Source organism: Lagenorhynchus albirostris, chromosome 1 (genome assembly GCF_949774975.1).
Source record: "Lagenorhynchus albirostris chromosome 1, mLagAlb1.1, whole genome shotgun sequence".
NCBI lineage: Eukaryota > Metazoa > Chordata > Mammalia > Artiodactyla > Delphinidae > Lagenorhynchus > Lagenorhynchus albirostris.
This window is the reverse complement of record NC_083095.1, coordinates 84,109,228-84,178,751: the sequence shown is the minus strand read 5'-3', so window position 1 is coordinate 84,178,751 and position 69,524 is coordinate 84,109,228. Positions and strand designations below refer to the sequence as shown.

At 51.5% G+C, this 69,524-nt stretch overlaps 3 protein-coding genes across 3 annotated transcripts; all 3 read right to left on the bottom strand.

The window, feature by feature from the left end:
- Positions 1-16,676: 16,676 nt before the first annotated feature.
- Positions 16,677-29,130, bottom strand: IVD (isovaleryl-CoA dehydrogenase). Its single transcript, XM_060147280.1, has 12 exons — positions 28,942-29,130; positions 27,125-27,214; positions 26,836-26,887; positions 25,106-25,275; positions 24,071-24,164; positions 23,730-23,866; positions 21,914-22,010; positions 20,500-20,593; positions 19,927-20,008; positions 18,767-18,871; positions 18,583-18,655; positions 16,677-17,586 (listed from the first exon to the last, which is right to left on the bottom strand). Exons 1-12 carry the CDS (start codon positions 29,092-29,094, stop codon positions 17,453-17,455), a joined length of 1,281 nt encoding a protein of 426 aa, XP_060003263.1. The 5' UTR covers positions 29,095-29,130; the 3' UTR covers positions 16,677-17,452.
- A 7,722-nt stretch (positions 29,131-36,852) lies between these two features.
- KNSTRN (kinetochore localized astrin (SPAG5) binding protein) lies at positions 36,853-47,851 on the bottom strand. The gene is given in 10 exon segments (XM_060168751.1): positions 36,853-37,597; positions 38,531-38,605; positions 39,356-39,411; positions 40,440-40,533; positions 40,697-40,802; positions 43,320-43,367; positions 44,241-44,370; positions 47,386-47,480; positions 47,644-47,776; positions 47,779-47,851. Coding segments are annotated over 10 exon segments (942 nt in total). The 3' UTR covers positions 36,853-37,465.
- A 7,360-nt stretch (positions 47,852-55,211) lies between these two features.
- On the bottom strand, positions 55,212-67,694 carry DISP2 (dispatched RND transporter family member 2). Its single transcript, XM_060168739.1, has 8 exons — positions 67,569-67,694; positions 62,203-62,532; positions 61,877-61,906; positions 61,604-61,727; positions 61,215-61,330; positions 60,974-61,101; positions 60,509-60,606; positions 55,212-59,253 (listed from the first exon to the last, which is right to left on the bottom strand). The coding sequence occupies exons 1-8, from the start codon at positions 67,679-67,681 to the stop codon at positions 55,987-55,989; spliced, it is 4,206 nt and encodes a 1,401-aa protein (XP_060024722.1). The 5' UTR covers positions 67,682-67,694; the 3' UTR covers positions 55,212-55,986.
- Positions 67,695-69,524: the final 1,830 nt, after the last annotated feature.

Below are 69,524 nucleotides of genomic sequence, written 5' to 3'. Positions count from 1 at the left end.
CCACCTGTCTGTCCCGTGAGCTGATGTCCCCCACCCCTCATCAAGAGACTGGTGGTAGAGGGTAACAGCAGAGGTGGCTGCTGGTGCTGAGCCATGCCGTCTGGCAGACTAGAGCCAAGGCAGAAGAGGGGAAGGGGCCCCTGTCAGCAGCCCAGCCTATGGTGACCTTGGCTTCATGCCCACTAATGGGCAGGGATTGAGGCCAAGAGGGTCAAAAAAGAAATGTACCTAGTCACAGGAAAAGGAGACCCAAAGGGCAGGAAGCCCGTGCTCGGCCTAGGAAGTGGTTGCAGGGTGAGGTTGGAGGACTGGACTTCTCCCCAACATCCAGGAGTGAAGATCCAATGGCCCTAGGCTGGGGGAGTGGGGAAAGAGTTGTCTTTATTTGGGGCCCTGGTGGGAGGAAAAAAAGGGAACATTGATTGGCGAGGAGGCAGAGTGGTCATGAGAGCTCATTCCAGCCTGCCCAGCAGCTGGAGGAATTCTACTCTCAGAGCATCCCCCATGTGGGTGGCTGTCTCCTTTGCCCCAAGAAGCTCTCACTATGGTTTGGAGAAGAGGCTGGCTGAAGGCACTTGATGTTCCTCCTATTCCAGCCCACTGATCTACCTCTGTTCCCCATCCATTTTGTTAGTGCCGGTCAATGAGCCAACAAAGAGACCAGAGGCTGCACACCCTGCCTGTTCCCCAAGGGACCTTTTGGTCTCTCTTCTTCACCCCACTTCCAGGGACCTCTTCACCTGGGCTTCCTTCCTTTCCAGTCCAGAGCCGATTCCAGGTGTGGAAGGGCTCCACCTCTTCCTCTAAACCTTTCCTGAATGAATGCTGCCCCCACCCCACTCCACCAAGGCAGCTGTGCCAACGCCTGGGGCCCTCACCTTTCCTCGCCCTGGCACACCCAGTAGCCCAGAGGTCCCCCACTGAAAAGGATCTGCTGCTTCATCTGGAGAGAGGAATGGATTCATCAGGTCTCCAGAGCCACCCCTTCTCTGCCTCCAGGCAGGGGACTCTCTCTACCCAGTCGCCACCAGACCCATCAGGAAGGGTTAACTGCCTCAGAACGGGAGAGCAGAGAGAGAGAGAGAGAGATGCGGCTGAGAGAAAACACGCTGCACACCCCTCCCCCACCACGTACGACCAGACTGACAGCCGGGACAGACTGGCTGCTCCGTCATCTCCAGTCCAGCCGCCAGGCACCTCCCCCACTGCCCGCCGCAGTCCCTGCAGACCGCCTGCCCTCGGGTCCAGCCACCTGGCACAGGGCAGGGCACCACAGCGGGGAAGCGCAGTCCTTGCGGTGGTGGCGGTAACCACTTTCCCCTTCCTCCATTCCACGCCCTGGTCCTGTCCTTCCTGGGAGTGGGGCAGCTGTTCTCTTGCCCCCCCCCCAAGAGTGCGTGAACTCTAGGTGTCAAGATCACTGACTGAGCTACCTGGTCCCTCATCCCCACTGGACAAACTGGAGGTCACGGTGCCTTGGGGCAGGGATACCAGGACACCAATTAAATGCGGCCGCAGCACTTGCCCCCCTCCCCCGTCGCAGGAAGGGGGGTGTTGGGGAATAAAGAAAGCTGGACTTTTATAGTCCTTTTATCTGACCCACTCCCTCTTAAAGGGATCGAAACCCCCTGCTTAAAGGGATCTCCAGAAATTATTTGCCCCCAGGCAAATCCAAGTGCAGCCGTCTGTTTGGTCTTTACCTGCTGGGGCCCCTTTCCCTAGGGATGGGGGAAGCAGAAGTGCTCTCCCTGTGACTCTGAGCTGGAGGGGCAAAGCCCCCTCCTGCCGCCAAGGAGCCAGCTGTTGAGCGCCCAGCACGGAACAGGACCTCTCTTTCCTCTGATGGCACCCACTGCCACAGGATGAGGGGGAGGTCAAGTTGAGGCAGGAGCCTGTGTGGGCCCAGTCTCTGCATAAGAGGGAACAAGGGGGGCTACGTGTACTCAGACCTTGGGGAACACATGTCCATGGCGCGGTGTCCAAAACCCCCATCTGTCCAGTGCTAGCCTCCAGATTGCTGGCCAGGGGAAGTCTTTGCAGGCTGCCTGCCTCCCCCCGACCCCCGAAAAAGCTGTTTCTGTGTTCTCCTTCCTTCTCACAACTCCCAACTCCCACCCTTCTTAGGGCCTCAGGCCTTCCCCTTGGGGTGCCCTCTCTGCCCCTTACCCAAGTTGCCTCCACCGAGGCCCCAACAACTGCAGACTAAACCCCATTTCAGGCTCTTTCCTGTCCTTGTCGTTGAGTCCCCGGAGTTCGTCTCACCCTCGTGGGCCCTCCAACCCCCCTCCCAGCCAAGAGGGTGGGGGATGGGCACACCTCGGCTCCCGGGAGCCCGGCGGAGCTGCATCCTCGCCCTCCTGCTAACGCGGCACCTCAGTCCTACCCGGCCCTTGCGGCCGCAGGGTTCGAGGAGGGTGGGTGTGAAGGGGGGAGGTGGTTACGAGGGCACTCCAGACCGAGAAGGAGAGTCGGAAGCAGGCTTCCAATGAAGCCACCCCTTCTGCCCCTCCTCCCTTCGCCCGTGGAGGGTCGAGGCTGCCGCCGGAGGGCTTCCCGGGCGCTTGGGAACCCGCCAAGGCCCCCACCCGTGCCACTCCCTGGAGGAGAGGCTCCCCCAAGGACCGGAGCTACGAGCCCTCCCCCCGCACCTCCCGCAGCTGCTGCAGCCTCCGGCTGAGGTCAGGCTCCACCTCCTTTCTCCGGAGGGAGAGCGCGAGGGTTGTTTGTTGTTGGGGTGTGAGAGGGAGAAGGTTCGAGATCACCTGGCCCAGTGGGCACCGGCCCCGGGAGCGGGAGCGGGGCCGGGTGGGCTGGGTTCGGCGGGAGCCGGCTGCAGAAGGTCGAGGACTCACCTCACCCACCCCCACCCGCTCCGGTTCTGCAAAAGCGGCCCCATCCGCCTCTCTAGTTCTTCCATCCAGCCGCCCACTCGCCCTTGCCCCCGCCCAGCTGTCCATCCTCGGAAGGATTCTGGAGGGGTCAGAATGCCCCCGGCCAAAGGGCCAGCCCTTGGGTTACCACGAGGAACCAGACTGGGGTTTTTTTGTTGTGGGTTTTTTGTTTTGTTTTTTTTTTTTTTTGCTCTCAAGAAGCTTCCAGTCGGGGGCTGGGATGTGTTCGGGGTAGAAGGACAAGTAGACAGAAAACAGCTTGACAAACATAACTTCTTGACAGGAACACGCAGTGGCTGCTGAGGAAGCCAAAGGAGGGGTGCCAAGGTCTGCCTCTGGTGTGGAGCTGGGGTGAGGTGCGAGAACGTTCGAGAAAGGGCTAAGCAGTGAGCAAAGTCTTTATGAAGGCGCAGGCATTCTCCACGCAGACCTGCCATCGGTAGGGGCAAAGTTAAGGACGCCCCGGGCAGGGGTCTTCGCTTGAGTAAAGGCGCAGAGCTGTGAAGTAGGCGGTGAGTCGGGAGTTGAGGCTGGAGCGGGACTGGAGCCACCCGGGTTTGTAAGCCCTGCCATGGGGCTTCATCCCAAGGTATCGCTCACGGAAGGCTCTTAAGGGGAAGGAAGGTCCTGGTCAGATCTGGGCGTGACAGAGATCTGGGGAGGCGAGTTGGGGGAGCAGAGGGGTATAGCTCATTCAGGGGGCCTGTTGCCCCTTGGTTTCCACCCAACGCTGGCTTCTCGGAGGGACAGTTTACCTCCGGTCTCCGCCCTTCCTTCCAGGTGGGTTGGGCAAAAAGGGTCTATCCTTGGGGAAGAGTCCCCTCTCAGCGCGGCTCCCACCGCCAAGTACGGGTTCTACCTTTTCTCTCCCCGGGGAAGGGATGGGGAGGGTCCAATTCCTCCGTCTCCTCCCTCGCCCCTTCTAAGCCGTCCTGCCATTTCCTGGAGCAGTGGCAAGAAAGAAGTCGGCAAGCAGGGGGACCAGCTTTGCCCTCCAGGTGCTCTTTCTCTGCTCCACTTGGGACTGGAATTCTCAGGCAGTGAACATTGATGATTAAAAACCATATAGAGCTGGTTTTGTCTTCATCCCAATCCCAGGAGGCAGGCATGATCACTGTTGCCATTTCACAGGTTAGGAAACTGAGGCTTAGAACGGTTAATGCCTGTCCCAAGTCACACAGGTGAGACTTATACCCCAGCTTGCCTGACTCTCAGGTCAGGGTTGGATCCCCTGGACCCAGCCCACAGCCCTGATTTCTATGAGCCTGGACAGCCATGCCCCACTGTCAGCCCCTTTGGACCATGACCACTGTTGGTATTGCCAGGTCGAGTAGGACAGGGTGGGAACGTATCAGTGAAGCCTCATACGATCGCCCTGCACTTTCTAGCCTTTTCCCAGACACCGGGAAGCAAACTTTCCAGGGCTTTTCTTTGGGGTCTCCAGCACAGGTCATACCCATTCCTGTTTGTTCCTGGAGCTCCCTGGGCTCTCTGTCTCCGGAATCCTCATCCTCAGAGACTCAAGGCTGACTTCCTGGGAAGGTCTTCTGAAGCTCAGGTGAAGGTCTCCCAAAGCTTAGGTCCACCTCACTCCCTGATGTTCTGGACTCCCAGGGGTCCCACACTGCCTCCTGCTATGCCTTCCTGACCATCTCCTGCTTTGCCTGGGTCTCTGTGATGAGTCTATAAACCCTGGAAGACAGGACTGTGGCTTCAACTTCCTCTTTATGGTTTCCTGTGTGTCTCGCATATCCTTGGATCCAAGGAAGGATGGCATTATAGGTCCCTCAGAACCTAGCTCCAGGATAGCCCTCTACCTCTCCCCTTGAACAGATCCACTCAGGGGTCCCAATTTGGCAACCTCTGAGCAGAATTCAGCAGGCAGACAAGTTCTGTTTGACAAGCTTTTTTTCTCACAGCGCTTTCAAAAAAGATTAAAATTAGGAGTCAATGCTGAAATGTTTGGAAATTTAAAAGAAAAATCCAGATTTACAGTTTCTCTTGAAAAATCAGAAGATCTGGCTACCTTTGGCCCATGTTTCCACGTGCAACAGTTAGGCTGGTGCCAAGTAGCAAATTCCATCTTTACATGGCAGGCATGCTCCAGTGTGCCGTGGTTCCACCTTGCCCTCTTCCACCATTTATGTGTGTCTGACCCCTGAAGGTCTTCAGGTTTGTGATCCTTGCACTCTGGCCTCAGAGACACAGATGGGTGTCATGGTCCAGGCCTTTGGAGTGTCTGCCTCCCTGGGCCTTACTTGGAGATCCTCATTACATTCTCATAGCCTAGTTCTCATAATACCTTTATTATTGTTTACTGAGCATGCTCCAAGATTCACGGGCCCAGGCTGCAGATGAAAAGGGAAATGAAATGTGGTCCAGAGTGTGTGGGCTCTTCTGGGTGACATGGTGTAATGCTTGGCAAATAGTAGGTGCCTAATAATGTTTGATGAGCTGAATAGTAAATGGTAAATGGCAACTGAATAAATAAATTAATGGAGTGGGGAGGATGGTTCCAAGAAACGCAAAACGTCTGTGATGATCTGGGTGTGGGTCGCTTGGGACCTCAGCTTCCTTGGGGTCACTGCTATCAAGACACTTGTCCACTCAGATATCAAAATAGGAGTATGTTAAGGGGATCCCTCCTTTGAGGAACCCAGGGGGCTATGGACTGGAAATCCAGGAGTGTACCCACTGTGATTCCTTGAACCCAGACCCGCAGACTCCTGGGACCATGAGGAAACCCAGATCTGGAATGGGCCATGTCTTCCAAAGCCAGGGGTCTTACAGAAGGCCTGGGCAGGCACTCAACACGCATTTCTTTCTTTAATCTTCAACAGCCCTTTTAGGTTAATATTATTCTTAAATTTACAAATGAATAAGGACACTGAGACCTGAAGAGTCTAAGTAACTGCTCAAGATCACACAGGCTTGGAGTGGTTCCTACCTTTGCTTTTTAAAATATGGCACTTAGGGCTTCCCTGGTGGCACCGTGATTAAGAATCGGCCTGCCAATGCAGGGGACACGGGTTCAAAGCCCTGGTCTGGGACGATCCCACATGCCAGGAACAACTAAGCCCGTGTGCCACGCGCTCTTGAGCCCGCGTGCCACAACTACTGAAGCCCGTGCGCCTAGAGCCGGTGCTCCGCAACAAGAGAAGCCGCTGCAATGAGAAGCCCACGCACCACAATGAGGAGTAGCCCCCACTCACCGCAACTAGAGAAAGCCCGCGTGCAGCAACGAAGACCCAACGCAGCCAATAAATAAATAAATAAAATGTAAAAACATAAATATGGCACTTAGCGTAAAGGGTTAACAGAGGTCTCACCCTTTGTAGGTCTAAAACCTTTGCTCTTTTCACATGTCATGTAGTGTAGTGGTTAAAGAATACAAGCTTTAGCCAGACTCCCCGAGTTGGAGTCCTGGCTCTATAGCTTCTTAAAACATGCAAAGTACTTAGAACAGTGTCTGACCCACAGCAAATGCCCTCAGAGCATTAGCAGTTATGAGTCTACTTCATCATGCCCCCATTCTGCCATGCCTGCAGTCTGCCCTGTTTCTGTATTGGTATTGGAATCCAGTCCTGCAAGCCCTGTTTGCACCCCTGTCTCACACTGGAAGCCCCTACTACGTGGTGCCCGTGGCTGTATTCTGTCCACCCAGCTGCAGTGTGTCCCCCTCTGGCCTCAGTCAGGCTGGATGCCTCTCTTTGCTACGTCTGGGGGAGGAGCCAGCCTCTCTCCCCATGGCTTTCCCACTTCACCCTCCCAACACCGGGGCAGTCTCCATGACCCCAGCCATCTTCGTCTGCATTTGGAAAGATTTTCGGTGGCATCGCTAATCACATTCCCCAAGCCTCCATCTCCTACAGGCTTCTAGCCATAGCCACTGACCTCCCCAGTCTTCTGAAACCAAGAGCAGAGGCAGAGAGTCACTGGTGGCTCTTTGGCCGTCTTCCTTCAACCTCAATGAATGCACAGGAGCCCAAGATCAGCTTTTCCCAGCAGAGACACCCCCTGGAGAGGCCCCCAAACTAAAGTCTGGGCCACAAGTGCCATGCTAACCAACCACAGCGCCACTGACACCTGGCACTGTTCAGGCACCAGTGGACCTGAAAGGTGATGCTGATTACATTGCGTCTGACCTGGACAGCCACCCCTCCACCCATCAGAGGAGAGCCCCTCTGAAACTCAAGAACCCCCAGCCAAGAGTATATGACCCAGGCAAGACTGAGTCAGAGAATAAATAGCTGGTCAGGTGACACCAGGAGTCAGGCATGAGGTCTGACAAATCATTTCCCCTGATTTGGGAATATTATCCTAATTTTTAAAAATCTTACAAGGGGATTTGCAAAAATCATGATTGGTTATATGGGCAATGCTTCTTCTTTACTGAAATGCATATGGGGAAGTCAGCAATTTTGTTTTTCATTTGTTTCTCTCTGTCAGAGTGTGTTCTGTGGTGATAGATAACATTCCCGGAGAGATTCCATGAGCTCAGAACTGGGTTTATACACTTATACAAGAGTCCTTTATACACTCTCTTCTAGTCTTCAACCAGTCTTATGAAACAGGTAGCTATTATTCCCATTTTACTGATGAAGAAACTGAGGCAGAGAAGGGTTCGATCGCTTACCCAGAGTCACACAGCTAATAAGTAGAGGAGCCAGGATTCAGATCCCAGCCTTGTCACTTTTTTTTAACATAAATTTATTTATTTATTGGTTGAGTTTGGTCTTTGTTGCTGCGTGTGGGCTTTCTCTAGTTGCGGGGAGTGGGGGCTACTCTTCCTTGCGGTGCATGGGCTTCTCATTGTGGTGGCTTCTCTTGTTGCAGAGCACGGGCTCTAGGCACGCGGGCTTCAGTAGTTGTGGCTCACGGGCTCTAGAGCGCAGGCTTAGTAGTTGTGGCGCACGGGCTTAGTTGCTCTGCAGCATGTGGGATCTTCCCGGACCAGGGCTCGAACCCGTGTCCCCTGCGTTGGCAGGCAGATTCTCAACCACTGCCACCGGGGAAGCCCTCAGCCTTGTCACTTTTAGTCGTTCCTTCATCTCTTGCTCCTAAATGAGCTTCCCCAAACCTCCATTTCTGTGTTTTCCAAATGTCTGTTAGCAAGTAGTTTGGATTTTACACATGAAGTTGCTGTGAGCAACATTCATCTCACTATTAGATAGGGAAGCAAAATGTTTTGACTGTATTTTCATATTTCTTTATAAAAAGAATATTCCTTTTGCAAATCCTCATCAAAAGTACCCTTTGCTTACCCTCTGCACTCATGTTGACACTGAAATAATGTGGTCTTTCAGGGACATCACATACACTTCAACCAACTTCCAACTACAGGCAAACCCAGCGCTCTCCCAGTGTTTCGATTTGGGGGTAAAGGCACCAGCCCTCACCCACTTTCCAAAGCCAGGAAACTGCGAGTCATCCTTGGCACCTCGCTCTCCCTCCTCAGCCACCACCCATATCTAATCCATCACCACAGCCTGACTGTTATTTACCTCCACTCCTCACACCTCCTCCCAACCCCAGCACAGCAGCCCCAGCACCTGCATCCGCCCTGTCCCACCCCATCCCCTCATCCCCACTCTGCAGCCTGTTCTCCATGCAGCAGCCAGAGGGATCTTCCCAAAACCGATCACATTGCAGCCTTCTCCTGCTTAAACCCTTCTATGGCTCCTGCTGGCTGTCAGGATAAAAATCTGAATATGGGACAGACAAGTGAGGCTGCCCTAGCTGGGAGGCTCCCTGATCCCTACCCAGCGCCACTGCCCCCGCCCCCACCACCAATTGCACTCCTGAACCGGCAATACTCCCTCCCTCCCAAGCCAAGCCAGGCCAGCAAGGGTAAGGCCTGACACCCCACGCTGGGGTGAAGACCCATGCCTGCACTGGGTCCTGCCGTTTCCCCACAGCTTGGCAGGGCGCCTGCACACGGTAGTTCTCAGTAGCAATTACTGAATGATGAATGAATAAATGAATGACTGGCAAAGAAAGCAAGCCTTTGCCTGTGCTGCAGCGGCTCTGCAGTCTGCCTGCTTTGCCAGGTGGGCACAGCACTGGACCTTCCATATCCGCTTAGAAAACTACCTCCTGCTGCCACGCTGCCTACCAGGCCCTGCTGCTATTTTTACTATAAAATTTTCTGACTTTAATTCAGTGACTAGATTACAACAGTTGTGGGTTCGACAGGGCAGACTTTAAAATCTGAAGACATAAAAGTTACGGTGCTGGCTTTGACAGTCCAGATGGCTTCTCCAAGAAGCTAGAATCTGTGGCCCCAGAACCCTGCTCTTTTAGCTGCGACTAAAAAGATCGGAGAATTTAGTTCAAGGAGAAGCCTTGGGATTCCCCCTGTCCTCTTATACCCCTCCCCCTGCAAGTCCGCCCTGGATGTTTTAGTTAAATGTGATTTCATTTAAATAAGCTTGGTGAAGGGTGACAGGAGGACAGGTGGTCCCCTCTTGTAGCCCCCCAGGGAAGGCATTCATTATGCAAGTATTTAATGGTGGGTACCTCCATTAAGCCAGGCTTAATGCTGGGGATTCAGCAGCAAACCAGACAGAGAATGTTTGGATGAGCGGTGCTCATGCTGGGTCTTAAAGAATGGATAACATTAGAACTGACTGGCGTGATTAAATGTCTATCAGTGTTTCACATCTATTTCCCCAACTAAACTGTAAGCTCCTTTGGCCCCATAACTGTTCCTTGCCTTTGAATCCTGGCGCCCCTCAATGCCGGTCATTCTTCACCAAGCTGGGGATTGGGGGCGGGGTGGAGAGGTGGGTCACTCAAGTGGGCTGTGTCTGGGGTACTCTAGCTGAGGGGCAGGAGGCTGGATAAGCAGGTCCATCCATGGACTGGCGGTGTGACTGGGTGGTGGACCCCAGGAAACCCTTGCATACTCTCTAGGTGCAGACTGATGAAGTTTCTGTGAGGCTGCAGGGAAATGAGTTGGGTGGCTTTTTCCTGGAGAGTGGGGTAGGCTGGGGCGGCATGGAGTGGAGGGAAGGGACAGCTCAGAGAACCTTGTGGGGAAGAAAGAAGTCTGAGCCCACAGGAGTGGCCACGTGGGGTTCCCATCCTCAAGGCAGAGGGGAATGTGGAAGTTTAAGGAATGCAGAATATGGGATAGGGAAGTAGGGAAGGGTACACTAGTGAGGGAGATACCTCAGAGCTAACACCGGGGAGCCTGTGTTTCTCTGACCCTTCTTTGGGGAAGGCTCACAGCCTTGCTTACAGATTGTCCTGTTGCCTATTGACAGAAGGCTCCACGTACTCTGAGGCACCTCCGGGGCCTCTCCCAGGCTGAGGAGTCCAGGACATGAGTCTCTAGGCCACTTGGAAGTTTGGGTGATCAGGTGGGGAGAGCAGAAAAACTGCAGCATGAAACTTCGAAAGGCCCCTCGGGGGTCGGTGAATGGGCTTATGGGTGTGTGGGGCAGGGTTCCGGGCATCCTGCACAGGAGAAGACAAGGCAGGGCCCCACTTGCTTTCCAGTGTGGACTTCACCTTCCTTCACTCTGGAGCCAGGCAGCCTCCCAGGAAAGGAGGGGTACCCGGGACAGATGAAGATCCCAAAGGCCAACCTTCCCATCTGCCCTCTTCTCAGCCTTGCAGGACCTACCGCAAGGTGTACTCTGTCCAGAGGCACCCAGGAGGCGGGGGCAGGGAGAGAGGTAGTGAGAGGGGCCGGGTCTGCATATCTGGGTGGTGATTCTTTTTTTATTTTATTTTGAAATTTTTTCAATTTTTAACTTTTTATTATAAGAATTTTCGAACACAGAGGAGAATAATGCAATACACATCCATGTGCCCATTACAGAACTTCATCAATTGTCATCATTTTGCTAATCTTGCAGAAACAAGTTTTAATTATAATCAGAGATAAAACAGGATTCAAACTTCGTGGAAAAGAGTAAAATAGACTTTGTTTAGGTGGTGATTCTTTAGCTTGAACTGTTGCCAGCTCTGGACTTTGGAAGTAGTCTCAACATTGGAGAGCAGCTCCCTGCTCTCCCAGGTAACTGAAGTCATACAAAATTCCCATCCCTCCAGTCTTAATGAACAACTTTGCAATGGCCGCAACCCCACCCTTGCACTCTGGGCCAACAGCAGGAGTCTGGAAAGAAAGAAAGGGCTGGGTAGGCTGCAGACCAGTTATGAAGGACATCGGGTCTCACCTCCCCAGCCTCTTCTCACTTCAGATTCCTCCTCCGATTTTAGATCTTAATTCATCTCATAATAAATTTAAGTAAATAATTTTATTTCAGCAAGTAAAGGGACCTACTGTATACCCAACCTTGCCCAACCTGGCAGCATCAGGCAAGGTACTCAGGTATGGACTGAGACTCTGCTACTCCGTTCCCATAAATAGAACAAGCATTTGGGCTGGGCCCTGCGTTGCCCTGAAAATACTCAGCTTTGCAGAGGCTGCCTCTTGGAGCCCAGGCGGATGCGCCGGGGGGGACTCTCAAGGTGGGCCAGGCAGGCGGCCCCCAGTGCTGGGCTTATCTCCCTCTGGCAGCTGCGAGCTCACGCTCCTTGCCTCCGCTCCTGCGGCATGTCTAACAACCTGTCTCTTGGTGCGTGCAGCCGTGTACGTGTCTGTATGTGTGCACCCGTGTTTGCCCAGTGGGCACAGGGCACAGGTGTGTTTGGATGGAGATGTGCCTATCTCTGTGGTTCCCTGCGTAGCCCTAGTTTTCTCTTCTTTCTTCCCTCCGTCTATTGCTGGCAAAAGCAGCCCTCTGTACTTCTTCCACTGATCCCCTGTCCTCTGTGGGAGGATACTGCCTGTGCTGAGATATCCCTGGGCTCGGAATATCGTTCCTCTCTCCAAGAAAACTCCCACTTACCTGTCTAGCCCGTACTCTTCCATGTCTTCCAGGGCAAAGCTGTGTTGGGCTGCCTGGAAGAGTAAGTGGAAACAAAACTGTCCTTCTCTGAGGCTGGTCTATACTAACTCAATGCTGGCCCAGCGCATGGTTCTCAGCTTGTCCATAAATGTTTGTTGACTGTGGCTTATAGGCCTGGGCAGGGAAGCAGTGATGCACACTCTTTTTTTTTTTTTTTTTTTGCGGTACGTGGGCCTCTCCCATTGCGGAGCAGAGGCTCCGGACGCACAGGCTCAGCGGCCATGGCTCACGGGCCCAGCCGCTCCGCGGCATATGGGATCTTCCCGGACCGGGACACGAACCCGCGTCCCCTGCAACGACAGGCGGACTCTCGACCACTGCGCCACCAGGGAAGCCCCAATGCACACTCTTTTGTTGTCTGATTTTTCCCCCTTGCTGAAAAGAAGCTCATGGGGCTGGCCCTGGGGCTGGCGTGCCACATCTGCCCTGGGTCACTTCTGGTGGCATCATTCTAAAAAATATAGGCCACGCAACAACTTTGGAAAACAGTTTGGAATTACCTACTAAACTTGATCATGTATACCCTACAACACAGAAATCCCATTTCTGGGAGTGTACCTGGAGACTTGCACACATAAACTGGGAGACACATATGGAATGTTTTAGAGTAGCCCCAAACTGGAACCAACCCAAATGTCCATCAACATGAAAATGGATATTTAAATTGTAGTATTTTCACAGAATGGAATACTATACAAGAAAAAAAGTAGGCAATTAAAGCTCCACTCATTAACGTGAATGAATCTTTAAAAACTATGCAAAGGTGAGCCAGAGAAGCAAGACACAGAAGAATATATTTAGTATGAGTACCATTGCACAAAGCTTAAACAGGTGATCGAAATAATAGTGTTTAGGGAGACGCACAGAGGTAGGAAACTATAAAGAAATGCGGGGAGAGGATTATCACTAAATTCAGGGTCACGGTTCCTCTGGGGGGAACGTGTCAGTGAGGGGCACACAGGCTTCTAAGGTACTTGGAATGTTCTCTTCATTGGCCTGGGTGCTGGGTACACAGGAGTTTGTGTTATTGCTTTTCACACTGCATACATGCATGTTATATACTTTTCTAAATATACTCTACGTTTTATACAAGAAAAAAAAGGATGGTGTGTGCCCCGACTCTGCCCTCTTTTTGTATCCAATCCCTGCACTTGTCCTCAGCTGGCAGAGAGGGGGCCAGGGTCCCTCATCACAGTTCCTTTCTGTTTCTGAGGGGGGCCAGAGGACTATGGGAGGTGAGGGCCTCCCCTCTGCAGCTGGGCCCCGCTACTCCAGAGTGGGAAGGCCTGGGGGAAGCAGGGCCAGGCGAGGCCGGCTGGCTCTGCTGTCTCTGCCAACTCTGAGGATTAGGCCAGGGCTCTGGCCCACCTGTTGTTTCACTCATTCAGCATGAACTTAGGCACTGAGCACTTACTGTGAGCACTGGGTGCTGTTGGGAGTGTTCAGATAAGTGAGAAATGGTCTTTGACCTCAAAGATCTGTACGGTATACAGAGGTAATCACGTATACAAATAACTATGGTACCTGGAAAATGTGAGCTAAATATCACATGACCTCCCATCTGCACTTTCAATAAACATTTGTTGAACACCTATTATGTGCCAGAAACTGTGCTGGATGGTGAGCATATAAAGGCAGTTCAGTCACAATCCTGACCCTTATGTTCTTAGCCTGGTGCATGGGAAACAGACACAGATGAAATAAAAACGACAGCGGGGAGCTTCCCTGGTGGTGCAGTGGTTGAGAGTCCGCCTGCTGATGCAGGGGACACGGGTTCGTGCCCTGGTCCGGGATGATCCCACATGCCGCGGAGGGGCTGGGCCCGTGAGCCATGGCCGCTGAGCCTGCATGTCCGGAGCCTGTGCTCCGCAACGGGAGAGGCCACAACAGTGAGAGGCCCGCGTACCGCAAAAAAAAAAAAAAAAAAAAAACCGACAGCGGGGAAAGCCCACTGATGCAAATATGCCCAGGGAGAAGCAAGAAGGGGCTCCACTCAGGATGGGTGAGATGGGGACAGACGAGTGGGAAAGGTTGGAGAAGGGAGGCCTTCCTGAAGGAAGCAGCCCCTGAACTGAGGCTTTAGGGATGAGGAAGCAAGAACAAGGTGAAGGGCTAAGACATCCTCCACAGAGGGATCAGCTGGGGCAAAGGCGCAGGGTAAGAAACAATGTCACGAGGACTGTTTGCAACCAGAACACAAGTACTCAGGAGGGATGCGGAGAGGAGCAGCCGGAGGGGAAGGCCAACGCAGATCAGGGTCATATTTGCCTTGCAAAACCTTAGCTCTTATAGGTGTTGGGAGCCACCAAAATATTTAGGGGCTTGATAGTTCACTCTGGCTCAATATAGAGGAAGGGTTGAGGTGCGTGGATTGGAAGGAGGCAGGCAAGTTGTCAGGTTGTTGTGGATCCGAGAACTATTTTGACAGGCTAGCTGTGTCTGAGAGTCGGTGGGTGGGTGGGTGTAGGAGAGGCCAGCTTCACAAACAGCTCCCTGCCCAGTGACCAGGTGTGTCCCACAGGGTGCTGGAACTAATGTGGCCCTGGGTTCTGGGTATGAGGAGTGTGGGCAAAGGCAGCAACAGCCAGGAATGTGGATGGGGCTCTGAACTCTCTGATTCCAGGCCCCCCAGATGCTGGCCTGTGGAAATGAGGCATGTAGTGGGCTTCTTATAAATTAAATGTGTGCACTTGAAAGATCCATCTGCAGTTAAATCAATAAGTCGGCATATCACTTAAAGGCATGAAGTGAATTACCAAACGAAATCTCTTAAAGATTCAAAAGGAGTTTCATCCTGGAACTGGGCGTAGGGGAGGGTTTGCAGTTTTTTTTGTTGTTGTTGTTGATTTTAAATAAGCCTTTAAACTATACTAGTTTAAAACCCATGCACATAAAACAAACACACACCCCCATCAGCAAAAAAAAATCCTGGCCTTTGTTCTGAATTTCTGTCCTTTCTACTTTTTAAATTGCTAAAAGTGGCCTTTCTTGTATGAAACGATACAGATGGAGAGTAGCCGGCTCTTCCCCCCGTTAATGTCCTCATTTGGCAGAAGAAAACGTCGCTGAGCCCTGTGCATCCTGAAATACGAGACACTGCGAGCCTCCGGTCCAGAGCACCCTGCCTTTGCGGCGGGCGGCCGGCAGGGGTCAGGCGAGCTCCACGCAGGACCCACGGAACCGCGCCCGAGCCCGAGCTGGGGTCCGCCGCGAGTGCGGCGCCTCGGGGGAGGGGGACAGAGGGAGGACCCTGGACCCTGGACCTGTCCTAGGCTGGGGGTCGCGGCTAACGGTCCTGGGTTAGCCGAGCGGGGCGTGGACTGGGCGTCCGCCCCCAAATAAAAAAGAGGCGCCCTTTCTCAGCCCCAACGCCTAGCTGACGCCAGGGCTGGCTCCACGTCTGGGCGTGGCCGGTTCACCTAGCGTTTTTTCGGGTACCGTGGGCAACTCACCGGTCTTCAGGAAGCGGGCCCTGCGCAACCTTGTCTCCTGCACCGGGTTGTCGGGATAAAGGAGCTAATATGTCAGTATGAGACTCGAGAGGTCTATATAGGTGAGCGATTGTCATTACCAGGTTATATGGGTTTAGAATTAGGACTCAGGCCTCTGGAGGTGTGTCCTCTAGGCCCCAGATCAGCTGTTCTAAAAGGTTGCCTGTGCTTTATAATTACCCCTGGGGATGTGATTAGGTCTGGGGCCCATCCAGGAATCTGGGTTTTTTACAGGTTGCTAAATTCTGATGAAGGGTGTGCCCAGACCACACTTGGAAAACCATTCTCTTAGCTTCTGTTGCCATCCGACGGGGCAAACAGTAGGAGAACAAAGAATGGCATGGTAGTCAACAGGGGAGCTGGGCTGATGATGACCTGCCTAAAACTGGAGTGGAATGAGGCAGCCCCAGGAAGGAGTGGTGCTGGGAGCTGGTACTGCAGAGTTGCGCAATGCACATAACAACCCCAAATACCAAGAACCAGTGCCCCCTGCTCTCCCATCATTCATGACTCAGGCTACACTTTTTTGGCTTTATTTTATAACATTTCTGTTTCACATATAGCATTGGGAGAATAATCATCCTCCCCAAGTTGGTGGCAGAGCTCTGTTACCCACACTGACTGGATGAAGCATCCCATTCCGAACATCTTCGGGCTGTTCGTTCCAGCTACACTTTATAACCAGCAAGACCACCATTTTAGCCACATTCATCTCCAACGTAGTAGGGAGCAGGGTGGGGAAGTGAAGGGACAGGGCCACAAGCCCCTCAGGATAGGACTGGGCTGGGGCTGGTAAGGAGCTAGCTCCACCTGTCACAAGCATCAGGCTGGGAACAGCTCTTGGCTATAGGCCAGGACCGAAAGTCAGAACAGGCGCTGCTGGGCTGAGGGCCAAGAAAACCAGTTCTCTTTTAGGGAATTAGATGGGGTGGGACAACCCAAAACTGTCCCACTCTCACTGTGCTCCATCCAGGCGGCCATGTAGTAGGGCCCCAGCCTGGCATTCCCAGAACCCCTGTTTCTGCTGATCTGGATTCTAGCTCCAGTTCTGACCTTGGGAAAATCAAATTGTCTTGATCTTAAACATGGGGATGGTTTCCAAAAACTTACGAGCTTCCTTCTAGCTCCAAGACTCTTACCGCTCCCTCCTTTCTTTAAAAAATCACTGGGAGATCTGGAAAAGGGAGGTTGAGAACTCCTCTATCCTAAGGGCTGATTCCACCCCTGTGTCCCCTATCACCAATGAGCAGGCTGAAGGGCCAGAAGCAGGACCCGGACCAGCCACTCTCCAAGGACATAGGGCTGAAGCCAGACAGAAGGCAGTAGCAAGTAGACTGCTTCTCCCCCAAAACACCAGTTTAGAAGCAGATGGGTTTGCTTCACGAAATGTTTAATACAAAATGGCAGCAGCCACTGTGCAGTTGTAACAAAATTAGCCATAGGGTGTCCAGAGAAATGTATGCAGGCAGCCTTGGCTGGAGTTAAGCCAGCCAACCCAGGCCTGCTGCCCAGTCAGCTGTGGGCTGTCACATGGCCAGGACTGGACGGTGGCGGTGGCAGCGTTGTGCTGGAGGCATTGAGCCCCGTCCTTCACGAGCACGCTGACCTCTGCCCCACCGTGGACTCTGGGTGGCACAGGTGTTCTGAGATGCCTATTTCCAGACCTCTACCCCAGTGGTAGGATTTCAGCTTAAAGAATGAGGGATGGAGGGGTTGCTGCAGAGGGGGTGCCTACTCACAAGCTGCTGAGAGCTGATGCCTCTAGAAATTGGCAGAAAAAGAGGCTAGGTTTGGGGGGTATTTTTCCCCAGAAAGAAAAGACGCTACCAAGTTCAAATGAAGGAGAGGGGCAACGCTTCTTGTGTACTTGAGCAGAGTTCCCTGGCAGAGGCTCACCAGGAAAAAAGGTGCCCACCCTGGGAGCGGGGGTGGGGCATCAGGCTTGAAGTTAGAGAGCAAGGGCACAGAGTCACCAAAGCCCTCCCACTGAGCCCCAGAAAAGCCAGCATGCTTCCTGAGGAGTCCATGTTAAGCTGCTGCACACTTTCCCTGGGCCGGTGGGCAGGGCCTGCCTGGAGAAGAGCTGCCGCGTCTCTCCTTCCAGAGAAAGGCCTCTAGGTGCTGGGAAAGGGGATGAAGGGTCTTGGAGTTAGTGGAATTCTGCGTTGAAGGCTCTGCCGATGACTAGCCGCCTCACCTCACTGGTCCCAGCCCCGATCTCATACAGCTTGGCATCTCTCAGAAAGCGGCCCATGGGGAAGTCATTGATGTAGCCATTGCCACCTGCAGCCATGGTTTGGGCACAGAAGAAAGGACAACAGGAAAAGTGATGGGCAGTGGGCAAAGCGAGGAAAGCAAACAGAAGATCAAATACATAGAAATGGGCTAGGAGGAGAGACTGATTGAAGAGAAGCAGCAAAAGGTGATGAGAGGTTTCCCTGGTGGCGCAGTGGTTAAGAATCCGCCTGCCAATGCAGGGGACACGGGTTCGAGCCCTGGTCTGGGAAGATCCACATGCCACAGAGCAGCTAAGCCCATGCGCCACAACTACTGAGCCTGCGCTCTAGAGCCTGCAAGCCACAACTACTGAGCCCGTGTGCTGCAACTAGTGAAGCCCATGCGCCTAGAGCCCGTGTTCTGCAACAAGAGAAGCCACCGCAATGAGAAGCCTGCGCACTGCAACGAAGAGTAGCCCCCGCTCACCGCAACTAGAAAAAGCCCGCGCACAGCAACGAAGACCCAACACAGCCAAAAATAAATTAAAAAAAAAAAAAGGTGGTGAGAGGGATGGGGTGGGGATTACCTAATTGTGGGGAGGGTGGACAGGAGGCCGGAAGTCCACTCAGAGTGCTGAGGATGCCAGGCAAAGGTAGGGGAGAACCACTGGCAAACATGGAGAAGGGGGACAAGAAACTACTGCATAGCACTTACTGGGGGCCAGGCCCAGAGAGGTGAAGTAATTTGCACAAGTCACAAAGCTGGTCAGTGGTAGAGCCAGGATTTGAACCTAGGCCGTCTGGCTCAAGCCTGTGCTCTCAACCACTATGCGGCATTGAAGTGAGGCTGTTCCACCTCTGAGGCGTCTCCTCTTCCCCACTCCCCAGTGCCCATAGGACGAGGCTGGGAGGGTAAGAGGGGGGCACTACTGGAGACAGTAGCAACCTGTGGCCTCTGGCAGTTTTCTTCTTTGCTTTTCCATGTCCTCCCAGTAACTGGGGCAGGAGGAACCTAAAGGTGCAGCTCAGCTGAAGCACAGGGTGAGGAGTGGGGGCCGCTCACCCAAACACTGGATGCCGTCCAGGGCTACCTGTGTGGCGCACTCGGCTGAGTAAAGAATCACCCCAGCGCAGTCCTGTGGGAGGAGGTTCCGTGTCAGCAGGGCCCCCGCCAGGGCCACACGGAGGGGAGGGGGCCCAGCAACCACCCCTGCCCCGGCGCGCTCTCCTCTGGGCCCAGCCCTTACCTTGGCAGTGCAGTAGCCCTCATCACAGGCCTTGGCGACATTGTAGACGTACTGCCGACAGGCCATGAGGCGGGTGTACATGTCTGCCATCTTCCCCTGCATCAACTGCACACAAAGGGAGCCCACAGGTCAGCGTGGTGGAGACGCGCTCCTCTCAGAATCATTCCCTAGTTACCAAAAGTAGGTCAGCAGTAGCAACCTGACAGCCAGGAATGGGGACCCGGGGCACAGAGAGGAGGTGGTGGGACTTGCTTAGGATGACAGACATGGTAGCAGGTCTGGAGTTAAGGCCAGAGAGCAGCTGCTGCATTGTGGACCTGGCCCTCCACTCACACGACCCTCATTACCGACCGTCCCGCAGCCCAGAAAGTGTGACTCAAAATGCTACTCCCTCCCCACAATCTGCTCCCTTCACCCTCCAACCCTACAATGCCTCATTCATTCATCTCAAACAGGAAGGGGGGTGACATGAGATGAACTGCCTGACAGCTTTCAAAGCCAGGTAGCATGCTGAGGAAGCCTGCGCCCCAAGCATTCGCTCATTTTTTTTGTTTTTTTGGCCATGCCACGAGGCTTGAGGCTTGCGGGATCTTAGTTCCCCAACGAGGGATCAAGCCTGGGCCCCCTGCAGTGGAAGCACGGAGTCCCAACCACTGGACCGCCAGGGCATTCCCTCAAACTCATTTTTTTAAAAAATTTATTTATTATTTATCTTTGGCTGTGTCGGGTCTTCGTTGCTGCACATGGGCTTTCTCTAGTTGGGGCGAGCGGGTGCTACTCTACATTGTGGTGTGCGGGCTCCTCATTGCTGTGGCTTCTCTCATTGCAGAGCATGGGCTCTAGGCACTGGGGTTTCAGTAGTTGTGGCACGCGGGCTTCAGCAGCTGTGGCTCATTGGCCCTAGAGCACAGGCTCAGCAGTTGTGGCGCACGGGCTTAGTTGCTCCGCGGCATGTGGGATCTTCCCAGACCAGGGCTTGAACCCATGTCCCCTGCACTGGCAGGAGGATTCCCAACCACTGTGCCACCAGGGAAGTCCCTCAAACTCATTTTTTTGACGAAGGATAGTAAATGCCCACAGCAAGTGCCCTATTTGTTCATTTGTTAAAGAAAACCTGAACCCAACGAAAGAGTACATCTTAACAAAACCATTCCATTCACCTGGAAGTGGCCGATCTTCTGGCCAAAGGCTTCCCTCACGTGTAGGTAGGGAATAGCGTGGTCGAGGATGGCCTGCATGATCCTGCGGGAAGGAGAGAACACTGGCGAGGGGCCTCGCTATTACCCCATTGCTGGTTGGGGGGCAAATGCTAGTGTGGAAAGGCCTGGGGGGCAGCCCAGCAAGACAAGGAGCTGGCATCCCAGGGAGGAGAAAAGGAGCGTGAGGACCCTTGTCAGCCCTGCTCAGTCACCGCGCTGACTGCCTGGCAGTCAGTGCCCCTTCCCCTGAGACCAGGTGGAGTGGCGGGACTCTTCGTAGATGGTTAGAGCTCAGGCGTCTTGCTTCACATCTGAGTAACTAAGCAGGGTGGCTCCTCAGGCCTTGTGTCTGTCACCCAGTGATACTTGCCTTCAGTGCAAAGAAAGTAAAACGTGAGAGGAAAGGTAATTTTTTGTCTCCAGGAGATAAGGTACAGGCTCCCATCGGCCCCGAGGGGAGGGCTGCGGCACCACCTGCTGAGGAGGCTACAAGAGCCCAGCTCCCCCCCCCCCCGCCCCGAGCCTCACACTCACCCGAGGGGCCCACCGGCCAGCACGAGCCGCTCCAGGTCCAGCCCACTCATCAGCACGTAGACGCCCTTACTTCGATGGCCCAGGATGTTGGCAGCTGCAGGGAAAAGTGCTGGTCAGGGGCAAGGGGGCTGTCCACAGCCTCCTCGCTTTTAGAAAAGTTGCTGGGTTTAGTAACGTGGCTCTCTCACGAGGCATTAAAATATGTTACCTGACCTTCAACTAGGGCTCCAGGTGAGGAAAAGGATGGAGTTTACCACTTCCAGTCAGAAGTGGAGTTTGCTAGTGGGGACATGCTCCCCTCACCCTGCCCCCAACACACACACCATCCCCAAGACCAGACACACAGGCCCAATCCTTAGATCCTCCCCTTCTCTCCTTGAGCTGCCTTGGATGGGAAAGAAGAAAAGCTAGTTTGGTCTAGAAGTCATCCAACCTCTCCCAATTTTTCTTTTTAACACACTTGTGCCCATAAAGGAACCAGAGAATTACTCTTTCCCCCAGGTTGAGTCTGCTCTGGTTAATACTACCCTCCACCCTCCCCTGGGTGGTCCATGGAAGAGCCTGTCCAGGAGATGGGCCATTGGGTGCTGGTGACAGAAACTGCTGAACACCTCCCCACCCAGGAAGCAAGGACACTGGATGGCCTGGGGAGGTGTGGGCAGGAAGCTGAGTGCAAAGAGTTGACACCACTGACCTGTCTTTAATGCTAGTGGAGTTTTTTCCTTGCCGACAAAGAAGGCTCTGCACTGATCGTCCCTCCCTAGATGCTCCTTATGACTAGAGCACACTTTTCTCAGGTGGCGGATCGTGGGGCAGAGGGATGGTTTACGGCTGAGACACAGAACCATCCTAACTGGTGATCAAATCTGTGCCCTCCGTCTCATCAGCGCGTGACAGGCGTGCTGGTTCTCTCATGATGTGGCACACTTGCACTTACACTTCAGGGGAGAAATACCTATAAACTGAACTGCCTTCCCTTCACCGAGTCCAGCTTCCATCAGTTTATTTAGATGTTTTTTTTTAGCATTGTTAATGAATACCTCACACAGGCTGTACAGGCAAATGTACATACAAGGACGTCTGAAGGACGTGAGTGGGTAAGGGCAGATCTTACCTTTCTACTCCAGATACTGGAATACCAGCCCCGGGCACAGTGTGTGGTCCACATAGGGAACACCACCCTTCCCTGAAGCCACAGTAGGGCATACAGCTGCAGGAGCTCTGGCCGGGAAGGACAGCTGTCCAGATTGAGACCAACACCTATGGGCCAGTGGGCAAGGGCACAGCGGCAGGCCCACTGTCTGGCCACGTACCATGGGTGAGCTAACGATGGTGAGGCTCTCCAAGCCAGAGATGGGCTTTCTCAGCGTGTGATGGGGTCAGGACAGGGGCTCCCTCGTTCTCAGAGACTCACCAGGAACCTCGCAGTCCTCAAAGATTAGCTCGCAGGTGTTAGAGCCCCTCATCCCCAGCTTGTCCAGCTTCTTGGAGGTGCTGAAGCCTGGCATACCCTTTATGGGAATAAAAGGTGGCCCTGATTACAGAGCAGTCCCCAAGGGGGCCAAGAAAAGGGAAACCCCTGGGAAGTAACCATCTTTCCATCAAGTCCCTGTATTTGCCTGATACACCAGCGTCTACTCACTCTGTATGCAACCACCCCATTTCTGGAGGCGCTGCCCTGACACTCCACCCCAGCCTCCCCTGCTGCTGGCTGCATTCTCCCCAGTTCTCGGGAGACCGGTTCTTTCCCAGTGAAATGCCAGATCCCTGGCGCCCTTCTGACCCTTCCTGGCTTTGGTTCCCTTCCTTGGGGGAAATCACTTCTTTTTTTTTTTTTTTAAAGATTTTTTTAAATTTTAATTTATTTTTATTGGCTGCGTTGGGTCTTTGTTGCTGCGCACAGGCTTTCTCTAGTTGCGGCGAGGGGGGCTACTCTTCGTTGCGGTGCGTGGGCTTCTCATTGCTGTGGCTTCTCTTGTTGCAGAACACGGGCTTTAGGCGCGTGGGCTTCGGTAATTGCAGCACGCGGGCTCAGTAGTTGTGGCTCGCGGGCTCTAGAGCGCAGGCTCAGTAGCTGTGGCGCATGGGCTTAGTTGCTCTGCGGCATGTGGGATCTTCCCGGACCAGGGCTCAAGCCCGTGTCCCCTGCGTCGGCAGGCGGATTCTCAACCACTGTGCCACGAGGGAAGCCCCAGGAAATCACTTCTAAGACACTCTCCCCAGCCCACTCAATTCCTTTGCCCCCTTGTTCCTCTGCCACCTGTACCTAATGGAGTCCCACCCAGGGTTCAACTCAACCACCTATGTGCTCTGACCTGGACTAATCAGATGCAGAACGCGTTGGCATATGCCCATCAGAGCACTGCCAGGTGTTGCTTCCCTCTCCTCTAGGAGATGAGAGCAGCGTGACTCAACCTGGAGAGTTCCCATCTCAGCCACGCCCTTTGGGCTACTCACTTTTCTTGTCCTCCAGTCCCATTCCGAAACACTCTCTCCCTCTCCTTATGGAGGGTACTGCAAATCTTTAAAACACTCATTCACGAAACTCTCTACCCACTCCCCTAGCCCCATGGTCCCCCCGCCCTCCCAGGGGCCCTGGCCTCCTACTTCATGACCATTAGGCAGATGGTTCCTCCACCATCACCATCACCATCCCCCACCCGTGCCTCTTCTCCCTCAACTCACCATTGTGCTTTGCTCACTCTCTCTCATGCATCTCACTTTCTCCTTCTCCTATTTTCTTTTCTCTTTACCAAAAAATTTGCTCAGTTCTCTCCCATTCCTAAAAGCAAACTGAAACTCCCAACTTTTCATTCTAACTCCTGCTGTCTCCCTTGTGCTTTTACTGACAAGACTTGGAAGGTGCGGTCTCCGGTCTCCACCTGCATCCTCACTCATACCTTGGGCTCCCGCGGCTGCCCTCTCCAAGTCCACCAGTGACACCCTGATTGTCAAAGCTGGTGGCCTCCCTTCAGTCCTCATCTTCCTGGACCTCCGGACAGCCCGGCTCTGTGGATGGCTCCACCGTCCTCAGACTTGACCCCTCCTCCCTGAATTCCACTTTTTGGCCACCCTCCTTTCAGTCTCCATTCCCGCCTCAGCCCCATCCCAGGAGGGAGCCTTGGCAGAGCACACAACCCTGATGGTCTTTGCAATCACCTGAAGGAGGTCATCTCTGGTGCCACTTTCAGGAGATAAAAGCCTCCCGCCATACACTCCCCTACACTCACCTTCTCCACGATGAAGGCTGTGATGCCCCGAGAAGCTGGCACAGCAGCCAGATCTGTCTTGGCATAGACAACAAGGACGTCAGCATCAGGGCCATTGGTGATCCAGAATTTGTTGCCATTCAGGACATAGTGGTCTCCTAAGGACAGGAAGTTGGCTACTTGCATAAGCTGTATGGGCCTGTCTCAACCAGTCAGTTCTCCAGACCTTCTGTTGACCAAAAAGCTGTCCAGCTGGCAAGTGCTTCTAGAAACCCAGCAGAGGCCACCTCCAGTCACGGCTCCCTCACCTCGAAGGTCTGTCCCTCTGCCCACTCCAGCTCTCAAATCAAGGGGATCCTCACCTTTCTTTTCTGCTTTCAGCTTCATGGAGACAACATCGGAGCCAGCATTTGTCTCACTCATGGCCAGGGCTCCGACGTATTCACCGCTGATCAGCTGCAAGGAAAACCCCAAAGGGCCTTGTTATGACTTCAGAAATACCCTACAGGGGCTCACTGATACCATGTCTTGCCTGGTCACATGACACCCCTTCCAACTTCTTTCAGATCCGGGCATAGGTAAAGTCCTAGAAGAGAAGCCCCATAGCCACAAGCCTGAAGCTTTCTCTTCTATGCCCATTCCCTTTGCAAGGGAAGCTAGTCCTAGGCTTTCATTTCTTAAAATGCTCAGTAAATGTTGTCCAGTGACTGACTCAGGTGTTCTGGCCCTATTTTTAATTTATTTTTTGGCTGTGCCATGCGGCTTGAGAGTCCCCGACCAGGAATGGAATCCACGCCCCCTGCATTGGAAGCACGGAGTCTTAACCACTGGACCACCAGGGAAGTTCCTATTTTTAATTTTTTTGATTGAAGTATTTTATTCTTTTTTTAGTGTCATATTTTAGTTTTTTATTTTCTTAATTTATTTTTAGCTGAGTTGGGCCTTCGTTGCTGCGCGGGATTTCTCTAGTTGCGGAGAATGGGGGCTACTCTTCGTTGCAGTGCGTGGGCTTCTCATTGCGGTGGCTTCTCTTGTTGCGGAGCACGGGCTCTAGGCACGCAGGCTTCAGTAGCTGTGGCTCGCGGGCTCTAGAGCGCAGGCTCAGTAGTTGTGGCGCACGGGCTTAGCTGCTCCACGGCACATGGGAGCTTCTCGGACCAGGGCTCTAACCCGTGTCCCCTGCATTGACGGGCGTATTCTTAACCACTGCACCACCAGGGAAGCCCTGACTGAAGTATTTTAAAACAAATCCCTGACCCCTTCCTACCCCTATCAGTTTCAGGGCAGCAGCATGCTACAGAAAGCAAGGCTGACCAGCCCTCCCCAATGGGGGAGAAGCCTCATGGCTGGTGGTTGCACCATGCGATCAGCGTGTTTCTCCATCCCCATTTCCTCACCTTGGGGAGGTACTTCTCCTTCTGGGCCTCGTTTCCATTACGAACAATTTGGTTGAGGCAGAGGTTGGAGTGGGCACCGTAACTGAGACCCACTGCTCCAGAGACTCGGGATATCTCCTCCATCACCAGCACGTGTTCCAGGTAGCCCAGGCCAGAGCCACCATACTGAACTAGGGGTTGGGGTGGGGGGCGCAGGGGAGTGGAAAAGGCAGCCTGGTTAAATGAGGACACTGAGAGGAATCTTACATTTATTTGCAGTAGAGGAACACTCTTATAGCACCTATTCCAAGTTCCCTCTAGCAAGGTCAACAGGCGGATGCTGTGGACCCTGCTCACAAGCTCACAGAATTGGTTTTGCCTGCTGCTGCCTCTGGTCAGCTGAGGCATGGTTCAGAAAACAGTCATTGCAACTCCTGCTTTATCCCAAACATCAAAATCAGAGAGGCTGGGTTACCTGGTGCCAGCCTACCCTCCCTCCGCCCTGCTGTCTGGGTAAACCCTGGCAAGGCCCTCTGTGTATATTCACTCTGACCAAGAAGTCAGGCTGGTCCTTGGCTCTAGGGAAGGGTTAGCCCAACCCGCACGACTCCAGGAAGGAAAGCCCAAGGGCGGGTAACGTTAGAAACTGCTACCAGGACACCATGTGGAAACCAGAACTCATATCTGGCTTTCTTTTCAAGGTTGTCCCCGGATAGGGTTTTCATCTGATTCCTAACTGCCTCTTTCTTCCATTAACTAGCATCTGATTCAGAAGAATATTCTTTATGGGGGCTCATAAACCCCCAAGACACAAGGGGAGAAAGAGTCTTGTTTGAGAGTCCCCAGCAACCTTCCCCCTACTATTGTACGTTAAGATAGTCTAAATTAATTTTTAAGTGGTTACATCATTATTCATGATGTAACTTTGTACGATCAGCTTAAATCCCAGGAACTGTCTCCAAGTGGTGAGGGGAGGATGTAAGGAGAGAATACTGTGGTCCACCGCTACTCTAATGCCCAGTGAACACAGGCCAAAGTAGGGTGGGCTGTTCAGGCTTTGGCTGGCGAGGCCATAGGCTCACCTCTTTACAAGGGACCGCAAGCCAGGCCTGGCCTTTGCTCTAGAGGCCAACATCTGAGACAAAGCCCACCAGCTCCCTGCCCTCTCCCCCTGGAAACAAGTAGCAAGACCCACAGGGGACTCTGGACAGGCCCAGGGACAAGCTGTTAAATACATCATCTGGCCACCTCACTGTGGAGGCTCAGACAGGCATCCCTCTCCCCTCTACCTCCGTCTGCTTCCAGATGAGCTCTAGGGCCCAGCTGTGGGCAGAGAACACAGGCGTCCCCCATAGGAACACACTGTCCTGAGTGGTATTGCCTCGATGCTACTGGTAGGGCAGAGCCTAGGGATTATGCGAGGCAGTAAGACTGAGGTACTCAGACCACTGCTTGATCTGGAGTTTTCTAAACTCCCCAGATCACCTGGGGGAACTTGTTAAGCATGCACTGGGTGACCCAAGTGAACCACACAGACCTAAATTCTTTGCCTTGTTAACATCACTGCCTAAAGACACAGAAGAGTTTACTCTTCTCTGGGTTGACAGTCACTGGGCACTTTCTCAGCTCCAAGTGGGAAGAGACTCTGGTTTCTCCGAGTATGATCTTTCTTCTCCTTTCCTGCTTCTTTTGGGAATGGTTTTAAAGGGCATGCAAGACAAGTTCTCTGTAGGGAAAGAAACCATACTCACCAGGGGCTGTGACACCCAAGACCCCCAGGTTCCCCAGCTGCTTCCAAAACTCCTGCCAACAGAATGGAGTGAGTATAGTGGGTTGTGAGAAAGCAGACAGTCACAGGGGCCTGGCATATCTGGAACAACAAGACCCAAGGGCTTCACAGAAAGGGGCTGCATTCTTAGGGGGCTTTCATTTACCAGAAGACTATGAGAGCTCTGCCAGGCAGCAGTACAATTCCCAGGCCATCCCCACCCAGCTCCCAGTCTGCCCCCCATGCCCCTCAGAGTGGGCCCCACTACTCACTCGCAGGTTCTTGAACTCATTGCTCCGATCAATCTCCTGGGCATGGGGTGCTAGATGCTCCTGAAGGAATTTAGCCATGGTCTGACGAAGCTAGAGGGAGAGATGTGGACAGATGCTGCTGAAACGGTACATAATTGCCCCTGAGGACAGTGTCTCCACTACTGAGGACACCTTCAGGGAAACGGGACACAAGTAGCCTCACCAAAGAGCATCAAACTGAAACCTAGAGGCCCCACCAGTTTATGCTTCCTCAGAGATGATCTTCCCCTCTCTTTCTGAAGATTATTTCTTTTTATTTATTTATTTATTTGGCTTTTATTTATTTATTTATTTGGATTACTTCTATTTATTTATTAGGCTTTTATTTATTTATTTAGATTGTTTCTTATTTATTTATTTATTTATTTGGCTGCGGCATAGGGGATTTTTTAGTTGTAGCCTGGGATCTAGTTCCCCGACCAGGGATCAAACCCGGGTCCCCTGCATTGGGAGTGCAGAGTCTTAACCACTGGACCACCAGGGAAGTCCCTGAAGATTATTTCTTAAATGTCACTCCCCTACATAAATCATTCCATGGCTTTCCACTGTCCTTAAAAGACAAACTCCTGGGCTTCCTTGGTGGCGCAATGGTTGAGAGTCCGCCTGCCGATTCAGGGGACACGGGTTCGTGCCCCGGTCCGGGAAGATCCCACATGCCACGGAGCGGCTACTGTGCGCCATGGCCGCTGAGTGTGCGCGTCCGGAGCCTGTGCTCTGCAATGGGAGAGGCCACAACAGTGAGAGGCCCGCGTTCCGCAAAAAAAAAAAAAAAGACAAACTCCTTATATATGTATATGTATAACTGAATCACTTTGTTGTACACCTGAAACTAACACATTGTAAATTAACTATGCTTTTTTTTTAACCATTTAAAAAAAATTAAGACAAACTCCTTACCCAGGACTGGAAGGCCCCGTGTGAGGTGACCCCTGCAGCCTATCCAACCTTCCCCAGTACCTTTCTCATCCCCCACTCACTGTGCTCCAGCCACGCCCCCTTCAGTTCCTGGCACGTGTCAGGCTCCTTTTTGTCCCTGAGCCTTTGGGTAAAAGGGATTATTCAAAAGAGATTAGAAACTCCTTTTGGCAGGAAAGTTTGAGAACTAGGATTGAACACTTTCTGCCTGAGGTGATTCAGAGCTCTGTCTGCTGACTGTAAATACAAGTGGACTTTGGGGTTCTGGGCAAGCTCAGGCACTTGCTTAGAGCCACAGGAGAATCACATTCCCCGGGAACTCCAAGCCAGTGTCCAAGTGAACAGTCTCCTTCCTCCAGGAATGGCTCTGGTTCAGCCCCATTCGTAACAACATCTTTCAAGTTTTTTTTCAACATTGTGGTTTGACCCGATAGGTTGAAGAATTATATACACTGTGAATTTCAACTCCACCCCCAAGGTGTTTATTTGAAAGATTCCGTGGTGATGATTAACCAGGTTTGAGAACCACAGCCGTAGGCAGTATTGAGGTGTAAGAAGACTTCAGACAGATTGAGGGCCCTTTTGCCGCACGCGGGTAGTCCTGCCAATCCTCCACCAAAACACCCCCCGCCCCACCATCCCCGGTCTCCCAGGAGCGTTCCTATCCTCGACTCCTCGTCTAACTCCGGCAACCGGGTCTTGCTTCCGCCACAGAGGGGAGACTGGGGCCCGCGGCCGCCCCCGCGCTGGCACTCCTACAGCCCCCGGATCACACGCCGCGGCTGGGTGGGCGCTGGGTAGAAGAGCGCCAGGGAGACCACCGAGCACGGAAAATGGGCCGGGAGGGGGGTCAGGCTCCCTACCTGCTTCTGCTCCTCGCTTAGCCCATTGATTGCATCGTCCACGGGCAACAGCGAGTTGGCCCGCTGGGTAATCAGGCCGGCGAGCGGCTGCAGGGGCGGCCGCGGCCTCCAGCTCGCCACGCGTCGACCCAGTATCCAAGCTACAGTCGCCATCTCGGCCTTGTCCTGGGAACCTGAGCCCCAGCAGCTGTGAGCGAGTCCTACGGCGCTCCACCAATCCCCGGCTTCGCTTCCGCCACCCAATCGGCGAGGGGGTGGGTCTCCAGCAGCCAATCACCCTCCACTGTCCGAGGAAGGCCGCGCTTCCCCCGGCCACTGCACCAGCCAATCAGCGGTGACCGCCTGCGGACTGACGCCCCGCGAGGCTGGTGTGCTTGCTGGGGGAGCTGGACCTGCAGGGGTCATGTCAAGTTTGGGTCTTTTTAAAGTGGACGAGTAGGAAGAGTGTCTTCTTTTTTGAGTTGAGGATAAGTATTCCCCCTGCGTTGAAAATAGCAGTCCCTAACTGCAAACATCTGTGGGAAAGCAAGTGTTAAAAAAGCAAAAGGAAAAGCCCCTAATGCCCCTTGCTTAGCAATACATTGTTAAAGCAAATGGGGAAAAGAGCGCTTGCTCTAGGGTACACGTTGGTTATAACTCAGTGAATTTGCTTTATTATGTAACAAGGTTTATTGAGTTTGATTGAGTTTTATGGGAAAGGGGTTGTTAAGGAGTTGCTGTCTTCCAAATTATTTAATGTACCTAAGAACAAGAGTCAGGACTTATTTTTAACAGGGGTGGGGTGATGGTGGACCGAACTCAGCTGCTCGGGTTCAGCTGCTTCCTGCTGGAAAGACAAGTGTTGGCTGGAAAGGACGGGTTGCTTTATTCAGAAGGCAACCTGGGGGGAAGGCAGAGTCGCGTCAAAGAACCAACTCTGAAGAGTCTGCTCCACCATGAAAGTTTTTAAAGGGAGAAAGGGGGGCAGTTAATTCATTAGTCCAATGATTAACTGCCATTCGCAGTTAATCATTTGGGGAGGGGGGGATCAGAGTCTTCCTTATCTTCCACTAAGTGCAGACTTTCCTCTGATTGGTTGGTGGTGTTTCAGGAATCTGGTGCTCAGCCTGAAGTTACCATCTTCCACCTAGGTAGGGCCTTAGTTCTAGCAGAAGAACTCAAAGATATTGTTAGGTATATTCCTGGTTTCTGGAGGAGCCAGGTCCCTGCTTTATTGTTGTACTATAGTTTCTTGACAGCTCCTCCTTTGTTTCTGCATTCCCTCTTTTTTCTATTTAGCAACTGTTTGAATCTGCCCTTTGGCACTCAGGGAAGGTCTAGGAGGCTGATGCCTCTTTCCTACAAACAATAAATGGGGACACAGAAAGGATTTGTACACAGGAGGGCCTCACAGGGTCCTGCTCCATTTCAGGGAGACAGGAAAGGAAGAATGGTATATGAGGGGAAAGAGGAGAGCTGATAGAATTCGGCTTCTATCCCCTTCCTTGCTTTGCTAATTTCCCTTTCTGTGGGGTGGTCAATGCCCTTGAAGAACTCATCTCAGGTAGTTTAGCGCCCTGAATCCAGGGACACCATTGCAATCCTGCTACTTAGATGTGGAACTTCGGGCAAGTTTCTTGGATCTTTTCAGACTCTGTTTCATCCTTTTTTTTTTGGCCAAGCTGCCAGGGATTGAATCGGGCGCTCTGCAGTAAGAGTGCACAGTCCTAACCACTGGACCACCAGGGAATTCCCTTTCATCATATTTATTTATTTTTAAATATTTATTTATTTAATTTTATTTTTGGCTGCATCGAGTCTTAGTTGTGGCACGCGGGATCTTTCGTTGTGGCCTTCGGGCTTCTCCCTGGTTGCAGCACTCGGGCTCCAGGGCGCGTGGGCTCTGTAGTTTGCAGCACGTGGGCTCTCTAGTTGAGGCACAAGCGGGCTTAGTTGCCCTGTGGGATGTGGGATCTTAGTTCCCCGACCAGGGATCAAACCGGAGTCCCCTAGGTTGGAAGGAAGATTCTTAACCACTGGACCACAAGGGGAAGTCCCCCCTTTCATCATCTTTAAATGAAAACAATACTACCCATTGCAAGGAGGAATAAAGGAGATTACATATTTAATGACAACACTTGGTGTTCCTTCTTACAGTGCCCCATTCATTAGTCCAAGGTCTCAAACACAGCTAAGACAAAAGCCAGGCTCTGTCAGCTTGTCCAGACCAAAATGTTTTCTTCTTCAGCTCACTGCCTTTCATATCAAAGGTTCCCCCACCCCCAGGTGGAGAAGATTTTCGGAATAACCTGATATAGATTGTGGGCAAGTTCTCTACATTTCTGATGATCTGCAGCCTCATGTTTGCGAAAATCTTCCATAGGCACCTTCCAATTTATCTCTTGGAGCCATTCCTTTGCTTTACTTTCAGGGACTAGTAAATGTACAAGCTGGTACAAGTTTGAATATCCAGGCTCATAAGTTCTTACTGTAAGATGAAATTGTTTAGCAAACCCCAAGGGATCCTGTGAACAATCTGGAAATTTCTTAGTTAAGGCCTTAAGTTCTGTCCTAGTCCAAGGGTGTATAGGTAAGAGCAGGTTTCTCCTTAAAGGGGGTGGCTATTACCTTAGGGCTGTCTTTATCCTTTCCCTTAGACTCAACAAGTTCTTCCTTTGAGATTAGAGGTGGAAGAGCAGAGAGGTCAGCATAGGGGAGCTCAGAAAGAAGAGGATACGAAGGAGCCAAAGGAGGAGAGAGAGGAGGAGAAGCAGTGATGACTTTTGAGGTCTTTTCTAATCTAGTCACCATTTCTGATAATTTCTGATTTGTCTCTCACAATGAAGCCATTTTATCATTCTCTCGTTTTGAGGCTTCCAGGTACCAATTAAAATGTCTCCATTCTAGCTGTTTGATCTTAAGCCGGCTTTTTCTAATTTAGTGTGCAAATAAAATTTACCAACTTAGTTTAAGTCGAAAGTGCCCCATTTTGGCCATCTCAGGGACAAATGATTTTTGGTCAGACCTTCCCATGAAGTTAAACGCTTGCAAGTGTCAGTTTCATGGGTGTTATACATAAACCCAGCTGGGGTTCCCAAAGGTGGCTATTCATCCGGGAGCTGTTTGGCCCGTGAGGCATGATTTCCCATTATTAATTTGGTAGTCTGGTTCAGGTATGAGATATGATCTGAACAATTTTCTGAGGACAGTGTGGTGGACTGGATGTGCACTGCTTCTGAGTCTAGCAGTCGGTTTGACTCTTATGTGTCTCGGTTTCTCCCTGTGACAATCTAAGACTGTCATGGGTGCGGGGAGTGCTAAGTTATCAGCTTCTGTTGCGCCCCACAGATAAGCAGCATTTACTTAATGGTCGTAGTGGGGTTCCCTTGTAGGACCACTGCACATAGTAAGGATTGATCCTCAGACACTTCTGCAAGGTCCTCAGTCACCTGAGGATGCCTTGTGGCCAGGAGCAAAATGTCCCTTTATTCTTCAGAGCTGAATAACTCACTCTCTCATTTCACTAACAAAAAAGTTCTGTTAAGACCTGATATCAATTTACCCCTTTTTTTCCCTTGATTTAAGCCGAACTTAACAAAAACCAGCTACCTATGTTTCCCTGGACTTCCTGTCCAGATCCCCCTAGGACCCTGCCTAGGAAATTCCTACGTGCCCCTTAAGACAAGTAAAAACCAGCCCAAATAAAATTTTCAGGATCATCACCAAAACAAGAAGATCTCAGGGGCTTCCCTGGTGGCGCAGTGGTTGAGAGTCCGCCTGCCGATGCGGGGTACACGGGTTCGTGCCCCGGTCCGGGAGGGTCCCACATGCCGCGGAGCGGCTGGGCCCGTGAGCCATGGCCGCTGAGCCTGCGCGTCCGGAGCCTGTGCTCCGCAGCGGGAGAGGCCACAACAGTGAGAGGCCCGCGTACCGCAAAATAAATAAATAAATACTAGCATATCATAACAAAAATTAAAAAAAAAAAAAAAAACAAGATCTGGGTATTAGGAGAACTCACCAGAACACCTGAGAGATGCTGAGAAGCTGGTGAGGCTCAAAGTACCCATGCTGGTACTGAGTGCCGGTTTGAGGCATCTTCCAGGTGTCCTCTGGTGGCTGTCTCTGGTATCCTGCTGACTACACCAAGCATATTTCGATGAAAAATTAATCAATAGCCAATCTATGAAAGAAATGGAAAATTTTATTTGAGCCAAATCTGAGTACTGTAACCCTCAAATTTGTGTTCCAAGAACTGTTCTGCCTGTTAGAAGTCAAAACACAGTTACATAAGTTTTGTGAGACAGAGCCGTACATTAGATGACGTATCACTGACAGTTTACACAATCCAGATCGGCAAGTGCAAACTGATGGGTCGTTGTGACCCCTTTACAAGATCAGGAAGAAATGTTGTCTTTTAAGGCGTTGCCTTGTTCCTGCTAGGAGGATGTTGCTGTTTATGGTTGAGCAGGTATTTCTGCCAGCGGGGAAGGTTTTGTTGAGGCGAAATGCAGATACACGATGCACAGTAGAGGGGAGACAGGAGGCTAAAGGGCAGAGGAAATTTTTTTATATTTAAATTTTTCTTGTCTTGCCATAAAATGTGAATCTCATTTCACACACCTTATCAAAAATTGTTTGGGGAGAGTCATGAGGCAGGAAGCCAGATTATCCACAGGTGAAAGAAGAAATCACAATGGAAATTAGAACATATTTTGAACAGAAAGACAAATAATCAGAATAGGACATAGCAAAATTTGGGATGCTGCTACCTGGCCCTTAGAGGGACAATTTATAGTTGTAAATGCATATACTGGAAAAGATAAAAATTGAAATGGAATTACCTTATCTTCTATTTTAAGAACCTAGAAAAAGAACAGTAAATTAATGGGAATTCCCTGTGGTTAGGACTTTGCATTTCCACTGCTGGGGGCCCAGGTTTGATCCCCGGTCGGGGAACTACGATTCTGCAAACCACGTTGCATGGCCAAAAACAAAATAACAAACTTGTTGTGATAATCATTTCATGATGTATGTAAGTCAAATCATTATGCTGTAAACCTTAAACTTATACACTGCTATGTCAGTTATATCTCAATAAAACTGAAAGAAAAAAAGGTGCTATGGTAGTGCCCCATGACCTCCTGCCTGCCCAAGGAGTGGCTCAGGAACTAAGATCCTGCAAGCCATCCATCTTTCACACAGTGCTATATTCATTTTTTCTAAATCATTCATTATGGTGATTATCTGCTCAAAATGTATCAGTGATTCCTTATTGCCTAGATTCATGGTTCCCAGACTGTGAAAGGCATCCCTAGACAGCAAGCTCACTGGGATGCCACGGGATAAACTTCTGGGGGAATCACAGTGATACATGACATGTTAGACAACATGTGAAGTACTAGCTCAAAGTAGGTCAGTTTCAACATTAGGTCATGCTGTGTTCCTCTCAGTGTCAAACAGGATAGGAAGGTGGTAGTGTCCAATTTGATTCCAAGGCTTGAGAAATTAAACTGTGCCCCACATCCCATTAGTAAATAATTGTAGTTATTTAAAAATAAAAATATTTTCTTTAGATTTATATTATTTTTTCAAATACCTACTAAAAATAGAACTTTTAGGTACTTAGAACTTTTAGGTATTTCTTTTGGTGTGTCATAAAATATTGAGACACCAGGAGCATCATGAACTGAGACAGTTTGTAAACTTCTGGCCCGGATGATAAAAATCCATACCTCCTAGCTTGCATTTAAGTTTCTTCAAAACGTCTAGTAGCACCATGTACTTTCCACTCCCATTATTCCCTGGCTCAAATCTTTCTCCAGTACTTGCCTGTTGTTTGACCTTGGGCAAATCAACTTCATTTCATTAACTAATTTCATTAATTAATTATATGGATTAATTTTGTATAATTTCTCTGAGCCTTTTTCTTTAGCTATAAAAAGGGTTAATAGTGCTTACCTTGTGTGACTGTAATGAGGATTACATGAGAATGAACATAAGGAGGAACACACATAAACATCACATGTGGCATATTGCAAGTGCTCGGTTAAGTGTCAGATATAATCCCCTCTCATCTTTTTTTTTTTTAAATATCTTGGCCGTGCCACATGACCTGCGGGATCTTAGTTCCCCGACCAGGGATCGAACCCATGTCCCCTGCAGTGGAAGCAGAGTCCTAACCACTGGACCACCAGGGAATTCCTCCCCTCTCATCTTGAAGCTTCTGAAGAAGCCCAGTGTTCTTCAAGACTCATCTGGATATCCCCTCAACTTTTTTTTTTTTTTTCTTCAGTCTCTCATAATTTTATTTTCTCCTCGGAAGTTCCAACGATCCCCTCCTTGGGTTTGACTGATTTGCTAGAATGGCTCACGGACTCAGAGGAATATTTTATTTGCTAGATCTGGTTTATTAGAAAAGGATATAACTCAGGAACAGCCAGATGGAAGAGATGCATGGGGAAAGGGCGTGAAGCTTCCATGCCCTCTCTGAGTGCGCTACTGTCCCCAAATTCCATGTGTTCACCAACCTGGAAAGTTCTCAATCCTCTAGCTAGCCTCCCTAAATATTACTCTTCCTTCAACCCCAGTTTACCGCTTCCATCAAGCCTCCCCCAACCGAACTAGCTCAGAGTTAACTACTATAGCACACAACTATATCACACAACCCACTGTTTAGTAAACTATTGCCTTTGTTATTCAACTTGTATATCACCTGTGCAATGTTTCACCACATGTACTGTAAGCATTTCTGAGGTTAAGAATGTCATGCTACATTAAAGTTTCCTATAGCGTCTAGCAAAGTGGAGGGTGCAGATCACATTGGTTCATGTAATGCAGGAATTTACTGAGGCTGTAGATCAGAATAAGCACCACAACACCTCCACACGTACAAAAGGCAGATGGAGCAGCGGATGTCAGAGGGAAGACAAGAAAAGGCAAGACTGCACAAATGCTGGCTGGTGGTGCAAAGCAGCACCGTGAGGTGAAGGCCCCTTGTGAGGCCAGACCTTGAGCAAACAGGATCTCAACACTGGGCAAGATGAGTAATGGAGGAGTTGGGAGAGTTCCATTCTTAGGAGTTAACTAGGGAGGCATGACACGGAGGAAAGGGTCTCACAGCTGAGTTTCCCACCCTTTCCTTCCAAGAAGGAAGTAGAACTTTTGGGGGGACCAGAAATGCCAATTACAAATTCACTTGGGTAAAAATCTTTTAAACGATAAATATCCTGAAAATGGGTAGAAGAAAATATTCAGCCCTTGTCACCAGTGAGAATTATTTAACTGGGTTTCCCTATCAAAATATTTGGGACATAACCAACTGTGTGAATGTTGCATGTGTATGAAGGAAAAGAATTTTAGCCCTATAAGTTAGGGTGGGACGTTACTTGACTTGATTGGGTGGCTCTGGGCAGCCCCAATAATGCTGAAGAGTAGGGGGAGTTGAAGAAATTGGGAGAGGTGCAGAAAAAAATGGGAGATGGCCAAAGCCAAAGTGTGCCTACTTTGACTATGAAACATGGCGGTGCCTTTGGTGGACTGGCGGTTGCAGGGCTGGGGTGTGGCTGCTGTGGACTTCAGTTGACTAAGGATCCAGGGGGCCAGGTCCAGGACTGGCCGTGCAAAGCAAGAGCAGAGATACACGCATACTTAGGAGTGCAGGCAGCTAGTGACACAAACCCGGTGGACGGAGTGTGGCACCCACTGCTACAAACAGGGAACACCACAGAAGACTAGCTAATGTTCCTGGAAGATGGGGTTGGGGGGTGTGGGGGGGGCACTAGCTACAGAGCACCTAATGAGTGGAAGAAAAATATTCTGGGTGAAACTGGAGGCTTGAACTTGTTACCTAGATTAGTTCAATAGCATTCAGTGGATGTATTTAGGTTAAAAGGCTCTTTTCATTTGCCAGTGTTGCAGTCTGAATAGTTACAGAAATATTTACTTTTAAAGTAACACTTTATAAAAACAAAAACAGAACTGATTTAGATTAAAAGCTCCAAGGTGTATTGTTTCATAGGTGTTATTGCTATCTATACCTTCACCCCATTTATTAAACCATTTCAGGTAACTTCCAGTTCGTAAATTTACAGTGAGGTTATAGAGCCCAACCAGGATGGGACAGAATGCGTTCCAAGTTACGAGGGGACCGCAGGGCTCCTCAGTGATGTCTCCCGTGAAGCACCTGTGCACCACTGTTTCTTCCCACACGTCTGAATGTGACCTTTTGGCTTCTCTGGCTGTGGCTGGTTTAGTCTCCTGATACTAATTCTGTGCCGCTCTGTTGCCTAGGAGGTTGATCCAAGCTTTCAGGCCCCCTCTCTTGTAGGCCTCAATTACGTATTATGAGGTTCAGGAGAGCTGGTCAATCTGAAGGCTGGGAATGCTTGCTTAAAGGAGGAATTGCCATTCCAGCATAAACTGCAGAAACTGTTTTCATTCTGGGGATGGTGAGTCCTAGAAGGTCATGGCCAAGAAGCAGATGTCCTAAGGGGCTTCCTCTGAGAGTTCATCCCCAAGAGGGAGCCATGTGGCCACATGCTTTTTATCACATTTCTAATAGCTGCTCCATTTCCTCAAGGGCTGTTGTAAAATCATTTACTTGACTGTTACATAAGGTCTGTTGTTCTAGGAACTGGGCCCTCTCTTCTTCTTTTATCTTCAACGTTACCTTTAAGGCCTGCATGGAAAGACATTAAAAAAGACAAAAAACAAAAAACCACCAAACTCTGACTCACAGGAAAGACAATACCATAACCAAAACATTATGCTTCTGTTTGGGATACTGACAGACATTGTCTTTTCTATCTTAGGTTTGTTTATCTGTGTTGGTTTTAGGAATTGTCTCTCTCTACTACAGAGTCTGTTATCTCAACTGGAGCAATGAAATCCTCTAGGATTCCGTGTAGTATCCCATGGTTCATCCAAGCAATCCAAAGTGGTCCAGACCCAAGAATCGGGGTTTCCTATTACAGGTTTCCCTGAGATATCAAGTTTCTACAGCATGGATTTCACACAGGTGTCAACTGTCAACCTGGAGCCACCTAGCGTGTTGCACACTGCCTCATGCCCTGCAGAAGGGAACATTTCTAAGAGTCTTTAGAACAGAAAATTAGTTGAAAAAAATGGTGAAACCAAATAAAGTCTTGGAATTTAGTTAATAGTAAGGCATCAATATTGGTTTCTTAGTCTTGACAAATACAGCATGATAATGTAAGATGTTAATATTAGGGGAGTTGAATTCTCCATTATCTTTACAACTTTTCTGCAATCTAAAATTACTACAAAATAGTTTATTAAAAATGAATAAAGAGGGCTTCCCTGGTGGCGCAGTGGTTGGGAGTCCGCCTGCCGATGCAGGGGACACGGGTTCGTGCCTCGGTCTGGGAAGATCCCACATGCCGTGGAGCGGCTGGGCCCGTGAGCCATGGCCACTGAGCCTGCGCGTCCGGAGCCTGTGCTCCGCAACGGGAGAGGCCACAACAGTGAGAGGCCCGCGTACCACAAAAAAAAAAAAAATGAATAAAGAGATAAATAAGAAAGAGCCCTCCACAGATCCACCTATTGTGGTAGGAAATGGTAATTTTGCCTTGCAGAGATGTCTGCCTCTCACCTGTAACTCCTCCATCTGCTTTTTGGCTGTTTCGTTAAAAAGCTTCAGTTCATCTTGCAAAGTTTCTAACAGCAGCTAAGAGAAAAGTACAAGGTAGTAACAAATCTTTATTGAAATGTGAGAACTTTCTTCATATAAACTAATCTCTTCATGGGAGTTGAATTAGATGATTGCTAATATCCCATCTGTTCAGTCACTGACTGAGTGTCCGCAAACGTGCTGGGCTCTCTCATGGGCCTGGAAGAACTGAGTCCACAGCATGGACAGAGAACCCCACCTCCACGTGCTCTGTGCTACACAGGTAATATGAACGAAAGGCAGTAGCCACTAAAGGGGTGACAAATCGCCTGGGGGAGCTGAGGAAGGCTTCCATACCTAGTATTCTAGGGTTCTAAGATGACAACTGATCTTCCTGGGGAATAGATCACAGAAGCTCAAAAGGCTTTAATTGCAAACGATTGCCCTCTACTTCAGGGAGGGAACCAAAGAGAAGACAGATTTAATTCAGGCTGGACCTTTGCAAGACACAGTTCTCAGCAAAGGAATAAGGGGAGAAATTTGGTAAAGCAAAGAATAGAGAAACCAGAAAGCTGTCTCTACGGTCCACCCTGCTACGGGTTTTAAACTAGTACATTCTCAACTTAGACTCCCTCATATTTGTAAGCACAAAGTCACCTTCCAAGTAAAATATGCTACTTTGAGTACACATCCACCACCCTCTTCCACTACCCTGGATAACCAAAGGCTGCTTCGTGGGCTTTGCCGAGCACACGGCAGAGACCTGCTTAGATCTGCGGGGCCTCACACTCACACCCACACCCTCACCATCGAGTCCATGTGATCCGTGGTGGAGTCTTGCCGTGCCGCCAGGGTCTCACTGCCTAAAACCAGTAAATACAACAAAGTCAGCCTTGCCTAGGGAACTGCAACTTAAAAGAAAATTAAAATCCCTCCACAGGAGTATTCACGAGGGAAACTTCTCTAAGCATCTGAAAACTCTCTCCCCTGAGTTTTCACCTTGGCAAGGTCACCCACGCCTGCCCTCCAGAGCTGGATTTTATCTCCCCTTCCTCTCTAGGTAAGGATATGGCCAAAACTTCATCCTGCTTTCTCCTCAGCTCAGCGGAAAATTTGTTCAAAAGAAATGTATAGGTTGTATTTTTTGGTTTCGTTAACAATACACAAAACTATTTTTAAAAGCTTTTCAGGCCTTAAAAAATTTTATTATTTTTGGTAAAAACAGTGCATACACATAGGAAATTAAAATCATCCAAAAACATATATGGTGACTATCAAGAATACATCCTAAAATGCACAGGTTAATGGCCAGCATTCAAAGTCAGCACTCCTTCATTCAAACAAGCCTGGGCTCCTTCCCGGGGCATTCTCAGACTCCTCAATTCAGGCTCTCTTACAGTCCTGGGGTAACCCCTTCTTCCGCTTCCTCTCTGTGACAGACTCTGCCCTCTAGGGACAGGCTCAGAACAGGAATCACATTTTAAACACCGTGATTCTGCTAACTAGCCAGCTTTAGGAACCCTTTCAACAGTATTATCTCTCTCTCCATCTGTGAAGGTTACCTGTATGCTATATCCCTTGAAAGAAAGAAAATATTTCTGATGTATTTGCAAGATCATACCTGTCAGCACCAAACTAATGGTATAAAGTGTTCAGATAAGAAAGAGAGAATCCTCTCTGCACAACCATCTGAAACTCCGCTGGGCAGGCAAAGTCAACATCACAACAGAACAGAGTGGAGCTCCCCCAAATCTTCAGGGCTTTGCTAGGCAACCCCTGCACTGACTGGGTCAGCTGACACCATGCCAGACCCCTGATGCACAGTCCAGAATCACCCAGGAAGGGGCACATGCACTGACTCCTTTGAAGGCAGTTGTGTGCCATCTCTTACCTGGGTTGAGGCCCTTGCTCTCCAAAATTGCCAGACAGCTGTCCTGAAACTTCTCCAGCAGCTCCACTTTTTGGGTCAAGTCCTTCAGCTCTCCCTGTAGGGGTGTCATACAGACAGGTAAGGCCCGCCCCATTCCTCAGGGGCAGCCACAGCGCAAGCCTGGCATCTTCTCCTGCGCTCAGGCACCTGGCGTGGTCCCTCAGGATTCCACATGCATCACCCAGCACAGCTGATGGCAGGTCTGGTGGATCGCTTACCTGGGTTTCAATCAACTTCTGGTGCAACTGCTTGTTGACAGCCTCTAAGAGCTGGTTCTTATCCTTGAGCTCTTCCTCTGATTTCTCTTTACTCAGTGGCTTATAGCTGTAATGATAATCGTACTTAGATGAAGTGGTGGAGGGATTAAGAGTATGGGCTGGGCTTCCCTGGTGGCGCAGTGGTTGAGAGTTCGCCTGCCGATGCAGGGGACGTGGGTTCGTGCCCTGGTCCCGGAAGATCCCACATGCTGCGGAGCGGCTGGGCCCGTGAGCCATGGCCGCTGAGCCTGCGCGTCTGGAGCCTGTGCTCCGCAACGGGAGAGGCCTCAACAGTGAGAGGCCCGCGTACCACAAAAAAAAAAAAAAAAAAAAAGAGTATGGGCTATGGAGTCCGGTTGGTTTGAATCCTGGCATCATCACATAGTGGTATATGACTTTCAGGGAGTTGTGTAACCTCTCTGAGGCTGTTTCCTCATTTCTAGAATTAATACACACATTTCATAATATTACCATGAAGGATAAGAGAGAATACATGTACAATTCTTAGCACAGCTACTGACACAAAACTTTTAATAAGTAATAGCCATAGCCCAAGCAGTCTTGAGGGAAAAAAACTGAGCTGGAGGAATCAGACTCCCTGACTTCAGACTATAATACAAAGCTACAGTAATCAAGACAATACGGTACTGGCACAAAAACAGAAATATAGATCAATGGAACAGAATAGAAAACCCAGAGATAAACCCACTCACCTATGGTCAACTAATCTACGACAAAGGAGGCAAGGACATATAATGGAGAAAAGACAGTCTCTTGAGAAAGTGGTGCTGGGAAAACTGGACAGCTACATGTAAAAGAATGAAATTAGAACACTCCATAACACCATACACAAAAATCGACTCAAAATGTAGTAGAGACCTAAATGTAAGACCGGACACTATAAAACTCTTAGAGGAAAACATAGGAAGAACACTCTTTGACATAAATCACAGCAAGATCTTTTTTGATCCACCTCCTAGAGTAATGGAAATAAAAACAAAAATAAACAAATGGGACCTAATGAAACTTAAAAGCTTTTGCAAAGCAAAGGAAACTACAAACAAGACGAAAAGACAACCTCAGAATGGGAGAAAATATGTGCAAACAAATCAACGGACAAAGGATTAATCTCCAAAATATATAAACAGCTCATGCAGCTCAATATCAAAAAAACAAACAACTCAATCAAAAAATGGGCAGAAGACCTAAATAGACATGTCTCCAAAGAAGACATACAGATGGCCAAGAAGCACATGAAAAGCTGCTCAACATCACTATTAGAGAAATGCAAATCAAAACTACAATGAGGTATCACCTCACACCAGTCAGAATGGGCATCATCAGAAAATCTACAAACAACAAATGCTGGAGAGGGTGTGGAGAAAAGGGGACCCTCCTGCACTGTTGGTGGGAATGTAAATTGATACAGCCACTATGGAGAACAGTATGGAGGTTCCTTACAAAACTAAAAATAGAATTACCATATGACCCAGCAATCCCACTACTGGGTATATACCCAGAGAAAACCATAATTCAAAAAGACACATGCACCCCAGTGTTCAATGCAGCACTATTTACAATAGCCAGGTAATGGAAGCAACCTAAATGCTCATCAACAGACGAATGGATAAAGAAGATGTGGTACATATATACAATGGAATATTACTCAGCCATAAAAAGGAACGAACTTGGGTCATTTGTAGAGACGTGGGTGGATCTAGAGACTGTCATACAGAGTGAATTAAGTCAGAAAGAGAGAAACAAATATCGTATATTAATGCATATATGTGGAACCTAGAAAAATGGTACCAGTTTGCAGGGCAGAAATAGAGACACAGATGTAGAGAACAAACGTATGGACACCAAGGGGGAAAAGTGGTGGTGGTGGTGGTGCTGTGATGAATTGGGAGATTGGGTTTGACATACATACACTAATATATATAAAATAGATAACTAATAAGAATCTGCTGTATAAAAAAATAAATAAAATGCAAAAAATCAAAATAAGTAATAGCCATTATCATCATCAATATTAAGCCTTTTCAAAGTTCTGAGTCCTTGATAGTATTTTGTCTTCAGAACTTTTAAGTCATGCCCAAATAACAGATGTGGAATTAAAACCTATGTCTACAAACTTTTCAGCTCATGTTATTTCTGTCTGCAGGATTGCAAAACGTCCAAGCAAGTCTCAAGCAGAGAAAGATGGATCCTTCTCCAGAATTTCAACAGCAGCAGCAGCGGCAGCAGAACACTCATCTCGAACTCACTAACCACACGCAGGCTCTCCCATCCTGAGGGCTTCCCGCTCCTGCCGATGGGCCATAGCTAGGTTCGGGCAGTGGTCCTGGCATGGAGCCCCCAAACTCTTGTCTGGTACTCAAGATGGTAGCATCACTGATTCTTGCCCTGACAGTGGTTCTCAAAATCGGCTGTGCCGCAGCCCTGAAAATCCCATCTAGATTTCTGGGGTGGCATCAGACTCCAACACAGTAAAACAAGTCCTGTGACTGATTCTGATGTACAACCAGGATTGAGCTCCACTACCCTAAAACGGTGGCCAGGTTTCATCTACCCTGACGCTCACCTCTTCCTGATGTTCCTCCTGGTGGCAGTGTCTGTAGCTCTCAGCTGCCTAGAGAAGCAAAAACAAATCAGGATGTTAACTAGACTTACTGCAGTGATCATTTTGCAATATATACAAATATCAAATCATTATGTTGTACACCTGAAACTAACACAATGTTGTATGTCACCTATACCTCAATTAAAACAATAACAACAACAAAGAAATCAATCAGAGAATCACGGTACTGTTATTACTTTTTTTTTTTTTTTGTATTTTTGGCCAGGCCGTGTGCAGCATGTGGGAGTTTAGTTCCCTGACCAGGGATCGAACCCCGTGCCCCCTGCAGTGGAAGCACAGAGTCTTAACCACTGGACTGCCAGGCAAATCCCAGACAGCACAAGCTTGAGAAGCTCTGAGGGCCCATGCACTTGTGTGTCAGCCCAGACGACTGAAAAGAGCTTATGAATAGGGCACGGGCTCCCCTCCTGACCACCTCAACAACCTGACAGACCTGCTTCGGCTCAAGACAGTGTGGCTACTTCATGTCAGCCTCACTCACACGGGAGCTGAACACCGGGTGGAGGGACACACATGCACACTACACTGGGCTGGACTGCTCAGAGCAGCAACCTAGGCTAACAAATAGGCCCCACCCGCCACGACTACCACTTAAGGCTGGTTTGACTGCACTGCTATTTGTACACTCAGAGCAAATGCTGAGAGAGGAAAGAATATCTCTTATTGTAACCCTGGCTGTGCCTCTTCTGACCTGATCAACACAGAGGGTTCTGACAAACAGGTCAGCAACGCTGCACTGCTATAGGCCACTGACTACAGGCCAATCCTTCAGATACCCTGTGCTCTCAAAAGCCCTAATTCTTGGTACTGAGCAATTTCTAGCCCAATGTTCTAATTGGATACCGATGCTCTGACTCTCACCCATTGTCTCGTCTTGGTTTGATGGTTTTTGTAACATCATTTTCTGAATCTCCTAAGTGAGGTCGGGAAACATCGACTTCTTTGGACCTAACAGGTAATAGGCTCTTAGAAGTGGCTCGAGTTTGTGCATCTGCAAAGGAAAACAAGAGGGTGGAATCCCACGCATCATGACCCAACAGTGCAACTCTATAAATTCGGAAGAATAAGACTTCTAGACCAATTGGGAATAGAAACCAAAATTCTTTAAATGTGACAAGTACAGTGTGTTTGAGGGTAGCCAAAAGCTTGCTGATACAGCAAACTGAATGGCCAGAGGGTATAGATGTGAAAGTGGAGATTCATACAGCAAAGAGGATGAGAGGCAGTGTGGCCGTCAGCAAGGCAGAACACAGCTGAGTCCTTCGTCACACAGCAGTTGAAAGGAACTATGTCGTTCAGCTCCTAAGCACTCTGCCCGCTCTCCTAAGGCTACACTCAAGCTGCTTCGAGTTTCAGCAGTTGCTTAGTTGTTTTGACGAGACTGGCTCCCTAACTAGTACTCTAAGAGACATCTTTGTGCCCCAGCATCTAGGAGAGTATCTGGCATATTAACAGAGGTTCAAAACCTACTTATTGAATAAATGGAACACGTCACAGTTTCATGGGTTATTTCACAGACCATCTCTAAACTAGCTCCTCTATTCTTCTTTCCCTCTTCCATGCTGACTGCCTTTACCACCAGCCCTTTTTTTTTTTTTTTTTTTGCGGTACGCGGGCCTCTCACTGTTGTGGCCTCTGCCGTTGCAGAGCAGAGGCTCCGGACGCGCAGGCTCAGTGGCCATGGCTTACGGGCCTAGCCGCTCCGCGGCACGTGAGATCTTCCTGGACCGGGGCATGAACCCGTGTCCCCTGCATCAGCAGGCGGACTCTCAACCACTGCGCCACCAGGGAAGCCCCTACCACCAGCCCTTTTAAACTGTTTATCCATCGTTAAGTTTAGAGGCTCGTTAGGTTCCCTGTTTGGTATTCTGTTCTGATCCTGCTAGGCTACTGCCAGATAACCAGAGAAATGGCCCTGACATGACATTCTTCTTCGCCAGAGGAGAGCATTTCCCCCCTAGCCCTTATGCCAGTCCTCTACCACACAGCCTCTATCGAATCTTTCTACCACTTACATTCGATAGCAAATTCAAGTAACTTGTTCTGGAGTTAAGCACGCACCCCCAGCACATGCACAGGATTCTTCTAGTTTATACTAACTTTCACTTTGTTCATTGTAAAACGGCTCCTTTAAGCTTGACCTAAATTAAGAGCCATAACAATTAAATCAAGCTGAAGAAAGCACTGGATCACAGGGATTAGGAAACTTTGTGTTTGCTAAAGATTTATTTTGATGACTCTAGCTGCACAACAGTTTGGAATAAATATGATTTCTCAGGCTAACAAATTACTTCATTTATAGGTACACTCAATCGGCACTTACATCCTATTTTCCCCTCTTACCCACAAAACAAGTATTAAAAAGGTTCTTTCTGAGGTCTCTGTTGGAAGTAAAAGGTAACTTTGAGTGCATGAATTTACCTTCTCCTCTCTCAAGTATTAATAAGTTACACACAATAAGAAATCTATCTCATGCAAAAAGGTGTGCATAGCAAATTGATCAAAATTAACACTCTTCATTGACTGGAATTGGTTTCAATAACCCATATTTGTTAGATCCTAAGGACTGCATCATAGGAAAAATTTAGCAGGATTTAACAAAGACTATCTCCTTAAAATGAGAGACGCGAAGGAGGGAATTGGATGGCTGGTGTCAAGGAAGGGAAGACTTGTTTTTCACCGTATATCGTTTCCCCACTTCGGATATTTATTTATTTTGAATGTTACCTATTCAAAAAACTACAAAACAACCAACCCATGCCTAAAATCTAAAATCCTGAGAGGCAGCCTAAAAATGTTAAACTATTGAAGTTACATATGATCATAAAGCTGGGACAAGGAAAAAAGCAAAGAGATGAAAACTTCCAACTTGGCTGGGGAGATGCCAGTCGCTCCCCACTGAACGAGAGACTGCTTTCTAAGGGAAAGGCAGCTAAGACCGGCTCCATTTCCTCCATCAACTCCTAGGTGTTGCTGATGCCAGAACTGCCACTCAGGTGTTCTGAAGCAACATAGGACAAACAGAACCCTTTGAAGTAAAGCCTATTTACTTCAAAGGTCAATCCTGCTACTGCCCATCAGTCAACTGCATGGAGTCATCTGGGAAGGGATCTTAAATAGCTGCTTCAAAATCTCCTACCACAGGTTCTGATGTTTGAAGCCTATTCTGTGCTATAATCTCTAGATTAGGCAGCTCAGCAACTGCAGACTTTAGGGGATGACTTTCAGCCGCAAGCCCAGTAACACAAAGCAAATGGCAAAACAATCAAACACTGCTTTTATTTATTTATTTATTTATTTAATTTTTTAGTTTTTGACCACGCAGGGCATCTTAGTTCCCCGACCAGGGATGGAACCCAGGCCCTTGGCAGTGAAGGTGCGGAGTCCTAACCACTGAACTGCCAGGGAAGTCCCAAACATTGCTTTTAACCATCTCTCTTCTCCCAAGATTCTCGAATACTAGTTAGGCCTGACCTTTCTCTCTCACTTCACTCAACAAATGTTTACTGAGAATATACTATATAAGAGACACTGTGCCGTTACAAATGTGAACCAGACACAGTGTGAAGCCTAGTGCTCCCTAAGTATCCTGCTTTTCATATGACTCTCTTCTCTTCTCCCTGACAATAAACCCAGTCCTTCCAGATAGCTCGTCTGGAAATAAAACAGGTAAATGTTTAAAAAGGGATTCCTAACTTAATGGGAATAATATTGTAGAATAATCAACAACTTAAATCTACTTGGTGAATGCAGCAGAGTTCGGTTTGGGGGAGCAGGGGTATGGGTCAAGTCTAAATTCCCACCATGTGGCCCTTCCCCTAACTCCCATCATAAGCCTAGACAGCCCGGTTCTAGGGGAGTTAGAGCAGGATGTCAGAGCCGATAGAACCCCCTCCCTTGCCGGAGCCCTCCACTCCCAGCCACCGATTTGATCCCCCATACTCCTGGCTTGACCACCCGGGGCCAGTTCGCAATGCCCGGGGGCAGGGGCGGCGTGGACACCCACCTGCGGACAGGCCGCTGCTCAGCACAGAGGGGGGCTGCAGGGTGTACACTGTCTTGACCACGCTGGTCATCGTAACGAGGCGGCACGGCTGGGGCCTGGAAGGTACAAGGCGAATGTTACCCAGGAGTGAGCCAGGGTGCCCGAGCAGGCGGAGGGCCCCAGAAGAGCGCGACTCGGGAGAGAGAAAATCCTCTATTCTCAGCCCATCCCATCGGCCTCCCGCATCCAGCCCAGTCTCCCGCCCCGGGAGAGCCGAACCCAGACGCCTGCTGCTCCTGCCCGCAGGCCTCGTCGCTCTGGTTCGAAAGATGCTCGGCAATAACTGCCGTACCGCAGACCGGGTCTGCCGCCCGGGTTTCAAACGGAAACTTCCGGTGGCCGGGCGGGAGGGCTGCGATGCGCTCTCTGTAGGCGGCCATGTTGTACGGAATGCACTGCCGTGGGCGACGCCTTCGGGGGCTGCCATGCTGTACGGAAGATCCGAATCGAGGCACAAGCGCGAGCTTCCTGGCGGTGGATGTGGAATCCCCCAGGTCTGGGCGGGGGAGGGGAGTGATGCGCTTTGCCGGCCTAAATGGAGCTATGAGTCATTGGCGTCTTATTCCGGCCTTGGGACGCAAACGCGGTCACGTTTAGAGTCCATGCCACAATCTTTCTCTTTATTTGGTCTATGATTGTTAGGGATGGTGCATGATACCGGATAGCCAGGAACACATAGAGGGATGGGCAGGAAACTACACGTTACAGGGTGGAGAGTGGCAGGCGAGGTTTGGAGAGGGTCTGTGAGCTGAAATACCTGCAACACCTACCCTCAGTCCTAACTTTAATAACACTTATCCAGAATTTAAGCGGAGATTCAAAGCTACTCCTAGGGAACAGGGCAGGGTTCTTAAACAGTGCACTAATTCATTTGGCTCAACAAATATTTATTGAGCACCTGCTATGTGCCAGACCACAATTCTAAGTGGGCAGATGGGATGAGGGCAGCAAGTATCAACACTAACCTGGGTTCTGCCCTCTTGGAGTTTACAATCCAGGAAACAGCAAACAATCACACAAACTTGTCAACTGTATCTCAGTTAAGCTGGAAAAAACCCAAATAAATATATATTCATCAACTATAGTAAAACTATGAAGGAAAAGTACAATGTGCTATGAGAGAAAAGCAGGGAAACCTAGTTTAAATTGCAGAGTCATTTTCTTTTGGCTGCGTTGGGTCTTCGCTGCTGCATGGGGGCTTTCTCTAGTTGTAGCGAGTAGGGGCTACTCTTCCTTGAGGTGTGTGGGCTTCTCATTGTGGGGGCTTCTCTTGTTGTGGAGCACGGGCTCTAGGTGCGCGGGCTTCGGTAGTCATGGCATGCGGGCTCAGTAGTTGTAGCACACAGGCTTAGTTGCTCCGAGACATGTGGACCAGGGATCAAACCCGTGTCCCCTGCATTGGCAGGCAGATTCTTAACCACTGTGCCACCAGGGAAGTACCAGGGAAGACATCTTAAGTGATGTTTGACTGACAAAAATGAGTAGGAGTTAATCAGATGAGCAATGGGGAAGAGGAGAGCAATGCAAAATCCCAAGGTAGGAATGGGCTTTTCCTAGAGGGACTGCAAGATGGGAGGCGAATGGTACTGATAAAGCTGGAGAAATAAGAAGTCAAATGGCAGTCTTTGTAGGCCAAAGGTAAAGAGATTTGTAGTCCAAACGTAATGAGATTTTTTTTCTTTTTTTAGATTTTTTTTCTTAAGGGTAATTAGAAATCATTGAAGTATTAGAGCAGGAGAGTGTCTTTCAATTTATATATATATTGGCCGCACTGCGCAGCTTGTGTGATCTTAGTTCCCAACCAGGGATCAAACCCGAGGCCCTGGCAGTGGGAGCGCAAAGTCCTAACCACTGGACTGCCAGGGAATTCCCCAATTTATATTTTAAAATGTTCACTCTGGCTACTCCAAGGAGAATGGATTGAAGGAGAGCAAGAGCAGAATTAGAGAGACAGTTGGGAGGCTGCTCTCATCATTCAAGTGAGAGATGATGGGGGCTTGGCCAGGATGGTGGTGGTGGTAGTGGAGATGGAAAGAGGCGGACACATTTAAGACAGCTTTTGAGGGCAGAATCTCAGGACTTAGTGCTAGACTGTATGTGGGGGAAGGAGGAGTAAGGGGGAGGGAGATCTTAAGGATGACTCCCAGGCTTGAATAATTGTGTGGATAGAGTCATTATTTTGTGTTGGGGAGAGATTTAGATTTCAGTTGTGAACACGGCAAACCTGAAATGCCTTTGAGACATTCAAGTGGAGCTGTCAAGTAGGCAGTTGGAAATACAAGCCTTGAGCCCGGAGGAGAGTCTGGGTTGGAGATATACTCTTGGGAGTCATGGGTATACATATGTATTTAAAGCTATGATATTGGATGAGATCACCAGGGAAGAAGTGTACAGAGAGCCTTAAGACCAAGGACAGGGATGGCAGTACTTAGAAGCTGCAGTGATTAGAAGGTGCCAGCCAAGACATCTGATAAAGAGGTGTCAGAGGTGAGAAGAAAATAAAGAGGGGCTTCCCTGGTGGCGCAGTGGTTGAGAATCTGCCTGCTAATGCAGGGGACACGGGTTCGAGCCCTGGTCTGGGAGGATCCCACATGCCCCGGAGCGACTAGGCCCGTGAGCCACAACTACTGAGCCTGCGCGTCTGGAGCCTGTGCTCTGCAACGGGAGAGGCTGCGATAGTGAGAGGTCCGCGCACCACGATGAAGAGTGGCCCTCGCTTGCCACAATTAGAGAAAGCCCTCGCACAGAAACGAAGACCCAACACAGCAAAAATAAATTAATTAGTTAATAAACTCCTACCCCCAACATCTTAAAAAAATAATAAATAAATAAAGGGTGGTGTCTTAGAAGCTAGGAAGAAGTGGTAAACTGCTGAGAAAGGGAGTGATAAACCGTTGAAAATAACTGAAAGGGCAAGCAAGATGAGAATTTAAAAGAACCCATTTAATTTAGCAACAGAGAAGTCATTGGTGTGTACAAAATCCTGCAGTGAATAAACTCATGCATATGTTTTCTCATACACACGCAAAAGTCACTGTTGAGTATCAGAAGAGGAATTCTGGTGGAGAGGCTGGAGTGGAAGCCACACTGGAACAAATTGAAGAGTAAATGAGAGACGAGGAAGCAGAGATGGCAGGTGCAGAAGAGTTTGTCTGTGAATGGAGTTAGAACAATTGGGCAATAACTGAAGGTGGGTTGTGGGGGTCAAGGAAGGGTTTTCTTGAAGATGTAGATAATAGTGGGTACATGTGCCTATGGGAGTGAGCCAGCTGAGAGGAAGAAAAGGACGCTTCAGAAGGGAGATGGGATGATCAAAAGAGCAAAGTCATAGAGAAAGAGGCAAGGGAGATGGTACCTAGGTAGCATTTTCAAACTCTTTTGTGCATGTACCCTCACAAAAAATATATTTTTAAAATGCACCCTCTTCATTTTTAGTTGATGCCTAAATTATTTCATAATTTTAAATAGTTGTAAAGGACATATTTTCTGCTTGTTGTATATTGTGTATGCTCTTTATTCATTTCTAAACTTTTTTTTTTCTCTTGGTGTTTCATTTTGGATAATATCTATTGCTATGTCTTCAAGTCCACTAATCCTTTTTTTTTCTCTAAAACGTCTAAACCGTTGATCCCATCCAGGGATTTTTCTTTTTTTTAATCAGACATTTTAGTTTTCATCTCTACAAATTCAATTTGGGTATTTAAAAAATATATATATATATTTTTTTCTAAGTCTCTACTTAGCTATGTGAACATATGGAATACAGTTATAATAATGTTTGTATGTTCTTGGCTTTGCTCTCTCAAGGACTTCCTCAAGCAGAGCATTCTCAAGTAGTCCTTTTATTTGTTTTTCAGAAAATACTGCAGAGGGAGATGCCAGAGTAGGAGTCAGAATGAAGGAAGGGTCAACTGGGAAAGCGGAGGTTGGGGAGGCGAACTTGCAGACCTAAGGCTCCTTCTTAGGCTGATGAATATGAGGAGAGGAAAATTATGAAGAAGGAAGCCTTGAAACTGATTCCCTTAAAACTATCTGTGCCCACCTACCTTCTAGAAAGTGTTCATGTCTCTGTGGGAATGCAAGCCCTAGTTGAAGGCCTCTCATGCACAGTGTGTGAAGCCATTGCTGGGGCCATTACTGCTTCTTTCTTTATAACAGAAGGGATGGGTTGAGAAGCCAGTAGGAGCACGGTAGGTGAGTTGGGGACTTGGTGCCTTGAAGGTGAGCACATTTCACTCTGATGCCTCCAGGTTTCCTCATGAATAATGAGTTTTTTGTCTACTGAAAGTCGGGGTGCAGGGAGGTGAAGGGCATCTGATGTCTGAAGCAGGTAGAGAATTGCAAAGAATGGAAACTAGTAACTGGAATGGAAGCTAGCTAGGCAGGGCGGAGACTGCAGGTGAGGTTGGAGGTCATGGATTCAGATCTACGTCAGTCTGCCCAGCTGAGTGATATTCGTTAGCAATCCTGAAGCTCTTGTTTGATGTCTGTGAACTTGGTAAAATGTTGATCTTTTCCCTATGTTAAGGTCTAACATGAATAACCACACAGAGGCCTCATGATAACAGGTTTATCAAGGTCCTTCCAGGGCTCTTCAGTGCAAGGTGGCTTGGGACAGCCAGCCATTTACACAGCACACAGTGGCTTTCTTTTGTTTCTCATCTTCCCAGTGAATTGAGTTACAGCTTCTTCTCTTAAGCATAAACACCACTACACCTTGAGTTACTGTTGTCCCTGTGAACAAGGGTGAGGTTAGAAAGTGTAAGGAATGTCTGTTTTCCCACCCCCAAGCAAATCTTTTTTTTTTTTTTCAAGCAAATCTTGATGCATGGCATGGGTGCCAGAGAGCTTGTCATTGCCCACGTGTATTATCAAAGGCCAAGATAAGGCCACCATGGAAGAAAAGATCAGAAACTCTCCAATATGTCCTCTTTCCTGGTACCCCTCCCCCACCTCCCTGTCTTGTCATGCGCTGGGAGAAGAAGGAGTTAGTTGGAGGCGCTGAGGGCATTTGGCTTATAAATCTCCTGTGAGATGTCTCTTTCAGAATCAGGCTCAAGCTGAGATATTGCCTAAATATCATGGTATGGGATATGCCTGTAAAATCTAAGATTCTGCCGGTCAGTTCAATCTCTAACATTGTCACCAGAGTGCCTCAGCCATGGAAAGATGGGTTTCCCCATAGTGACAAACTATTCCAAGTTACATTCTTAAAACATACGGTACACATACTCATGCTCTGGGTGTGAGTTCAAGGACCTGTGGCACAAATAGGAGAAATGACCGCAAGTCCCAAATGAGTGTTCATGCAGTGTCTCAGTGTTAAGAAAGCATTTCTTGAATGTTCCAGAGCCATCGTGAATGCTTTGACTGGTTTTCCCTTGCCTCACAGCATGCACCTAAGCCTCTCCCCACATGTGTCCAGGGCCATACACTCACTGTAACCACCCATAATGATAATAATAGATCTGCTGAAACTCAAAGGAAATAGAAAGTGCTTCAAATCCCGCTTTCCGAAGTTGGGGCTAGAGAGGCGGGCGGGATTACCCACTGCTGTGGGAAGCCTGCTCTTCGTTCGGGCCACTCTGGGTGTGAGGTGATGTTTTGGATTACCACTGGGTTCTTCCAGTCCTTTGGGCCCGCTGGTGTAAAGAACAAATCCAGTGGGTGCCTCGGCTGCTCCGACTCATCTGCCTTCCTGAAGGGTTGTGTGACCACAGCCTGCCAGAAGGGGACCCTGCGGAGGGCCCTCAGTTGTGCCCAGATCCCTGATGCCCACCCCAGCCACCACTTCATGCTCTCTCGAACGTTTCACTGGTTGTGTTCAGGCCAGATTCCTGAAGCTCCAGTCCCAGACATCAACGTCTCCCCCTGCAAGACAAGAAAGAGGGCGCAGAGGAGCAGGTCCTTTTCGTCCAGGGCCCTGCTGCCTTCCTACAACACAGGGCAGAAGAGCCGCGGTGCGTCATTGAGAGACCACTAAGACGCTGGACTCGCTGTTGAGTCAAGGCCAGACTTCTGCTTGTGCTCAGTAAGTAGGGCTCACCTTGCCCTCCCTCTGGCTGACGGTCCCAGACGAGACCAGAGCTCTCTCAGCCTGGCTGTGTGATAACAGAAGGATATAGTCCATGGTGCAGAGAAGCCAGGCCAGAGAGGCTGAATTCTACTCGGACATGAAGAGAGAGAGGTCTCAGCGGACCTCCAGGGAGATGGTCCAAGTTAGTCCTAGTCACTGTCTCTCCTTCCTGGTGTCGGGAGTCAAATGGGTATCATTATCTTGCAAAGGAGCCGACATAACCGGTCATTTCTGCCCACGGTCTTCTGTCTCTTCCACAACGCCCATATTTTCATTGGGGTTCTGGCCTCACTTCTTATGGGTTACTCGGAGTGGGAGGTAGGGCTCAACAATATAGGAAAAAAAACCCAAACACCCCCTGATTTGCCTCCAGCTCTGCCACAGACTGTCTCTTTGGCCCTAGAAAAGTCCTTCCTCTCTGTGCTACTCATCCATAAAATGACCTGCATCAGTGGTTTCGCATCACATTCTTCAGAGCCACCAGGAGCTTGAGGGGTTCCCCAGGGTCCCCTGAGAGGCCCAGTAGAAAGGGAGGCTGACCTGGCTCTGTACTCCCCCACCCCCAGCACCCACCAGAGTGGCTGCTTTTCATCTGCTTTATATACTGTTTCCACACGAGGATTCTTTGAAGAAAGGATCCTGAGGCTCCAAAGCTGCTGGAATAAATGATTGTTAAGGTCCCTTCCAGTTTGAGATACTTGGACTTCTAAAGCCCAGCTCAAGTCGTTCCTCCTCCAGGAAGCCTTCCTGGTTACCATTCCTGGGTACTTGAGCTCCAGCAATAGTCATGGTGACAGGCCTATGGCCCTCAGCATGTGCTGCATGCTACTATCAGTGACCCATCGATGCCTGCATGTGTGTGTGAGCTGTTTCCCCAGCTAGAGAGTGAGCTCCTTAGGGCAGATGTCTGATTTTCCCTCCTTGCCTCTGTCCCCGTGTAGTGCCATAGGCAGAGTTGGTGTTCAGTAAACTTGCTGAAGCTCCAGGTGTCGTGAGCTCTCATGTGGGATAATACCTTCCAGAGAGACCCTTTGCTTTGGGGAGGGGGCAGTCAGCCTTTGGTCTGCTGAGTGCCCCTAGAGAGACCTGTCCTTAGGAAGCTGGGACCTTGACCTGCAAAACAGCTTCAGACTTACACACTCCTAAAGAGGGCAGCCCTGAGTTCCTGCCTTAATTGAACTCTTCTCAGCCTCTACTGCCCTCAGTGCGTCTCCTGGCAGGGACTCTCCACACATTGTGGCCACTGAAGAGGCCTCCTCCTCTTGACCCTGAACCTGGGAATCAGAACAGCCAGGATGCCTTATGGATGGTAGGCTTCTCAGCTGGAGCTGGAGGGAAGCACGAGGGAGATGGGGAGGAACTCCAGGCTTGCTCAGAACGTAGCTCTTTCTGGAGATGGAGGCCTAAAGCGAGGAAGGAGGGGAGTTTACCGAGAGGCATCTGTGAAGGCAGGTTGTTAGAGAGTGTCAGAGACCAAAGATCAAGACAGCCACAGGCCAACGTCCCTGGGGCAGGTAGACAGGAGGAGAGTGGCAGTTGTGGTGGAATGAGTCAGGAAGCCTGTTCTGCCATTTACTATCTACGCGACTTTGTGTAAATCACTTAACCTTACCTAGTCTCAATGTCTTTACCTGTAAACTGGCGGCAAAAGGACCTGACCAACTGTAGGCTACCCCATACAGAAGTGGTGAGATTCCCAGGACACGATGGGTGTAGAAGTGTTCTGCAAACTAAAAGATGCAGGACGTAAAGGATTCTTATTGTTGTTAACAGGGGAGAGGACCCTTCCATGTCAATGCAGCTCCCCATGAGGGACCATCAGCAATTTAGGGGTGCTCTGAGGCCGACCATTCCTCCTCCTCCACTTCACTGCCAGCAGCCATCTCTGCCTGGTCTTGACAAATTCCTGGTCAGACTGAGGACTGTGAGGGGCACAGGTAGTTAAGGACAGAGGGCCCAGCCCAATTCTGGCCCAGAGAGGATCCCCAAAGAGAAGGAAGTGTCCTGATAAAAAGCCTCTGAAAGGTGTCAGGTCCAGGAGGCTGCTGAGGCTTCCCAGGGCTCTTTTGGTTGGTGAGGTGCCCTGGCTGGGTCCCTTAGTCCCACTGACCTTCTTGTCACTTGGCATGGGGGCCAGGTCAGCCTCCCCTGATATACGGAGCTACGACTGTGGCCTTCCCCGTTCCAGAGGGTGGGTCCTGGTTGGCACTGTGGGGCAGACGAGCCCTTAGCAGGTCACAAGGAGAGCTTGGCGTTTCACTCCAAAGACCACCCCCCCGCACCCCCCACTGAATCATCTAGATGTGGGGAGGAAGCAGAAGCCCCTACCAAGGCTGGATCATCTGGCAGGTTTAAAATCCACAGCTGCAGACTGAGACCCCTCCACGCTGATGTGAGGAAACACCAACGGGCTCTAGCCTGCTGCTGCCCCTGCCTTGTCACCCCCGACAGGCTCCGGGCCCCAGTCCGGCCTCTCGGGGCCCCCCTCAGCTGCTGTAGCCTGAAGTGTGGGTGCTGGGCCTGCGCACCCAAACGTCTGGCAGATCTGGCTGGCTGTTGGGCAGCACCACAGGGCTGCCATCCCCTGGCCCGCCACGGCCCTTCCAGGACGAGCTGCTCTGGTGGGAGGCGGGCAGTGATGGATCGTACACGGTCTCCCTCAGCGCCAGCCACAGCGTGTCCCGCTTCCCATTCAGCTGGCCCCGCTCAGGTACTGTTTGCTCAGTTTCATCCAGGTCCTCTGGAGAGGCACCCACGGAATCTGGCACACGGGCACTGGGCTCAGAGGTGCTTAGGCAGGTCTCGTCAGAGACACTGAGCCCCTCCAGGGTGCTGGCTGAGGAGCAGAGGCACTCAGGAGGCTCTGCGACCTGGGGCTTGGGCTTGGGGGAGTGGGCTGGGGCTTCTGGTGATGCCTGCACGGGCTCAGGCTTCTGCCCTTGGGAGTCCTGCCTGGCCCGGGTTTTGGGGCTGGGGCCAGCCTGCTTATAGGGGGAGGAGGTCTGCAGGGCTGGGCACTGGCTGAAGAGCGCCTGGTGGTCCAGGAACACCTCCCTTGGGGAGGTAGGGGCTGGTGGGAGCCGGGAGCAGCAGGGGCCATCATGCAGCTGTAGATCCTCAGAGAGCACTGAGGGCCGGTGGGACAGCTTGCTGGTGGCTGTACTAGTGTCAAAGCTGGGACTCCGGCGTCGTGCCAGGGGCTGTAACTCATACTGCTCTGGACAGGACCCAGGCGCCCCTCCCACTGGCCCTGGTCGTTGGCGGCCTGCCTTCTCCCCTCCAGGCTCCCCAGTTCCGGCGTCCCATGGCAGGTGGGCACAAGGCCAGAGGATTTGCCCACAGTTCTTCTCTGGTCCAAAGAAACAGCAGAGAGATTGGAAGAAGAAGCTGGCGAAGCCGCAGCTGACGCACTTCACCATCATGAGGACGATGCCCAGCTTGCGATAGAGCAACACCGAGGCAGGCAGCATGAGCACACCGGCTGCAAACAGGGCTGCAGCCCCCACTGCCGTGGCGCAGCTGGTCTGGCGCAGCGAGAAGGCCACGCGGCTCAGGCGGTCAGGGTGTGGGCACAGGTGATAGGAGATGCAGTAGTTGACGGTGAAGTCGACCGAGAGGCCCACAGAGGCAGAGAGAAAGAGGGCCTCAGCAGTGTTGAGCTGCCACTCGAGCAGAACCAGGAGCCCCACCGTGAGCAGCACGGTGCCTGCCACGGCTGCCACAGAGAACAGGCTAAGCGGAACATTCCAGGTGCCCAGCAGCAGTGTGGCAAAGGCCAGCGCCAGGGCCAGGCCCAGCACCACAGCAGGCTCGGTGCTCAGGCTGTGCTGCAGGCTGTACAGCTCCAGACGGCTGGTGAACCAACCCCGGCGCAGGCCGGGGGGTGCCCTGCCCAGCTCTGCTGCCAGCCAGTAGCTGACCTCAGTGTAGAAGTGGTGGGCCTGGCTGTAGTCTGGACTATACTGGAAGTTGGTCTGGAACTGCAGGACCAGGGCAGCCAGGCCGCCCTGGGTATTGAAGCGGGCTCCCAGGTCCCGGGTGCTCTCGGGGCCTTGCTCCAGAGCCATCATCTTGAGGCAGTGCAGGAAAAGCTGGGGGGCCCAGGGGAAGCCCGAGTGGCCACAGCAGAGGCCAGGCCCCAGGCGGGCGCAACCGGGGCTCTCCATCCAGCGCCGGAGGGCCTCCACGAAGCACAGCGTGGGCCAGCCCTCTGGCTGGGCCCCAAAGAAGCTCTGATTCCGAGCTCCCTGGCAGAGTGCCAGCAGCCAGCGCTGGGCCTCAGGACCGCTGGCCGAGAAGGCAGGGTCGCTCACCAGAGAGCTGTTGCTGCGAGGGTCCAGGGGGTCGCCAGTGTCCACCGGCAGGATGCCCCACACCAAAACCACAGGCATGTGGCCGCCCTCACCCTGAGGCAGCCGCTCGAACAGAAACTGCTGACGGTACTCAGCGTCGAAGCGTTCGAAGGGGTGGCTGGGCCGGAAGACCTGGCCGCGGGGCGGCGGCAGCGTGGGCAGCCGCAGGCGGGGGCTGACGCCGGCGATGTAGGCGCCCCCCGCCGCCAGCGCGGCGAACCAGCAGATCCAGATGTAGCGGAACTTGATGACGCCGCAGGGCAGGAGGCGCTGGAAGAGCAGGCGCGAGGTGCTGGCGGCCGCCCTCCGAAGCCCGCGGAGCCGCCGGTGCAGCGCCAGCGCCAGTCGCCGGGGCGCGCTGCCGCCCCACGGGCCGCGCGCCCGGGCCGCACAGCCGCGCGCTAGGTAGCGCTCGTGGAGCACCGCGGAGGAGGGCAGCCAGGCCAGCGTGAGCGCCAGGTGCGCCAGCACAGCCGTGCCCATGTAGAGCGCGAAGCAGCGGACGGCGGGGAGGCGGCTCAGGTAGCTGGCGTAGAAAGCCGCGCCCGTGGTGAGGCCCGAGACTAGCAGCAGGTAGCCGAAGTGGTGCATGGTGCGGCCCACGCGCTGCGCCAGCCCCCCGGAGGGCAGCTGGCTCTTGCTGAGGCGCCAGAGGTCGAAGAAGATGAGGGTGTGGTTGGCGCAGACGCTGCTCAGCAGGACAAGGGCCGCCAGATTGACGAAGGGGAAGTAGGCCATCCGGAAGGCCACTCGGTAAAGAAAAAAGGCAAGCAGCAGGGAGCCCAGCACCCCCAGTAGCACCATGAGTGTGAGGAAGAGGGAGCGCAGGTAGAGGGCGATGCTGAGGAAGATGGCGGCCAGGGCCAGCAAGGGGTACACGGTATCCTGGGCCAGGTAGTGCCTCAGCAGCTCCTGCTTGAGGCCCAGGTCCATGCCAGTGATGGATGTGTAGTTGTCGGAGAGCCCCCAGGGCACGGCTAGGCGGTCCAGGTAGATGCCCATCATGGAGGCACCCTTCGGGGTGGGCAGGAAGAGCAGGCTGTACTTGAGGGAGGGCACCTGGTAGTCAGCCGTCTGGGGACTCAGAAAGTCCCTGTCCAGCAGGAAGTGCAGGAGTTGGTAGACAGCACTGCTCCGGGAGCACTTGGTGGGAACCTGGGCACAGCGCGGGGGCTTGTCCTTCCCGGGTCCCAGACAAGAGGGCACCAGGGCACCACGGTGATAGTAGAGGGCACAGGCCCGCAGCAGGGCCAGCGTGCGGGCTGTGTCGGCTTGAGTAGTGTCGAGGCAGGAGGAACGATTGGAGAGCACGGCCACATAGTTGCCCAGGGACCAACTGGGGCAGCACTCGTTGGCTGCTGTACGCTGGCACAGAGCCCCAAAGCTGGTATGGGAGCGGACCTATAGGACACACACAGCACGGGAGAGCTCAAGGGCAGTGCAGCGGCCCAGGTTTCCCCAGCGCTGTCCGAGGCCCTCTCACCTCCTTTCAGGCTGCAGGGCAGAGGCAGAGAGGTATCTTGACTGCCCAGCAAAACCTGACTGGTCAGGCCCAGGTTCCAGCAGCTACGTCTTGACTCTGTCAAAGAGGAGCCTCAGGAATGCTGCCCCAGGCCTCTGCCTGAGAGGTCTTGCCCTAAGGGCCCCAGCAGGTCACACACCCCAACTCTGCACTGCCTGAGACAGAAGTAGGAGTGGAAGTGGCAGCCACAGAGGGAACGGGGCCAAGTGTCCAGGGAACTGGACAGGTGGGAAAAGTGGAGGCCAAAACATTCCAGGATCAGGGTCACTGCCAAACCCTAGCCCCCTATCTCTGTCCACTGGCCTGCTTAAACCTTGTGAGGGATAGGGCTGTTTCTTTTTCAGACCTCATGCCTGTTTTTCTCTCCCACCCTGATGCTGACATTACAATAGCTGGTGTAGTTACAGAGAATGCTAGCCTGGGAATCAGAGGCCCTGTACTGCCGTCAACTGGATGTATGGCGTTGGGCCCGAGATCATGGTGACAATAGTAACATTTATTGAGAGATCACCATTGTCAGTCATTATGCTATATTTTTTACAAATTCTACCTTGTTTCATTGTCACAACACCCCTATGAGGAAACTACCATTATTCCCATTTTATATATACAAAGACCGAGGCACCGAGAGGTTGAGAAATGTGTCTGAGGTCACACAGCCAAGGAGTATTAGAGCTGGCCTTGAATTCAGGCATCTGACTCCAGAGCACATGTTCTTTAAGCCTAGTGGTGTTCACACTGTTTTTAGTAGCGAAACTTTCTGCAGATGTTATAGCACATGGTTCTCCAGTTAGCATGACTGGATCTGCAGCGCTTGGGTTGATGGGGGCTGGGGGCCTTGGGCCGGGGCCTCCTCAACGGCTCTTGAGGCTCCTTTTCAGGACCTTTCGAAAATCCCCAGGCTCTGCAGGGTCTGTCTTCCAGCACCAGTATCTTGGCTCTTCTGGAAACAGCTGACTCTTCTCTCCCTGCCAACCCAGAACCTCTCAGCAGGGTTGCAGTAATTTTCTAAGCAGGGAATGCTCTCTCCTAGTCCAGGCTGGGAGTCCTGGCTCAGCTGTATTTCCTTATGATCAGGTCCCTGGTGTCCCTGGTTCCCCCACCCAGCCCCTGGCACCTCCCTAGCCAGCTCACCTGATCCTGTTCCATGCGACACATGGAATGGATGGCGTGCAGGTTCCACAGGCTGCCCGCTGAGGTGGACATGAACACCAGCTGTGCATAGCTCTTCTCTGCAACACACCGCCCAGAGCTCACCCTTTGGCCCCAGGTCCTGGGCCCACCAAAGGGAAGATGCTTACCCAGGGCCATATGAGGTTTAGATTCCCAGAAGCTTGAAACCTGTGCCTGCCTGCCTGATCCTGGGCCTGCATCCCTCCCCTGTGGCACACCCCCATCCAGCTTGCCCCTACTTGGCTGGAGCACCTGAGACCTGCCTCATCCTCCCAGCTGTAACTCAACTTCCTTGGCTTGAATGTGACTGGCCAGGCTCCTTCCCCTTCTGTTTGCCCAAATTTGTTCTCCTGGGCCCTCCTGCTCTCGTAGGTGGGGAGGGGGTAACCACCATTAAAGCCAGGAACTGGCCAGGCTGCAGCTTACCAGGGGGGCCACAGAAGAAGCTCTCCTGCCCTCTGGCCTCCAGGGGCTCCACCATCCTCCGAGGCCGGACCATGCCCTCCTGGGCACTGCTCCAGGGTGTGGGGCTCAGAGTGGTATGGGGGTTTGAGCTGAGGCAGAGAGAAAATCTATGCCAGGCCCTCTGACCTGCCTTCGGCTGCTCTCTGGAGGCCTCATTCTTTCCCCGGTTCCCCCCAGCAGTGGAAAGATGGGAACCCATTACCTGTTCAGCTCAAGGTCTGGAGAAAGGGAAAGCAGCTTCTTGGGGCCTGTGAGGGACTGCAGTGCTCTCCAGACCACTAGCTTGCGCCCAACGTCCGTGTCCCGAGGCTCAAAGCCCTGCAGGGAGGAGGGCAGAGAAGATCAGGCCGGCAGGAGGGGGAGTTCTCCTTCTCCCTTCTCAGCTCTGCCCCTTTGGGTCCCTGGAGCAGGGAAGGCTGGCCCACCTGCCTGGATTGTTGGACACGAGGATCACCTCTATACCATCTCCCAGCTCTCTCTGGAGAGCCCACTGCTGCCTCCCCACTCCCAGCTGCGCCACTCCCATTTTCTGCCCCAGACTGAGCTGAGGTGGCCAGGCCTGGGGGCCCATCCCTCCCCTTGGTCCCTCACCAGTAAGGGCTTGGAGAAATCGGGTAGCTGGCCCCCCAGCAGTCCAGCCAGGGTGCAGAGGAGGATGACAGCCAGACACAGCAGCAGCACGGCCACTGGCCACTCAGCAATCAGCTGGGAATAGCTGGGAAAGAGGAAGAGATCCCACATGAATTAGCATTGGGTGTGATAGCAGGGAATGCGGGGGCTTAGAAGCCACCAACAAGGGATGGTGGGGCTAAACTGGGCACTGGCCTGGTGACTCCTAGGGCTCCAGAGAAGGCCCAGGCCTACCTCTTTGGCATCTGGAAGGCCCGTACCTGCCTGTGGAAGAGAAGAAAAGACACTTGCTTGCTAGAGTCCTCTTGTAGGGTGGGAGGTTGGGATGGGGGTGGAGGATAGAGGAAGATGGCATCAACCCTTTTAGGCTTTCCCACTCCCAAGCTCCAATGCTTCCTTCATCTTCCATCCAGGCTGCCTCCTCCATCAGACGCAGGAGACATCCTGGGCTGCCTCCTAGTGATGGAGTCCAGAGTCCGGGGGGGGGGGGGTGTCGACCCCACTTTTAAGCCCTGCCCCACCTTCCAGGGCAGCTGGCAGGCTGCTGGACCCCTCCTTACCTGACGCTGACCACATGGTGCTGCACAGATGCCGGCTTCCAGGCCCCATCATGCTGTGAGGGGGCTGGGGAAGGGCTGAGGCTGGAGCCATGGGAGCACAGCGCTGCCCGGTCCCCAAGCCCTGGAAGGGAGCTGCCCCCCCGGTATTCCTGTGGTGCCCGGGGATAGGTAAAGTGGGCAGGGGCCAAGGGGCTGGATGGGCCCCCAGGATGAAGGGTGGAAGTTCCTGGTGGGGGTCCCGAAGAACTGGAAGGGTCCTCAAGGGGGCAGCTGTGGAGGGCGCCGCTTCTCTCTGGGCTTGCCTCAGGGGCCACAGCCTTGCTCTGGGACCTGGGGAGAGAGGAGACAGGGAAAAAGGGGCTGGGAGACAGCGGTGGTCCACACCGTGCAGCAGCCTTGCTCAGTGAGCTGAGACGGACGGAGCTCAGGCTGTTCTATTCCTAGGCCTGAGGAGAGGCAAGGAGGGTGGAGGCTCTGGGTCTACACCCCCAGCCTACTTCTTGGGGTTCACTGTCTCATTCACTCATCTGCCCATGCACCTCAAAACACATATGATCTTATTTACTCCTTTAAAAACCATACTGGGGAAGTACTTTCTTTCTTTTATAGATTTGAAAACTGAGGTTCAGTGAGCCCTGAAGAGCTGGACCTTGAACCCAGTTCTGACTTGCAGACCTGTGCTCTTTCTGCTGTAGTTGTCTCTTCATCCTCTTGTCAGAGGTTTATTGAGCACCTGCTGCACTTTTGTTCCCACCTTAGAGCCTTTGAGCTTTCTTTGCCCTCTGCTTGGGATGTTCCTCCCCAGATAATTGCACGGCTCACACCATTACCTTCTTAGAGAAGCCCTCCCTGACTACCCTCTCTAAATAATCATCCACCAACTCCTATCCCCCTACCTACTCTATATTTCTTCCTAGCATTTTCCACAACTGGACGTTGTATTATATATTGTCATGTTTACTGCCTGTCTCTCCTATGGAACGTGAGCTCCGGGAGAGCAGGGCCTGGTGCATTTGTTCATCTGTGTCCCCAGTGCCTTGAGCAGCACCTTGCACACCGAAGGTGCCCCAGGGATGTTTGCTGAGTGAAGGCTGAGTGCTGGACGGGCTGCTAATAGTGGTGCCAGGATGAATAAAGCCCAGTCCTTGTCCTCCAGGCACTCATGGTAGGTGGGCGATGTGCAGGGGCCACCACGTTGAGTGTTGTGAGAGGGGAAGTCACACAGGACTGAAGGCTCCCAGAGGAGGGCCCAACTTTGACAGGGGTGGGGGGGTCAGGGAAAGCTTTGCAGAGGCAACCACTTCCTTTTCACCAAGCCTGGGCCTTGGGGCAGGAGGTTTGCTCTGCAACGGTGCGCACAGTTGGGAGAGGGAGTTGGGACCCCCAAGGAGCTTGCCAGGGAGGAGTCAGCAATAGATTCCTCTTTCCAAATTATGCATGAGGGCAGCACTCTGTGCATGGACCCAGCCCCACTCCTTGGGTGCAGGCAGAGGTGGAGTCCCACCCCAGGGGCAGGATTGCCAGACCTGGGGTAGGAGAAGATGGCCACAGAACAGAGTGCCTGAGGGCCATGGCGGGTTCCCAAGGGGTTCTGGGCCCTCCAGCGAGTCTCCTTTCTTCCATCCGCCTGCTACAACTTGCATAGCTCCCATGGGAGAGCCAGGTCTATGCCGAGCAAACCCTGGCTTCCAGTCTTGCCTGCTGCACTGCTGAAGGGGCCGTGGGCCAGAGTCCTGGCTGTCGTGGCACATGGACATTGCCCACAGAGGCTGGGTTCTGCCCAGAGACCAAGCAGAGGACCTGGAAAGAATAGGCAAGCTCCTCCTCTTCCTCCCAGAAGGCTGGATGGCAGACAGTCAGGGGGTGGGGTATAATTCTCATGCTTGGACTAAAATAGGGGAGCAGTGGAGGTGGGGTCCTGGCTCCATCATCCTTTAACTCTGGGGTCTTGGGAAAGACACACAATTCTTGGAGCATTGGCATCCTTGTCTGCTGAGTGAGGGCACGATGATAACGCCTCCCTCTCAGGTTTAGTAGGGGCATTAACTGAGGTAACACATGTGAGGTGCCTGGCGTGGAGCCTGGCATGTGGAAGACATTTACTTTCCTGCCTCTTCCCACACTCAGTGCTGCAGGGAGTGTGCAGTTTAAGAAGTATATTTATATCTACAATTCGACCTCTTTAGGCACCTCAGATACTATATCTCCATTTGAGAACTTCTCACACCTTGAGAATCTCACTACATATATAATTATAAGTACTTTTCTTTTTGTTATCCAGAAGCAGCATCAGAATTTGTTTCATGATTTAAACCACTGATTTTTTTTTCTTACTAACTCAACACTTAGAAAAATAGGAATTTGACTAAACTTGTTCTCAAGCAAGACCTCAGAATACCCCATAAAGTTAATGACACAGCAACCAGTGTCCTTGCAGATAAAATAGCTTATGGGCCCATCACCATGGGCCAAAGGGAAGCTGGAAAAATGACCGGCGTTCATGTGTATAAGTGCGGACATCTACTTCTTTAAGATTTTTATTCTGCAGGTCTTTTTTGAGCACCTGCCACATGCTGGGCACTGTGCTTGGTCTGGGTTGGATTCTGAAGGCATGAAGGTGACCCATTAGTCTTGGTCTCCCTCTTTAGAGCAGGGCCTGCTTTCCGCAGTCAGGAGAGTGGGGCAGCCAGGGTGCCTATTTCAGCTGTGCATGGTCTTAGAGCACTCACTGAGCTTTGGGCTTATCCTAGGAGCCAGGCCCCCACTTGGAGTGTCAGTTTCTTTTTCATTAAGGGAAGCCAGCACTCCAGGCCGTGCTGGCAGAGAACAGGAACTCCAGTTGTCCTTAACCAGTCTACCAAATCTCATAAGCCACCCCCTTCCTTAGCAGGCTCCTGTTCAAGGGGGATTCCAGCATCCACCATTGGTTTGCTTCTACTGGGGTGTCCCTGGCCCCAGCCCCTTCCTCTCAATCCCTTCTATCCCTCTCCAGGGACCTAGGATCAGCTGCTCCCAAATCTCACCCTTCATGACGGTGCCCATCATTGTGAATGTGGCAGAATTTGAAACTTTCCACATTCCGACTGCTGTAGAACCGGGAGTTTGTCTTGACCCTCCCAAGGAGAAGAGGCAAACTGTTCTCAGAATAAAAGCTTTCTCCTGCCAGCCGCTGCTGCCTTCTATTTTCCGAAGACCTAGTAATAGTTAAACACCCCTCGCCTTGCCTCCCCAGGGGGCTTTCATTCTCACCCTCTCAGTTCCATGGCTCTGACTAGGATGAGCGATTTCCTGGGCCACCTGCCTGGGCCCACTGGTCTGTAAGCTAAGTGATTGAGGCAGGCAGGTAGGTTAATGGAAAGTGATGACACAGGCCTCACTCATGGCCAAAGTCACAGCAGTCAGGGCCTGGCTAATAGTGCCCCAGACACCTCTCTTGGGAGCCCCGTGAGCGGAAAATGTACATGTGTATTAACCATGCCCCCAAGTCCACAGACACGTAGCCATATGGACATCCACGTGACCCTGCGGAGTGGCCAGGACAGATGAGGGAGCAATTCACGCCACTAGGAAAATAAAAAGGTAATTTTAAAAACACAAAGAATGGGGCTTCCCTGGTGGCGCAGTGGTTGAGAGTCCTCCTGCCGATGCAGGGGACATGGGTTCGTGCCCCGGCCTGGGAGGATCCCACATGCTGCGGAGCGCCTGGGCCTGTGAGCCATGGCCGCTGAGCCTGTGCGTCCGGAGCCTGTGCTCCGCAACGGGAGAGGCCACAACAGTGAGAGGCCCGCGTATCGCAAAAAAACAAAACAAAACAAAAAAACCACCACAAAGAATGAACTATTTCAAATTGCCCTGTTGTCAATGCATTAGTAAAGGGGTGTGTGTGTGTGTGTGCGCGCGTGTGTGTGTGTGTGTGCGCGCGTGTGTACGTGCTATCTTATTCACTCCCCAGAGTGCTACTTAGTTCAGCAGGAATGTATTTTTGTTTCTTGGATTGAAATGAATCCCTTTGCCTGATTTGTCCAGGGTCTCTGGGGAAGTGCAGAGAGGGGCCAGAGGTCTCAGGGAGTTGCTAGAAGAGAGCAAGTGATTCCTGTGCCCAAGTATGACCCACACGTGCAGGGGAAGTGAGCAGACCAGACAGGGCTGATCCTTGGCAAAATATCCAAGGTAGTAAATGACTCTCCAGTCCCTTCTAGGGATGCTCCTGGCCCCTGCCCTGTCCTGTCACTGTCTCTGCCTTGTCCATACTTGGCTTTTTGGTCAAGCCATAGTTCCAGGCAGCCCCCTTGTCCAGGGAACACATTAATCCTGTGTACCATCCCGTTGAAGAAAGTTCTGTGGCTTTCAGACTGAAACGTGGCTAAATCTACCCAGGCTGATGTGTCAACATAGTGGGAAGAAAACATTTCCCTCCACTTGTGGGGTCTCCTCTTCACTCAGGTACAGAATGCACATTTTAACTGGGGCAGTCTGAAGACAATGTGTCCACCTCTGCTTTTGCCCCCAAAGAATGCTTCCTATTTCAGTCCAGGCAGGAGAGAGAGGCGGTGTCATGTCAGGTGAGGGATTCTGGGGGCGGCAGACCAGGCAGGGCACAGAAATTGCACCATATTGCTACCTGGCTGGGCTGTTCCCTCACACATATGGTGGAGGAAGGGAGAGGAGAGGCACCAAGATCTGGGCCCGCAGCGGGAAGATGTTCCTTCCGTCCCGCCAGCCTGGTGCTCCTTCAGGGACGGTACTGACCGCAGCCTGAGCCTCAGAGCCTGCCCACGCAGCGCCTCAGAAGAGTGCAGGTGGCTGCCACACGTGGGGACTCGAGCCTACACGTGCGCAGCTGGCCATGTGGGGCAGACTGGAGACAGACGGTGATGGACAAAGACAGATCCTACCTAGCTTGGAGACCGGGTGTCTGCCCTCCCCCCAGGACACACCTTGGCGAGTCTCCCGTCTACAGTACACGCGCACCCTCGACCACATTGACTCGCTGGAACCCGGACTGAGGCTGCTGCAGGCTTGGGGCTTACAGAGAAGACGCGGGGGCAGGGCCTAGAGGGAGGGGCTCTGGAGGCCGGAGGAGCTGGGGATACCGGGGGCCTTAGAGGAAAGGTAGGAACAGTGGGTGGGGCAGGTCCTGGGGGCGGTGAGGGCTAAGCGGGCTGACAGTAGGGGGTATCGGGAGAGAGAAAATTGACCCGGCAGAATGAGGGCGTGGCCAGGGGGCAGAGAGTCTGGAGGCCCCAGAGGGGCTCTAGATGGGGCTGGGGACTGAATGGGACGACATATGGCGGCTACTGGGGATACCTGGGGCGGGGATTCTGGGAAGGTCTGCGAGCTGGGTCTGCGGAGCAGTCCGCCCCTACCTGTCCGGGGACCTGCCGTCTGGAGCCAAAGGCTCCCCCTCGGGCCGCTGCTCCCCTTCCAGACCCGGGCCGGGAGCCGGATCGTTGCTGCCGCTGCCGCTACCGCCGTCCATGCCCGTGGGCGGCGCCGCTGTCCGGGCGCTGGTGCTGAAGTAGTGGCGGCGGCGGCGGCGGCGGCGGCGGCGGCGGCGGCGGCGGCGGCGGCGGCGGCGGCGGCGGCGGCGGCGGCGGCGGCGGCGGCGGCGGCAGGGGGCGGCTCCTGCGCACGCGTCGACGCCAAGCGGGTCGATCGCTGGGCGGGGCCGATGAGGAGCCCAGCCAATGGGCGCGGCACCGGGGGGCGGGGACAGGGGCTTCCCGCCGCGCCGCTGCCCGAAGGCTCGCTGTCTTTAAGACCCCCGGGCTGGAGTTGTGGGCCCTTCTACTCAGGCCAGGTCTGAGAGCTGCTGTTAGGAGTCTGTGCAGTAGTTCGCACATCGGCCTTTCCTGGGGGGCATCCGTCTTCCCGTGAGGGACCAGGAAACGCGACCCCAGGCACCGTGTAAAGAGCCTCATAACTTGTAACACAGACTCTTCCAGCCCCAAAGAGGGAGCAGCTCCATGCCGGCACTTCACTGCTCCGGACGCTGAGGGGTTGAGAGGTTGCGCTACTTTTAGACTCACATTTGTCTCGGCTCCGCTCAGCGTCCCCCCTTTCCTTCCCAGTAAGGCTAGGCACCTGCTCAAGTTGGGTCTTCACGTTGGTCTGGACCTGGTTCTGCGCCCCTCAGTTGTGGAGCCTGGATTCTGTTATTCAAGTGCAGAGTATGGCCGGGGAGAGGGACAAGAGAGACACTCAGAGAAGCCCCAACTCTCTCTTATAACCACCCCACTTTAGCCTGGAAGGTACCCAGTAGCCACTCATTCCAGGGCGCTTGCTGCTTCCCCTGTTAGGGAATGGCTGTGAGAGAGGGGCGGTGTGATGGGCGGTGGAGAGGCCGGGCTAGAGGGCTGTTACCATAGCTCTAGAACAGATACGGGCCCTGTGAGAAGCCTGGGAGTTGGGGAGCGGAGAGGATCCCAGACGTGGAACTTGGATGGGCAGAAGAGGTTTTACAGTAAGCAGACTCTGTGTGTGTGGTAGGTGCCTTGGCTGAAGCATGCGGCTGGGGGGAGAGTCAGAACCCAGGAGTGATTGGACTATGGGTATCCCTAAATTGTGTGCAAACCGTGTGCAAGGCATAGACCAGTAGGCATGAGGGTGGGAGAGTCTAGAGGTGTAGAAGTGGTGGCCCTGCCCTGAGTAGCTTAGTTTGGTGAGAGAGATAAAAAGCCAGCCCGTTAATTGATGCCAACTGGGTAGGGTGTGGTTGGGCCCATGTGATGGTCGATAGGAGCTGCAGAGGAGGGGGCAGTGTGCAAAGACAGAGAGGACCTCACTCATCCTAATGGGCTTTAGGGAAGCCTTCATGTTGATGGTGGAGCTTCAGCTGGCTTGGAAGGAAGGCATTCCTGACCTGGGGGTGAGGTGGAGGTGGTGGTGGGGAAACTGTGCAAAGTTTAAGAGGCTGGAAATTTCTATGTGTTTTCAGGGGATAGTGAGAAATAACATCTGGAGAGTTAGGGATCCATTGAAGGCTTCTGACCTGTAGGGTGAGGCATGTAAGATGGAACCTTGGAAGGCCCACCAGGTCTGGGTATATATGATGGGATAGATGTGATGAGACCATACTTGAGATTGAGACCCTTTGATGGGGGGTGGGGCAGAAGTGAAAACAAAAGGAGGGGTGACCTTATTCAACCGTATGCTATGGACACTACTGAGAATGCCTGACTGGGTGCCGATTTTCACAACTAGGGAACTCAGAGACCACTGGGCCCCCGAGTGCCAGTTTGGATGTGAAGGAAGATAGGCTCTTTTAAGGTAGAACATGGCCTCCAGGAGGCTGTTTATTAGATCCAGAAGATTCTGGTTCA

Excerpts from the sequence above, each read along its gene's own strand:
- IVD (XM_060147280.1), bottom strand. The coding sequence starts at position 29,094 with ATGGCGACTGTAGCTTGGATACTGGGTCGACGCGTGGCGAGCTGGAGG. Across the intron at positions 23,867-24,070 it reads GCTGAAAGCAGAAAAGAAAG|GAGACCACTATGTCCTGAAT; the intron begins GTGAGGATCCCC and ends TCCTGTCCTTAG. Across the intron at positions 17,587-18,582 it reads GGACGGCATCCAGTGTTTGG|GTGGCAATGGCTACATCAAT; the intron begins GTGAGCGGCCCC and ends CCATGGCTGCAG.
- DISP2 (XM_060168739.1), bottom strand. The coding sequence starts at position 67,681 with ATGGACGGCGGTAGCGGCAGCGGCAGCAACGATCCGGCTCCCGGCCCG. Across the intron at positions 62,533-67,568 it reads GACGGCAGGTCCCCGGACAG|GTCCCAGAGCAAGGCTGTGG; the intron begins GTAGGGGCGGAC and ends CTCTCTCCCCAG. Across the intron at positions 61,331-61,603 it reads ATTTCTCCAAGCCCTTACTG|GGCTTTGAGCCTCGGGACAC; the intron begins GTGAGGGACCAA and ends TCCTCCCTGCAG.